This window comes from Suncus etruscus, chromosome 6, assembly GCF_024139225.1.
Source record: "Suncus etruscus isolate mSunEtr1 chromosome 6, mSunEtr1.pri.cur, whole genome shotgun sequence".
Lineage (NCBI taxonomy): Eukaryota > Metazoa > Chordata > Mammalia > Eulipotyphla > Soricidae > Suncus > Suncus etruscus.
Window position 1 is genome coordinate 49,526 of NC_064853.1, and position 72,089 is coordinate 121,614.

Consider the following 72,089-nt stretch of genomic DNA (forward strand, 5'->3'; position numbering starts at 1 on the left):
CACAGTAAAACATTTTGCAATTGAAAATATTAACTATGGAAAACTATAAAACACATTTAAATTGGCAAGAAACTGACTTAATCAAGAGATACACCTGAAATAAAGTTAGATGCAGGCGGTTTTGACTCAAATTTTTAGTTTGGATACTCTGTATTACTCCCCTTTTCTTATTTTTTATACCATCACCCAAATGTTCAAAAGTGAATACACTGGACTTTTATCCCATTACCAACACCAATTGTTCAAAGGCGTTTTTTCCCTTGCTGCTCTCACCACGTGGTTTACTTCTATAGTCCCAGGCCCTGCAGATGTTCCACTCCTGCCGTTTCACCTTCCTGGTCTGGAGGGCGGAACCAGTGGGAGCCTGATTAGGAGCTTTTCGCAGCTTTTCTTGCCACAGGACGGGAGCTCTCGGCTGATTGCAGCTGCCTTCAGGTGGTTCTGTGGAAGTAGGTTATGCTGCGCCGCAGCTTCTCGGCCACAGCTTCTTCACAGGGCACGTCTGGATGTGCAGTACATCAGTCCATTTAATAAACTTTTTCTTCCTAGTCCGTTTCTAATCAAGCCCCTCCATCAGCCTCTTAGTAGGCCGAAGTCTCTGGAAATAGGTTATTTTGTAACAAAGTCTCAGTTCTGGGCCTCAGATGGGGGTGATCCAGGTTTTCACCTCCTTTGTTTCACTGGCCCTTCTGCCCACAGAAGGGGTCTCGGCCATATTTGAAATGGCTCTATGTGGTGGCCCAAGGTTTTGGGCTCACTGCAACTGAAAAGAGCTAAAATCCAACTGAAGAACAGAAATCTCACCATGCTGTCTTGATCCAGGGTTCAAATCCAATTTCGGGTGCCAGATTGTTGGTTCTGTGGAAGCAGGTTACGCTGCCTCAGCCACCACCGCTTCTCAGCCACAGCTTCTTCGCAGAGTGCATCTAGATGTGCAGAGTTTAAAGTGATTCAAGCTTAGAGTCCGAAATTTCCAAAGTCGAAATCCATTTTTCAGGCTGAAGGTTGTATTCAGTAAATCAGTCCATTTAGATAAACTCTTTCTTCCTAGTCCTTAACATTCAATTTTCAGGAATCCCTTCACATGTGCAAATCATCTCCTTCACCCACAACTAAAAGCCTCCTGATTTCCGGCCTGAGGAAGACATCGTTAACTGTTGGAGTGCTGTATCCTTATCAAGTTGCACCCGCTTTTCCTGACTCATCAAGTGTCTTTAGTCGAACTTTTTCTGAGTTATCTTTACAGAATGGTTTTGGATTAGGTAGAAATTTCAACTTTTGTATTTTTTTATAATTGTAATCCTTTGAAGTTATATTTGATTCTACACTTCTGTTGATTATTGTAATTAATGTTTTGATATTTTAGTTTTTAATTCTCGGAATTGATGTCATATCACAGGGTTTTGCCTTCATTACTTTAGGTTAGTGGGTTAGATATTGTTGTAAATAATTTACTAGATGATATTTCTGTCTGGTATCAGGGATTTTTGCGTGGGCACATCATAGGGAAAATAGTAGGTACAAAAGGAGGTTCTATCCATTTTTTTTTGGTTTTTCAGACCACACCCATTTGATGCTCGGGGGTTACTCCTGGCTACATGCTCAGAAATTGCCCCTGGCTTGGGGGGACCATATGGGATGCCGGGGGATCAAACCGTGGTTCTTTCCTTGGCTAGCTCTTGTAAGGCAGACACCTTACCTCTAGTGCCACCTCGCCGGCCCCAGTTCTATCCATTTTGAATGAACCTTTAAGTTATTCTTTTACACAGGGAGGTTCACTGACTTAAACATTTTGTTTTGTTTTTTGACTTAAGCTCCCATCTAAATAACCAGCTGTACATGGCTCATCAATTTTGTGGCTCATCAATCTCAGACCTCATATGATCTTCTGACTGGACTAGAATTTAACTTGGATTAAGTTCAGATACCTATGGATCATCATTACAATGGCCCCCACTGTGCAGGGGGTGAGTGCCTCTTCATGCAAAATAGGGGCCTAATTCACTGCCTCCAAAGAAGGGCATTCTTCAGCTCAACCTGAACATGAATGGAAAATGTGCTTCATTTTGCCTGATACACAGCCTTGTTAGCATCTCTTCGAAGAATCTCTCTCAGGATCACGATTGGACTTTGTATTTGCCCCAGGAGCTCCCCATCGCTTACTAGATCCTTGATCATTAAATTTCAAATTCTACATCTGCTTTTCTTAGGAAGATCTTACTCGGAATTTTTCATCTTGTATGCCATAGATCTATCATCTCTGGAGCTTGTAGTTGATTCCTTGCCACATGTTTCTGGTTTTGGACACCCTGTGTCTTGCAAGTCAGCCCTAGATGAGGTTGACTGATGGAGGGATGGGTTAGGGTTAGGGTTGGTGCCCTGAACATGGATGTGAACTCTGGACCCAAGAGAACAGCAATCATGGTGAGATTCCTGCTTTTGAGTTTGATTTTGGCTCTTTTCCGTTGCAGTCAGCCCAAAATCTTGGGCTACCACGTGAAGCTATTGTCAAATATGGCTGACACCCCTTCTGGGGGCTGCTGTGAGCCAAATTTTGTTTGCAGTCTTCAGCACCTGCAAACAGGTTCTTCGTGGAGTTCAGGAAAAATTCCACGGGGAAAAGGTGGGCACACAGAATGGCGAATGACGGAAATATATTGTAGAAATGAATGAAACCACGCAGATTGCATGGGGACTTACGTTCAAAGAACGAAGACAAATTTATTTTTTAAGCTGGCAGCTTTTAAAAGGTAGAGGCAGGGAAAAGCAGGTGCAAATTCTAGACATCAAAGAGGCTGGGAGAAGAATGAAGGACTTTGGCTTAAATTAGCATTTTTAAAGAGCTGATACTGAAGGTGAAAAGGCAGCTTGTTTTTGGGTTCACTTTGTTTTGGGTAAAACAGAAGGAAAAGATAATTATCAGGGAAGTTGGAAGAGTGAGGAATGTTTCAGAGTTTCGGGGGAAAAGTGAAAATTACTTTGTTTTGAGCTAAGTTATGGAAAAACCTGATTTAGGCGCCAAGGTAGCAAAAATTACAGGGAGCTGTTAAATGGGAGACTTTTGGCTGGATTGATTGCTGTCCTTTGTTGTAGGAAGAAATTACTAAGGCCTGATTTCTAATATTGGTTAAAAATAAAGAGAGAGATAGTTACAGCCACATATTAGAATTATTGCCAAACCATCCACGCAAAGGGTCAAGTGATTTTGACTGCTCTAAGCGGGCCTTTTTGGCAAATAATTCATTTTCAGGAGAACACTACACTTATTGGTGTGTGTCCTTCCTGAGTGAGATGTGGCAGGGGGCAGAAGGGCAACTGAAACATGGGAGGTGGAAGCTTGTATCATCCTCATCCCAGGCCCAGGACTAAGACTTTGTTACAAGAAAAAATAAATAAACCTCGGCCTCCTCAGAGACTGATGGAAAGCTAGATTGGAAACGGACAAGAAAAAAAGACTGTATTTAGAATGGACTGATTTACTAATATGACCTACAGCCTAAATTTGGATTTCAACTTTAAAAATTTTGGACTGGACTTTTAGTTTGAATCACTTTGAATTCTGAACATCCAGACGCACCCTGCAAAGAAGCTGTGGCCAAGACGATCAGCAGAAAACGCCTGTCCTGCAGGCAGCTGCAATTAGCAGAGAATGCCCGTCCTGTCTGTGTGGATTATTTGCTGCTGATAAATATTACCAAGATCTCCCCCGAAAGGGGAGAAGGGGATGGGAATCAATTTCTCATTCTGGGAGCTCTTTGAAGATACACACACAATCAACAAAGATGAAAATGAGACCCAACAAATGGGGCAACAGTCTTGAGGTACTTGTTGGCAAACTGATTAAAGTATCAAACTTTAATCCAGTTGTGTTGTCTCGTCCTTTACTCTAGACCCAAGTGGATATATTAAAGGTAGAAAAAAGTAGGGGCTGTATGGGACCAGAGTGATAGCACATCCAGTGAGGCATTTGCTTTGCACAAGGATGACTGGGTTGGATCGCCAGCAACCCATAGTGCACCTAAAACACTCAGAGCTCACACCTGCTTTTCCCTTGCAGCAGTCACAGATCAGTAAATGTCCTCAAGGGTCTCTCAAAACCTGAATCCGGTAGTGAGCAACAGTCCACAGCAAACAGAAGTGGGAAAAAAGAGGAACCAAGAGCAAATTAGCAGGGGTGGTGGCAGCTTCTTCTCAGACAAAAGCAAGGTGGGTTGGGTGTATGTCCTTTCACTTTAGGAGTTGGCTGGCAGCAGGTTGGGATGAGGGGAACTTTCTGGTTCCTCGAGAGTTAAGAACTGAGGATAAAAAAGGATTAAATAGAAAGGAAATAACAGATCAAGGGTGAGAGAACAAAAGGATAGAAAAGGATTTGTAGGGGGCAGAGCATAGCAGTTAGACATTTCCCTTGCATGTGGCCAACCCAGGATAGACATGGGTTCGATTCTCAGCATCCCATATGGTTCTCTGAGCCTGCCAAAGGCGATTTCTGAACACAAGGCTAGGAGTAATCAATGTGCGCCCCAGATGTGGCCCAAAAGACCAAAAAAAAAAAAAGAAAAGAAAAGAAAAAGATTTATAAAGTGATCAGGATGATGAGGAGAGGGGGAAAGGAAAGGTTATATATAATGGGGAAGGACTGTATACAACATAGGCATTATGTATAATACAGATGGACATTAGACAGACATAGAGGTGACCGCCACACACACACAAACACATAGACAATGAAGATTGATCCATAGGTTGCAGTTGAAAAACTGACCCAGGTGAGACAGTTAGAACACTTAAAAAAATAGCAAACAGGTCAGATGAAAAGGTTTTCCATTTCCTAGGCAAATTATCATTGGTGCAGGTAAACTTTGCTGAAGAAAGGGTTTCTTGGTTAGATTGTACATAAAACATTCTTAAAACAATCATAATTTTCAAGTCTAGAATAATAAGTAATATGGCAATAAGCATTCTAAGGGAATATATACCATGAAGTATCATCTAACATGTCTTGAGCACCCAGGTTCCTTTCCTGAAAGCAAACTGAAAACATGGGCATTATGATCTAATAGTAAGCTAGCTTGAATTGAAAATAAATTGCAAAAACATACTCAATGAATGAGCACTATAGCAAGAATGTTCGACATGCAGTTGCCCATTCCAATGGCAATTATGTCCATATAGTGGACATAAGCATTAGATGTAAGAGCAGGCATAATAAAATGGAAAGTGAATAGATTTGAATATCAAGACATAATAATGAGCAGTATATTGGGGATCTAATATAATAAAGCACTGTAATTCTATATTACAGGATGACAACCTATATAACCAAGAACCACTGTGAACAAAAAAAATTAAAGAATTATTATAGACATTAAAATTAAGCCACTAAAGCATTCTTATAGTGAGCACTGTAGTGAGAGTTCATGGTGCCCAATCGCATTCTGCACTTCTTTCTGTGGGTAAAACCATTAGAACATTATTATAGACCTCTATAAAGAACAATTCATTGAACACCTGCTCAAGCTAAACAGCTGTCTCCAAGCTGCAGGTCGCTTGGGTGTATAAAAGAGAATATGAGCTTTTGTGTTTCTCCTCTTTGCTCAGTTTGTTTTCTTCTCATTTGTTCCCTTCTACTCTAAAGCCACCAGTGTTTGAGATAACTACCATTATACCATTGTGTTTCTTTCTTTCTTTTTTTTTTTTTTTGGTTTTTCGGCCCACACCCGTTAGATGCTCAGGGGTTACTCCTGACTACGAGCTCAGAAATTGCCCCTGGCTTGGGGGGACCATATGGGACACCGGGGGATCGAACCGTGGTCCTTTCCTTGGCTAGCGCTTGCAAGGCAGACACCTTACCTCTAGCGCCACCTTGCTGGCCCCTCCATTGTGTTTCTTTATGCAGTTATTTTATATATGACATATAAGTAATGTTATTCTGTATTTATCCATCTGGCTTATTTCATTTAACATAGTATCTTTTAGTTCCATCCATGTTGATACAACTTGCATGACGGCATCTTTCCTTACAGCTCTATAGTATTCCATTGTATATATGTACTACAACTTCATGATCCACTCTTTGGTTGTTAGAGATCTAGGTTGGTTCCAAGTCATAGCTATTGTGTTGAGTGCTGCAACGAATAGTAGTGTGCATAAATCCTTTTGGTCATGCAATTAAACTTCCTCCTCATCTGGCAATTTATGGACCTAACAATGAGGCAAATAGATTCACCTTCTTATTTTGTCTTTGGCCACTGAGAACAGCATACTCTTCAAGTCTTATCTGGCATACCATCCTGAATACTAGGAAGTGAACAAATGCAGCTGTCTTCAGGTGATAAATTACTCCCTGAATAAAGCTTGCTTGGTTTAACATATATAAGGTTGCCATTATTCATATTAAATGATTCTGCTTTACCTGCTGGTGTCTATTTGTGTTTAATCCAGCAGCGACCCCTTTATCCAACCTGTCTCAAACTTCATAAAGGAGTAACTTGGTCAAGGAGAGACTTCAGACTTTTTTTTAAATCTTGTGAAATTTTATATAAACACGGACATAGTATCCCATTTCAATTCAATAAGCAATTAGAAAAATTAAATATAAAGATCACATTTTCTGGGGCTGGTGCAGTGGCACTAGAGGTAAGGTGTCTGCCCCTAAGACAGACTGTGGTTTGATCCCCTGGCGTCCCATATGGTCCCCCAAGCCTGGAGCGACTTCTGAGCACATAGCCAGGAGTAAACCCTGAGTGTTACCGGGTGTGTCTGTTGGTAAGTCATGTCTTAAAGTAGAGCTTTCAGTTTTTCTTTTAAGGCTGGTTTTGAGTCTGTAAAGTTTCTGAGATATTTGCTCATCCATGAAGCTATGTATACTTCCTTCAAACCTGAAAGTATTTTGCTGGGTGCAGTCTTCTAGAGGAAGCATTTATTTCATTGAGTTCTGTCACTATGTCCTACCACTGCCTTCTGGCCTTGAGTGTTTCTTGTGACAGGTCTGCTGTAAATCTAAAAGATGCTCCTTTGAATGTAATTTCCCTTTTTGATCTTGCTGCTTTCAGTAATCTGTCTCTATCTGTGGGATACGTCATTGTGACTAGAATGTGTCTTGGGGTGTTTTTCCTGGGATCTTTTTTAGTAGGTACTCTTCAGGCATGCAGAATTTTGTCACATGTATTCTTTAGCTCTGATAGTTTCTCTGTAATGATGTTCTTGACTGCTAATTTTTCCTGGAGATTTTCTTCCTGGGTCTCTGGGACTCTAATGATTTTTAAGTTCTCTCTTTCTTTCTTTCTTTCTTTCTTCCTTTCTTTCCTTTCTTTCTCCCTCCCTCCCTCCCTCCTCCCTCCCTCCCTCCCTCCTTCCTTCCTTCCTTCCTTCCTTCCTTCCTTCCTTCCTTCCTTCCTTCCTTCCTTCCTTCCTTCCTTCTTTCTTTCTTTTCTTTCTTTCTTTCTTTCTTTCTTTCTTTCTTTCTTTCTTTCTTTCTTTCTTTCTTTCTTTCTTTCTTTCTTTCTCTCTCTCTCTCTCTCTCTCTCTTTCTTTCTTTCTTTCTTTCTTTCTTTCTTTCTTTCTTTCTTTCTTTCTTTCTTTCTTTCTTTCTTTCTTTCTTTCTTTCTTTCTTTCTTTCTTTCTTTCTTTTCTTTTCTTTCTTTTTGGTTTTTGTGTCACACCTGGCAACGCTCAGGGGTTACTCCTGGCTCTATGCTCAGAAACTGGTCCTGGCAGGCTCAGAAGACCATATAGGATGCCGGGATTCGAATCACCATCTTTCTGTATGCAAGGCAAACGCACTACCTCCATGCTATCTCTCCGGCCTCTTAAGTTATTTCTTTTTTTTTTTTTTTGGTTTTTGGGCCACACCCTGCAGTGCTCAGGGGTTACTCCTGGCTGTCTACTCAGAATTAGCTCCTGGCAGGCACGGGGGACCATGTGGGACACCGGGATTCGAACCAACCACCTTTGGTCCTGGATCGGCTGCTTGCAAGGCAAACACCACTGTGCTATCTCTCCGGGCCCAAGTTATTTCTATTGAGCTTATCAAAGACTTCTATTTTCATCTGTTCACATTCTTTGAGTAATATTTCCATTGTGTGATCATTTGCTTTAAGGCTTTTTTCCAATCTCTTCTGCTATGGAGTTGTTATGCATCTCATCTTCCAGCTCACTAATCTATCTTCAGCTGCTGTTAGCATTGGAAAGGTTTTCTATTAAGTTTTTTAATTTGTCTACTGAGCTTTTTAGATTTGTTATTTGACCTATTATTTCAGTTTGGAGTTTTCTGATTTTTATCTTCATTTCTCTTGATTCTTATTAGTGTTCTGTTCAACTCAATCTATGCTTTCTTTGAGTTCTGTGAACATCCTCCATATTTCTTCTCTAAACTCCATATCTGAGAGACTACTAGGTGGTTGGCAGTTGTCAGATCATCAGATTTGCCATCTTTATTCTCTATGCCTGATATTGGTCTGCATTGTTTTCCCATTATCACACTTGTATTGTGGTGATATTCGTTGGCTAGGTGGAGTGCTTGGCTGTGAAGCAAAGTGGAGTGTCCATGCTCCTCTGACTCCACCCCTTGTGGGGGGACGACTCACCTCAAGCTCTCAGGGGAAGGATGCCAGAGAGAATCAAAGATCCCAGGTTAAAGCAAGCAGAGCAAAGCCTCAAGATGTCTGCCATGCTTAAGAGGCCCAGCAGAGTCAGCTATATCTACAGTCTCCAGGCAGGGAAGACTCACCTCAGGAGAAGCGAGGCCTCAGTGGAAGGATTCCAGAGAGGGTCAAAGTTCCAGACTTCAGACTTTTTCAGTGTGTTGGGCCACCACCAGTGAACCCGACAGCTTATCATTAGGGAAATCCAAATTATGACAACAATGAGATATCATCTTACACCAGTGAAGATAGTATATATAAAAAATACTGCGAACAATCTCTGCTGGCAGGGATGTGGTCAGAAGGAAATCTCTTCAACTCCTGGTGGGAATACTGCCTGATCCAACCCCTATGGAAAACTGTATGATGGGATCTCACTACCCTCAAAATTGAGATGCCATATGACCAGGAAAGCCTTCTTTTGGGTATGTATTGCCCAAACTGAAAAACATTCATTCAAAAAGTATGTCTTAAAGAAAGAGAGACTGAGGTCCGGAGAGATAGCATGGAGGTAAGACATTTGCCTTGCATGCAGAAGGTTGGTGGTTCGAATCTGGCATCCTATATGGCCCCCTGAGCCTGCCAGGAGCAATTTCTGAGTGTACAGCCAGAAGTAACCCAGGAGCACTGCTGGGTGTGATCCAAAAACCAAAAAACAAACAAACACCCCAAGAGACAGTACTGACTACATGCACATTGGGAGGTTTCCAAATAAGGGTAAATTGCTCATTGGTATAGTAAGTTAATTTGGGAATTAATTGTATTAAAATATTCAGTATGCAGTTAAATTGACCTTGATTGATGCTACAGAAATGCAGGGGATGAGGCCATCATTACAGGCCCACCAGGCATTGGCATTTGGTACAATATAGGATTTTTCTGTAATAGTAGGAAATAAATACACAAAGGAACATAAATGTACATGGAAGAAAGGTATCTGCCCTAGACAGATTCCTAATTCTGGACAGCCTGTAAAGTTACCCTGCCAGGGGCTGGTGTCCAGCAGCAGGCGGTATAAAAGGAAGTTGTGGTATAATTACCTGGAATGACAATGCCTTCAAAAAAAGGCAGCTTAGCATTATACCATAACCAGCACGATTCAATTAATTCAGGCTTAGAATGATTAAGTACTTTCACAGTATTATCTATTAGCTTAAGCAAGGAATGCTCAGTATCCAATCCAGCATATCCTTCAGGCATTGTATACGGAGGATGGCTGAGGGCAGGTACAAGAGTGGAGCCTGTTACTCCCGTTATCAGGTTCAGAAGGTTTAGGAGAAGATTCTTCTTTGGAATCTGTGTAGGAGACAGAAAGAGGACTCTCAGGGTTCACTGTAACCCTGTAAACAGTTTGGTTAGTTTGCCTTGTTAACCTTTCTGGAAGCCAGCACGCATCTCCTTCTTCATGTCAAAAAAGCACACAGATCCTCTGCCCCAGATAAGTACTGGGTCTGGGTCTTGCCATTGGCCAGTTAATGGATCTTACCACAGTGCCAAGGAGTACTTATTTTTAGTTGAAGGATGTCACAGTCTGTCAGCTGCTGAGTGACCAGACTGATCAAGCTGTAAAAAATTAATGACAAACAAGGCATGCGTCAGAATTTTTTTTTTTTTTTTTTTTTGGCGAGGCTTTGATGGCATATAATTGCCCTAAGGTAGTTATTTTTGTAGCCTTAACAGTCAGGGAGTTGCCTAAGGCCATAGGATCACAAAGGCCTAAATGTGCTCTTAAATGGTCTATATAAAAAAAGGGGAATCTTGGGGCGAGAAATAGCATAGCGGTAAGGCATTTGCCTTAGACGCAGAACAAAGGTGGTTCGAATCGCAAATGCCTTATCTCCATGCTATCTCTCCGGCCCAATGTTGTTTATTTTAAAGTTATATGAGATAATTATGTTCCTTTCCAAAATACTTTCTGCAAAATTCTGTCATAAGTTTAGCCACCAAAATATAATAGGGAACCAACATCTTTTTGGGTGAAATAGATAAATATACCCAGAAAATAGGATTGTTTTGTCAAATAAGTCCCGTAGGTGTATGCAAAGAGGCAAAAATTATAAAGCCAAATGGTAAAGAACAATCAAGTGAACAAACAAACTGCGATGAGATTGCCTCTTCTACTTTAAGTAAAGCCTGCTGGGCTTCTGGGGTTAATTCCCGGGGAGATTTTGGATTAGAATCTCTTTTAAAAATATCGAATAGGGGGCCGGGCGGTGGCGCTAAAGGTAAGGTGCCTGCCTTGCCTGCGCTAGCCTTGGACGGACCACGGTTCGATCCCCCGGTGTCCCATATGGTCCCCCGAGCCAGGAGCAACTTCTGAGCACATAGCCAGGAGTAACCCCTGAGCAGTACCGGGTGTGGCCCAAAAACCAAAAAAAAAAAAAAATATATATATATATATATAAATATATAAATATATATATATATATATATATATATATATATATATATATATATCGAATAGAGAGCCAGAGAGATAGCACAGTGGTAGGGCATTTGCCTTGTAAGCAGCTGATCAAGTATGGATGGCGGTTCAAATCCCAGCATCCTTTGTGGTCCCCAAGCCTGCCAGGGGCGATTTCTGAGTACAGAGCCAGGAGTAATCTCTGAGCATTTCAGGGTGTGACCAAAAACCAAAAATCAAAAACAAAAACAAATAAAGAATATCAAATAGAGGTTTTAATTCACCAGTGGTTAAATGCAAATAGGGACATAGCCAATTAATATTTCCTAATAATTGCTGAAAATCATGCAAGGTTTTTAAATGGAATGTTTCTAATTGGGTTTTCTGAGTTAGCACCTGGGTATTATACAATTGAAATCCCCAAAAGGAAAAAGGGTCAGAAACTTGTATTTTATCTAAGGCATTTTGGAATTCTGCATTTCTTTTTTCTTAACCTTCTCTTTCCTGTTTTATCCTCTGAGGGCACTTTATTAAAGGATATAGCTTATATTAGATTAACATAAACAGTAAAACAGCTGTAATAATTTCTAAAATTCCAATTATTAAACAAAACTATTAAAGGTGATCAAAAACTGACATAAGAAACAGGCAAATGTTTATACTTTTGAAGACCTCAAGTCCACAATTTGTGAATTACCATAAATTTTATTTTTGTTCCTTTAAGGCAAGTTTAATTTATTTTAAATGTCCACAAATAATGAGTATTCCTTTTTTAATTTATTTAAATCATTTTTGGAAAGATGACTTTTGGTTAAACCGTTGAACCAAAATTAAATAAAATTGAAAGTTATGTTCTCTTATTGTGCTTATAAGTATTTTATGTAAAATTTTATATGCCAGATTAACAAAATTTTAGATCATTATAAAATATAAATTCTCTTAAAAGGATTCTCAATATTTGTAACCCAGAGGAATCACAATTTTTAAGGCATGACCTTACCACACACATTATTAATTATTTTGCCCCTCTTTTATTAAAAAATAACTTAGTACATTATTCAAAATAGTTTTCTTTCTCTAACTTAAGTCATATCATTTTGTTTTGTTTTGTTTTGTTTTGGAGTCACACCCAGCAGCGCTTAATGGTTACTCCTGACTCTATGCTCAGAAATTGCTCCTGGCAGGCTCAGGGGACCATATGGGACGGCGGGATTCGAACCACCGTCCTTCTGCATGCAAGGCAAATGCCTTACCTCCATGCTATCTCACTGGCCCCAATCATTTTGCAGTTTTAAAGAATATATTTCTTGCTGCTTTAGTGTTTTAGCTGATTCCTGAGTTGCTAAATTTGGTAAATGCAAATAGTTTAACAAAGGCTAATCACAATATTTTGCACACAATTTTCTATTTTTAGATACCTTTAAAATTAAAATAAATTTTCTAATAAAAATATAAAAGACCCAAAATTTAATACTATTGTAGCCTGTTTGAATTTAAACTGGCAAAGTTTTCCTTTACTGATTGTCTGTTATCTATAACCTTACTCCAAAATTCCTAAGGGGTGGGGTGATGGCTTTTTTTTTTTTAATCTTATATGAGAGAATGGCTACTGCTATACCCAGACAGATTTTCCCAGTCACTAGGATGTTAAAGACATTTGAAGGGCAATGGCCTCTATTGGGGGTGGGCCTTGCCACCACATTTAACTGTTTTGGAGACATAAGCCTCCTTTGATTGCCCCAGTATATGTATCTTGTCCTAAGTGATTAGAGGATAAGCCTCCTGCTATGGGGTATTATAGCCCCTTAACTTTTTTTGTTTTTGTTTTTGTTTTTGGCCACACCCATTTGACACTCAGAGGTTTCTCCTGGCTATAAGCTCAGAAATCACCCCTGGCTTGAGGGGACCATATGGGATGCTGAGGGAACGAACTGCGGTCTGTCCAAGGCTAGCGCTTACAAGGCAGATACCTTACCTCTAGCGCCACCTCTCCGGCCCCTATAGCCCCTTAACTTTTTTTTTTAGTTTTTTTCTTTATTTAAACATCTTGACTACATAAATGATTGTGATTAAGTTTCAGTCATGTAAAAAACACCCCCTTCACCAGTGCAACATTCCCACCACCAATGTCCCAAATCTCCCTCCATCCCACTCCACCCCCACCTGTACTATAGACAGGCTTTCCAGTTCCCTCATTCATTCACATGATTATGATAGTTCTCTGTGTAGTTATTTCTATAACTGCACTCACCACTCTTTGTGGTGAGCTTCATGAAGTGAGCTGGAAGTTCCAGCCCTCTCATTGTCTCTGAGGATTGTTGCAAAACTGACTTTTATTTTTCTTAAAACCCATAGATGAGTGAGACTACTCTGCGTCTCTCTCTCTCCCTCTGACTTATTTCACTCAGCATGATAGATTCCATGTACATCCATGTATAGGAAAATTTCATGACTTCATCTCTCCTGATGGCTGCATAATATTCCATTGTGTATATGTACCATAGTTTCTTTAGCCATTCACTTTTGTTTGAATTTTTCCATATTAACCACTTAATGGTTTTAAGAGAGGGGGTACCTCCCTCTACTTTGACACCCCCAGTACAGTAGGCTGGGGACCCTGCTTTAAGGGTGAAGAGCCCTTAGAGGCAGCGTTTATTGTACTTTCCCTTGGGGTGATGGGGCCGAGGGATGCCCAGAATTAAAGTCTTCCTTAGCAAACTTAGATTTACAGTCATCTGCCAGTGAAACCTGTTTTTGGACCACAGGCATGAGGTGGAGGGAGCTTTTTAGTTGTGCCTCCATCTTGATGATTAGGGCACTTACAGAATTTTCAATATTATCTTGCAACCAATGTTTATCCACTCAAATTTTAGAAATTTTTAAAGTCAGAAAAACTTTTTTATTTATTTTTAGCAAAAATTTTATAGTCAAAATTTTTTCTTTCCCTAGGTAGACAGGTTACCTATTAGCATAAAGACAACAATTTGCCTAGGGCAATTTTTTTGTTAGATAACAAACAAATTCTAAGGCCTCTTGGTTTAAAAGTACATTTTTTCCTTTTTTCAATTTTTTAACCTAAAATGTGGCAATACTCAATTGTAAACATGGCAAACACACAACACAATTTTAATACACAATTTAAATGAAATTACAAATTAACACAAAACAGAAACTGACAAACAAAATTAATAAAAGCAATTTTTTTTCAAATCCTTATCCTTTGGGGGTTTAGAGGAAAAACAATCCTTGATGTTAATAATGTCTAAATGCAAGTTACTTGTGTTAAATCCAGCTAACTGGCCTGGCCCTTGAATGGGGTCTGGGACTGGAGATCCCTCGATCTCGGGGAGGAGTCCCCAGGATGGGGGATGGCCCGGGGTCCCAGGAAGAAAAACATCCGCCGCCGAATGAGAAACCACAAACCTTGAGGATGCAATCATATGCAGGTTTATTTCCTTTCCAGAATTCCAGGGCATCATGACAAGCCAGGAATTAGGGCTGCAGTGAGACCCAGAGTATCCAAATTTGCAAACATTTAAGGGAATTCATATGATATTGAACATACAGATCAAAGCATTTCATAGGTTTATACAGTTTGAATCATCCAATGATTTTTTGGAAACTTTTTTCTTTATTTAAAAATCTTGATTACATATATGATTGTGATTAGATTTCAGTCATGTAAAGAACACCCCCTTCACCAGTGCAACATTCCCACCACCAATGTCCCAAATCTCCCTCCATCCCACCCCACCCCCACCTGTACTCCAGACAGGCTTTCCAGTTTCCTCATTCATTCACATGATTATGGTAGTTCTCTGTGTAGTTATTTCTATAGCTGCACTCACCACTCTTTGTGGTGAGCTTCATGAAGTGAGCTGGAAGTTCCAGCACTTCTCTCATTGACTCTGAGGATTGTTGCAAAACTGACTTTTATTTTTCTTAAAACCCATAGATGAGTAAGACTATTCTGCGTCTCTCTCTCTCTCTCTCTCTCTCTCTCTCTCTCTCTCTCTCTCTCTCTCTCTCTCTCTCTCTCTCTCTCTCTCTCACTCTGACTTATTTCACTCAGCATAATAGATTACATGTACATCCATGTATAGGAAAATTTCATGACTTCATCTCTCCTGACGGCTGGATAATATTTCATTGTGTATATGTACCACAGTTTTTTTAGCCATTTGTCTGTTGAAGGACACCTTGGTTGTTTCCAGAGCCTGGCTATTGTGAATAGTGCTGCAATAAATATAGGCGTGAGGAAGGGGGTTTTGTATTGTGTTCTTGTGTTCTTAGGGTATATCCCTAGGAGTGGAATAGCTTGGTCGAATGGGAGCTCAATTTCCAGATTTTGGAGGAATCTCCATATTGCTTTCCATAGAGGTTGGACTAGACGGCATTCCCACCAGCAGTGGATAAGAGTTCCTTTCTCTCCACATCCCCGCCAGCACTGATTGTTCTCATTCTTTGTGATGTGTGCCAATCTCTGTGGTGTAAGGTGGTATCTCATCGTTGTTTTGATTTGCATCTCCCTGATGATTAGTGACGAGGAGCATTTTTTTCATGTGCCTTTTGGCCATTTGTATTTCTTTTTTTATCAAAGCGTCTGTTCATTTCTTTTCCCCATTTTTTGATGGGATTAGATTTTTTTTTCCAGTGCCCTGTATATTTTGGATATTAGCCCCTTATCTGATGGGTGTTGGGTGAATAGTTTCTCCCACTTGGTGGGTGACTCTTGTATCCTGGGCACTATTTCTTTTAAGGTGCAGAAGCTTTTCAGTTTAATGTATTCCCGTCTGTTGATCTCTGCTTCCACTTGTTTTGAAAGTGCAGTTTCCTCCTTGAAGATGCCTTTAGTCTCAATGTCATGGAGTGTTTTACCGACGTGTTGTTCTATATACCTTATGGTATCAGGTCTGATATCAAGGTCTTTTTTTTTCTTTTTTTTTTTTTTGTTTGTTTGTTTTTAGGCCACACCCGGTAACGCTCAGGGGTTACTCCTGGCTATGCGCCCAGAAGTTGCTCCTGGCTTGGGGGACCATATGGGACACCGGGGGATCGAACCTCGGTCCGTCCAAGGCTAGCGCAGGCAAGGCAGGCACCTTACCTTTAGTGCCACCGCCCGGCCCTGATATCAAGGTCTTTAATCCATTTGGATTTTACCTTCGTACATGATGTTAACTGGGGGTCTATGTTTGCTTTTTTGCAAGTGGCTAACCAGTTCTGCCAGCACCACTTGTTGAAGAGGTTTTCCCTGCTCCACTTAGGATTTCTTGCTCTTTTGTTAAAAATTAGGTAATTGTATGTCTGTGGGACAATGTCTGAGAACTCAAGCCTATTCCACTGATCTGAGGGTCTGTCTTTATTCCAATACCATGCTGTTTTGATAACTATTGCTTTGTAGTACAGTTTAAAGTTGGGTAAAGTAATGCCTCCCACTTTCCTTTTCCCTAGGAGTGCTTTAGCTATTCGAGGGTGTTTATTGTTTCAGATGAACTTCATAAATGTTTGATCCACTCCTATGAAGAATGTCATGAGTATTTTTAAGGGGACACATTAAATCTGTATAATACTTTGGGAAGTATTGCCATTTTAATGATGTTAATCCTGCCAATCCATGAGCAGGGTGTGTGTTTCCATTTCCGTGTGTCCTCTCTTATTTCTTGGAGAAGAGCTTTATAGTTTTCTTTGTATAGGTCCTTCATGTCTTTGGTCAAGTTGACTCCAAGGTATTTGAGTTTGTGTGGCACTATTGTGAATGGGATTGCCTTCCTGACTTCCTTCTCTTCCCTATCATTATTGGTGTATAAAAAGGCCATTGATTTCTGTGTGTTAATTTTGTAGTCTGCCACCTTGCTATATGAGTTTATTGTTTCTAAAAGCTTTCTGGTAGAGTCTTTAGGGTTTTCTAAGTAGAATATCATGTCATCTGCAAACAATGAGAGCTTGACTTCTTTCTTTCCTATCTGAATTCCTTTGATACCTTTTTCTTGCCTGATCGCTATAGCAAGAACTTTCAGTACTATGTTGAAGAGGAGTGGTGAGAGTGGATAGCCTTGTCTTGTAGCAGAATTTAGAGGAAAGGCTTTTAGTTTTTCTCCATTGAGGATAATATTTGCCATTGGCTTGTGGTAAATGGCTTCAACTAGATTGAGAAAGGTTCCTTCTATTCCCATCTTGCTGAGATTTTTGATCAAGAATGGGTGTTTGACCTTATCAAATGCTTTCTCTGCGTATATTGATATGATCATGTGATTTTTATTTTTCTTCTTGTTGATGTTGTGTATGATGTTGATAGATTTACGGATGTTAAACCATCCTTGCATTTCTGGGATGAAACCTACTTGGTCACAGTGTATGATCTTCTTGATGATGCATTGGATCCTATTTGCCAGGATTTTGTTGAAGATCTTTGCATCAGCATTCATCAGGGATATTGGTCTGTAATGTTCTTTTTTGGCAGCATCTCTGTCTGGTTTTGGTATCAAGGTGATGTTGGCTTCATAAAAGCTGTTTGGAATTGTTCCCGTTTTTTCAATTTCATGGAAGAGCCTGGCTAGGATTGGTAGTAGCTCCTCTTGAAAGATTTGAAAAAAGTCGTTAGGAAATCCATCTGGGCCTGGGCTTTTCTTTTTGGGCAAATGTTTGGTTATAGTTTCAATTTCCTCAGTAGTGGTGGGGGTGTTTAGATATGCTACGTCCTCCTTACTTAACTGTGGAAGGTTGTAAGTGTCGAAGAATTTTTCCATTTCTTCTTGGTTCTCATGTTTAATAGCATAAAGTTTCTCAAAGTAGTCTCTGATTACCCTTTGGATCTCTGCAATATCTGTCGTGATCTCCCCTTTTCATTTCTAATACGGGTTATCAGATTTCTCTCTCTCTCTTTGTGAGTTTTGCCAATGGTCTATCAATCTTGTTTATTTTTTCTTTTTCCTTTTTTTTGTTGTAGTTTTTGGTTCACACCTGGCAGTGCTCAGGGGTTATTCCTGGCTCCATGCTCAGAAATCGCTCCTGGCAGGCACGGGGGACCATATGGGACACCGGGATTCGAACTTATGACCTCCTGCATGAAAGGCAAACGCCTTGCCTCCATGCTATCTCTTTGGCCCCTCTTGTTTATTTTTTCAAAGAACCAACTTCTGCTTTCGTCGATCTTTCAGATTGTTTTTTGGTTTTCCACTTCACTGAGTTCTGCTTTCAGCTTTGTTATTTTCTTTTGTCTCCCTATTTTGGTTCCTTTTGTTGGTCATTTTCTAATTTTTTGAGCTGAGTCATTAAGTTATTTAGGTATGCCCCCTTTTCCTTCCTGATGTGTGCTTGTAGAGCTATAAATTTTCCTCTCAGGACTGCTTTTGCTGTGTCCCATAGATTCTGGCAGTTTGTGTCTTCATTATCATTTGTTTCCAGGAAAGTTTTGATTTCCTTTTTTATTTCATCTCAGACCCACTGATTGTTCAGTAGCAGGGTGTTTAATTTCCAATTGTTAAAGTTTTTCTTCTGTGTGGCTTTGTAGTTCACATCTAATTTCAGAGCCTTGTGGTCAGCAAAGGTAGCCTGCAAGATTTCTATCCTCTTGATTTTATGGAGGTATGTTTTATGTGTCAGCATGTAGTCTATCCTGGAGAATGACCCATGTACATTGGAGAAGAATGTTTATCCAGGTTTTCTGGGATAGAGTGTCATATATATATACTAGTCCTCTTTCTTCCACTACTCTTTTCAGGGCTAGTATGTTTTTGTTGGGTTTCAGTCTGGTTGACCTATCATGTGTTGATAGGGCTGTGTTGAGGTCTCCCACAATTATTGTGTTATTATTGATTTCTTCTTTCAGATTTGTCAGTAATTGTATTAGATAATTTGCTGGTCTCTCATTGGGTGCATATATGTTTAATAGTCTGATTTCTTCCTATTGCACATATCCCTTGATTAGTACATAGTGTCCATCTTTGTCCCTTACCACTTTTCTGAGTATAAAATTGGTGTCATCAGATACTAATATGGCCACCCCAACTTTTTTGAGGGTGTTATTTGCTTGGATGATTTTCCTCCAGCCTTTGATTTTGAGTCTATGTTTGTTCTGACTATTCAGATGTGTTTCTTGTAGGCAGCAGAAGGTTGGATTCATCTTTTTGATCCATTTTGCCACTTTGTGTCTTAATTGGTGAATTTAGTCTATTGTCATTGAGGGAGATGATTGTCATAGGATTTAATGTCATCTTTGTAGATCTATTTGCTGTGTTTGTTGGTCTTTCTTGTCTTAGAGTAGACCTGTCAGTTTTTCCTTTAAGGCTTGTTTATCGTCTGTGAAGTTTCTGAGCTGTTGTTTATCTATGAAGCTATGTATTCTTCCTTCAAACCTGAACGTGAGTCGGGCTGGGTGCAGTATTCTCGGTGAGACATTCATTTCATTCAGTCTTGTCACAATATCCCACCACTGTCTTCTAGCCTTAAGAGTTTCTTGTGACATGTCTGCTGCAAGTCTTAGGGATGCTCCTTTAAATGTAATTTCCCTTTTTGATCTTGCTACTTTCAGTATTCTATCTCTATCTGTGGGATTTGTCATTGTAACAAGGATATGTCTTGGGGTGTTTTTCTTTGGGTCTCTTTTAACTGATACTCTTTGGGCATGCAGGATTTGATTGCATGTAGTTTTTAACTCTGGGAGTATCTATTTGATGTTGTCTTTGACAGTTGATTCTTCCTGGAGATCTCTTACCTGGGTCTCTGAGACTCCAATGATTCTTATGTTGTTTCTGTTGAGTTTATCAAAGACTTCTATTTTCATCTGTTCGCATTCCTTGAGTACTTTTTCCATTGCCTGTTCGTTTGTCCTAAGGTTCTTTTCCAATTTCTTCTGTTGTGTTGAGTTTTTCTGCATCACATCTTCCAGTATTCCGATTCTCTCCTTAGCTGCTGATACCCTGCTGGCGAGACCATCCATTGAGATTTTCAGTTGAGATACCATGTTTTTCAGATCTGTTATTTCAGTTTGGAGTTTTCTGATTTCTGTCTTTGTGTTCTGTTCAGATCAATCTATGCTTTCTTTGAGTTCTTCAAACATCTTTCACATTGCCATTTTAAGTTCCTTATTCGAGAGGTTAATCAGGTGGTTGGAATTTATTAGATCATCTGAGCTTTTGTCTTCATTCTCTGTGCATGGTGTTTGCCTGCGAGGTTTCCCCATTGTCACGCGTGTAGTGTGGTTTTTCCTGCGTGTTGTGGTGGGGTTCATTGGTTAGAAAGAGTAGGCATTCGCGAAGCAAAGCAAAGTGAAGCACACTCTTCTGCTGCCTCTAGTTGACAGTTTTCCCTTGAAGTCCTCAGAGTGAACAAAGGCACAGCAGGGCGGAGACTCCACAGGCCAGAGAGCTCAGCTTATTGGACAGCGACCCCCACAGCCAGAATTTACTCACTGGGCAGCTTCAAAATGCAGTTTTTTGGGGGTGCGCTCCCTACGCCTCTAAGGAGACCTTCAGGGATTCAGAAACACAGGCAGACAGGTGCAGGAGAAGTTTCCTTTGAAGTCCTCAGAGTGCCCAATGATTTTTTTTACAGAAAAGGCACATTTTTTGTCTGTTAAGCCCCTCATGACATCATTTACCCCCAACTCCTAGACATATGGCATGCAGAGATACAGGTTGAACTCTTCAGGTGGTCTCCTAATCTAAAGGGTGGAGAACCCACGGCATCATTAATTCCAGCCCACATTCAAATGGGATTTTTGTGATATGGGTAGGACCTCCAGGTGGCTTTTAAGTGTATAGTGATTTGGTCTGGGAGGACCCCATACTAGCAGGGCGGAGGTGCCTCATGCGAGCAGGGTGGAAGTACTGGGCTGTTGGGAGGAGGAAGTCTGGGGTTCCATGTTTCTACCTTAGGCAAGCTAGTGACAGAAGCGAAAATAGCACTAAACTAGATTTCACCCTATTTTATACCTATTAATTCTGTCTATGTGATATTCCTTTTTTTAGTCACTGTGTGCAATTATTCCTCCCTAATCTTCAAGGTAAATGAATGCAAAATGTCCTTGCATTCCTTGGAATGTTCTTTGTGATTTACAGCTTGGTTCCAGGAATCAGTTGTCTCCTTGGGCCTAGTCTTTCTTACTTTGAAATTGCAGCCTATGACTAAAGTTGCCATCCCATCTATTATTAAGAAATATCTATTCCTATTGAAAACTAAAAACATACTATGTCAAAAATATCCATTCCAACATAGGTTATACAGATTGCATAAGTTTAAATTTTCTGTCAAGGAAATATTTATCAAGTGTGCCTGGGTTCTCCTCAGGGGTCAGGCTACCTTAGGTTTGGGGAATCCGCCCGGTTGTGAGGGCTATCAGGGACCTAGGGCAGTTAGGGAAAACTAGCTAATATAAAAATAAAATAATATTTTCAAGTCAGAAAAACATGAAAGTTAAAAGGTTACACCCCCAAAATCAACTTCTTTTCCAGACTCAACACTAGGAATGGCTGGAATTCATGACATACCCCTTAGAGGGGCTCTCCTGAATTATTATTTTCATATTAATCTTAAAATTTGCAACATATACCACTTTTAGAGGTCTTTCATGGGCCGGTTGATGGTCTAATGTGACCACATTTTAGATGTTATTTGATTATATGGTTTAAAATATCCAGTTTAATTGAGGACAGAGACCACCATTCCACCCAGACTGGGTCCTCCTCCTGCTTTAATTCTGGGGACCCATGGAATAGACTATTGGAGGGGTGGCACATTCTTTTTTTGTTTAGAAACATATGCTCTTGCCTGCCCCAGTATATCCAGCCCTAACAAATTATTTCCTAAACCTTTGGCTACCAGAGGCTTAAGACCAGAATTTCCATTTGAATTAACCCATTTAAAATGTCTTGTGCAACTGAAAAAGTGTTAGTATCATGCATCATTAGGGAAATCCAAATCGATATAACAATGATATATCATCTCACACCAGTGAGAATGACACGCACAATAGTAGGAACAATCTGTGTTGAGGAATTGTGGAGAAAAAGGAAATTTCATTCACTGCTGGTGGGACTGTTGTCTGGTTTAACTCCTGTGGAAAACAATATGAAGTTTTCAGTACACTTAGAATTAAATTGCCATATGATTTAGCAATTCCACTTTTGAAAATCTATCCCCAAGACTTAAAAACATTCACTCCAAATAACATGCAAACCATTATTTATTGCTGGTCTTAGAACAATAGCTAAGTTATGGACTCAACCTAGAGTCAATGAGAGTCAGTCTGGGTAATAAAAGTTGATATATTTAAGCAAAATGGGACATGGGAATTATAACCTGTTTGAGAGGTATGTGCAAACAGCCTCAGGTAACCTCTCAAAAGATCAATTCTTACAAAATACCTTGAATAATAGCTTCCTTGTTCATTTTAATATATATTAGTTAACTCATTCATCAAAAATTGTTTGACTTACAGAATATCACCTGCTCAGCAAACAATTTGATTGATATCTCTATTTCTCATGCTGTAAATGAAAGGGTTTAGCATGGGGATGACTATCATATATATTACAGAAGCAAGTATGTCTTTGATACTGAAAATGGAGGATGAAGAGAATAAGTACACTTCACAATGGTTTGATAGAATAAATATACAACAATAAGATGGGAACCACAAGTAGAAAGGACTATGAAAAATCTCTTAGCAAAGAAACAGGACAATTGTCCATATATGCATATAGGAGACCAGGATAGAAATCAAAGGAATACATAACATTATTTACCTTTTAATGAAGATGACCAGTTTATTGAATCAAGTGTCTGAACAGTTCATCTTCCACACTGAAGTAAATTCACAGAAGTAGTGATGAATGGTAATATCACCACAGAAGGACACTTGGATCAAGAGAACAAGTAACAGGGCTTTCTCTGTCTGTCCTTGATGTCCAAGCACCCAATAAAGATATGTTTATGAACATAGAGGACAAAGACAATGTTCTTAAGCTCCTGGTTAAGAAAAAAAGTAAAAGAGTTGCTTCAGTTAGACCAGACCTTTGTAAGGAGCTCAAGCAGAGGCTGAAGGTGTTGAGTTGCTCTGGCCACCTGAGAGAGTGTCCCAGGTCCCTGGGCTGCTTCCTGCTTGCCCACATCCTTGGATGTAGGAATGGCTGGGCTGGGCTCCAGCACCAAGGTAGGCAACATACATGCCAAATTGAGCTTGATGTGGCACATTGCCAGATGCTCATGGTTGCTCCTAAGGAAGTAAAGTAGCTTCCCTCAGCTTTGCTCAGAAGTCATAAAATTCAGATGATTTCTGTCATGAATCTTTTATAATAGATCATATATGCTATAGCTCAAGTTGCACAATATATGTCCACCATTATAGTTAACTTTGCATATTATGAAACTGTGGCACATGCTGTAGAATAACTACCATTGATTAAATGAAACTGACAATTGACTAATATATTTTTCATTTATTAAAACCCAGATCATTAAAACTGTTCCACACAATAGCCCAACTATGTGACACAAACAATCAGTAAATGTTCAGTATAATATTTCCCTCTGTTTTTGGCATACACCACAGTCAGAGGTAACATTATATTGTGACCTTAACCCCACTCTTTATTATTATGCATTAATCTCTCCTTCAGTGTGAAATATACTTCTTTAGGATATCTGCCAAAATAATGTGCTTTGGGATAGAAGTTATAAAATCAATTTTCTCCTCCTCTCACCATTCAGAGCCTATCATTGGCTTGAACTATCAGGACCATTTCAGAGAATGTCAATTCTGAATTGTGGCTGCTTTCTTCCAGAGAAAAGAACAGCTGAGCTCACAAACACTTTTTTTTTTTCGGGCCACACCCATTTGATACTCAGGGGTTACTCCTGGCTAAACGCTCAGAAATTGCCCCTGGCTTGGGGGACCATATGGGACACCGGAGGATTGAACTGTGGTCCTTCCTTGGCTAGCGCTTGCAAGGCAGACACCTTACCTCTAGCGCCACCTCTCTGGCCCCTCTTTTTTTTTTTGTCACACCCAGCAGTACTCAGGGGTTACTCCTGGCTCTATGCTCAGAAATCGCTCTTGGGGGGCTGGAGAGATAGCATGGAGGTAGGGTGTTTGTCTTGCATGCTGAAGGAGGGCGATTCGAATCCCATAAGGTCCCCCTAGTCTGCCAGGAGCGATTTCTGAGCATAGAGCCAGGAGTAACCCCTGAGCACTGCCGGATGTGACCCAAAAAGAAAAGAAAGAAAGAAAGAAAAAAAAAAAAAGAAAAAAGAAATTGCTCCTGGCAGGCTCAGGGGACCATATGGGATGCCGAGATTTGAACCACTGTCCTTCTGCATGCAAGGCAAACGCCCTGCCTCCATGCTATGTCTCTGGCTCAACACTTCATTCTTTTTTTGTTTTTGGGGTCACACCTGGCAGTGCTCAGGGGTTACTCCTGGCTCCAAGCTCAGAAATCGCTCCTGACAGGCTCGGGGGACCATATGGGATGCCGGGATTCGAACCAATGACCTTCTACATGAAAGGCAAAAAGCCTTACCTCCATGCTAACTCTCCAGCCCCCCAACACTTCTTTTTAATGTCATATCTTTCAGTTGTTTGGTACCCACTGCTAATTATAACAACTTCGAACTATTTTTATTTTATAAAATTTTCAAAAAATTTGTTCTACAAAGTTTTTCTAAATTTTTTTCTACAAAACATTTAACATATTCTCAATAATTACAGGATTATCAAAGTTAACTATCTCTCATTATGACTTTATACATAATTGACACAAGAAACTGCAGATATTTAAAATGTGTACCTTGATCAATTTTGGTACAAGGATTTTTTTTTGGTACAAGGATTTATTTATGAAAGCACTGCTTCAATCAAAATGGAGATAACAGGATCTAACTTGAAGACTGCTTGTTATTCTTAGCAATCCTACTTAACAATGTCTTTCCTTCTTCACTTTTACCAGCAAACCACTTGTATCTTATTTCTGTCAAATAGTAAAAAATAGTAATTTCCCCTAGAATGTCTAAGCTTTTCATGGTGAATTATTTTGAGATACATCACACTAAGTATATTTAAATATTGTCTAAAAACATTGGACATATATGTCTTTACATGCTCACATATATCTATAATTTACTTGTGAACATTATTATTATGATTATTATTATTTTTGGTTTTTGGGCCACACCCAGCAGTGCTCAGGGGTTATACCTGGCTATCTGCTCAGAAATAGCTCCTGGCAGGCATGGGGGACCATATGGGATGGCGGGATTCGAACCAACCACTTTAGGTCCTGGGTCTGCTGCTTGCAAGGCAAATGCCACTGTACTATCTCTCCGGCCCCCTGAGCATTATTTTTATATTTGAAATGTCACTACATCTATTGTCCAATACAAATATTCCAGTATGTAGTTTACTAGATACATAGACATGTAGCTATAACATTTTAAATAAAAAATATGGCTTGTTGTAATTCTTTTCCTCCCCTATATCATACTGTTGTGTCAAAGTGTAAGCAAAATTTATAAAATAAAAATTATGATATTTCATTTCTATGCACATACATATCCATTGTAATAGCCACCTACATCAAGACAGAAACCATTTTAGCCACCCCAATAAATGACTAAATTTTAAAGAAATAATTGAAATAGTATTGAGCAGGAAATTTTCCAAATTGCATCATGAAGCATATTTAGTTTTGTTTGTTTTGGGGTATTTTTTGGGTCACACCTGGTGGTGCTCAGGAGTTAGTCCTGGCTCTGCACTCAGAAGTCATTCCTGAAAGGCTGGGGAGACCATATGGGATGCGGGGATTAGAACCTCCATCTGTCCTGTGTTGGCTGAGTGCAAGGCAAATGCCTTAATATTGTGCGATTGCTCCAGCCCCCTTTTTTGTTTTGTTCTTTTTTTAGGGGGTCACACCTGGCTGAGCTCATGAGTCACTCCTGATTAAACATATTTAGTAAGAGAAACAAATTCAGTTGAACGCATATATTTACAATAGAAGTCAGTTCCAGTCATTTGGGGGGGATCTGTGGGGGAACTGGGAAGTTCCAGTTATTCTTGGCTAGAGATAAGCCTCATAGTAAAGCGCTTTGCTTGGTAATGCAGAGATTCTCAGGACTGTGCTGACCCATACTTAAGAGGAAATGAAAATCAATCATTAAATGTTTATTAATTTGAATGTCAGCATTTTAAAAAATAGAAAATCTGACTAATGTAAGCCATTTCTTTGTGAAACTCTATTTACACGTCTTCTTTCCTGGACATTGAAATTATAAAGAGAGTAAGGTTGGTTTTTCTTACAACTGGAGAATATGGAGGACATTCCTTTTTTTGTTCTTGTTAGTTGGCTTCTTAACCACTATCCCACCCCTAAAGTCTAGATATAGTTAAAATAGATATGGACTTTTAACTATTGGTAAGAAACATTTTGAGTCACTAAAAAATCAATCTGGGTAATTAAAACTGGTATATGTCAGCACAGTGAGAATGGGAATACCAGCCTTATTGAGAGGTGTATCCAGTTTCAACTAAGGTTACAGAACATTTGTTTTTACCGAATACTTTGAATAATAGCTTCTTTATTTACACACACACACACACACACACACACACACACACACACACACATATATATATATTTGTTAACTCATTCATCATAAATTGCTTGACTTACAGAATATAATCTTATAAGCAAACAATTTTAGGGCTTGCTTGATATCTCTGTTTCTCATGTGTAGATGAAAGGGTTCAGCATGGAGGTGACTATCATATACATCACAGAAGCAACTATGTCTTTGATACTGGAGATGGAGGGCGAAGAGAATAAATACACTTCTGCAATGGTTCCATAGAATAAAGATACAACAAGGAGATGGGAACCACAGGTAGAAAGGACTTTGAAGAATCTCTTGGCAGATGGATTTCTCAGGACAATTGCCCATATATGAATATAGGAACCCAGGATAAAAATAAAAGGAATACCTATCATTATTCCTCCCTCAATGAATACAGCCAGTTTATTGAAATAAGTGTCTGAACAACTTATCTCCCACACTGCAGTGAGTTCACAGAAGAAGTGATGGATGGTAACATCACCACAAAAGGACACTTGAACCAAGAGGAGGGTATGCAATAAAGCATGTAAAAAACTAAAGAACCAAGACCAAGCTACCAATGAGACACAACGCTCCTGCTTCATGATAGTGTTGTAGTGGAGAGGTTGACAGATGGCTACATATCTGTCATATGCCATCACTGCAAGAAGAAAATTGTCTATACAAGCAAAAAATATTAAAAAGTATACCTGAGATATGCACCCTGAATAGGGGATGGACTTGTGATTACTCTGCATGTCCACCAACATTTTGGGCATAGTGACAGAAGATAAAGACACATCATTGAAGGCCAAGACACTGAGGAAGAAGTACATGGGAGTGTGGAGCCGAGAGTCAATACTGATGAGTAGGATGATGAGTAGATTTCCAATCACAGTGATGAGGTACATGACCAAGAAGAAGGTGAATACTAGCACACGATGTTCTGGTGATATGGGTAGCCCCAGAAGGAGGAATTCAGAAACAGTGGTCTCATTCTCTATCTTCATGCTGCTCCACTCTGCTGGGAGTGAAAAAGAGAAGGGCACATTTAGTGCTTAGGTATTAATAGTGACATAGTGTTTAGATGAATATTTTTTTGTTTGTTTGTTTGGTTGGTTTTTTGGTTTTTGGGCCACACCCGGTGATGCTCAGGAGTTACTCCTGGCTATGTGCTCAGAAGTCGCTCCTGGCTTGGGGAACCATATGGGAGGTCGGGGGATCAAACCATGGTCGGTCCTAGGCTAGCGCAGGCAAGGCAGGCACCTTACCTCTAGTGTACCGTGCCGCCCAGTTTTGTTTTGTTTTTCTGGGGCCCACACCCAGTGATGATCAGGGGTCACTCCTGGCTATGTGCTCAGAAACTGCCCCTGGCTTGAGGACCATATGGAACGCCAATCGAACCGCGGTCCACCGCGGTCCGTCCTAGGCTAGCACAGGCAAGGCAGATGCCTTACGTCTAGCACCACCACTCTGGCCCCTAGATGAATGGGTTTTAGTTGCGTTTTTATTTTGTTAAACTGGAAAATATAACTTGAACAACAGTTTACTTCAGTGTATCATACAAAGCACTATACAAAGTACTACATACAATAGGGAGAAATGAAAAGTCATATGTGGGAGTGTCTACACCATTTCATCATGCCAGGTCAATTTCTCTAATTTTATATGATTTAGACATGAAGATTTGAAGGCAGACATTAGTCATTCCCTGTTAATAATGTGAAACTCTCTACATTAAAATAGAATAGCTAAAGTTTAAATGTCTCTATTCTTAATAGATTCAGATATAAAGTACACAAATGTTTCATTAGCATTAATAATTATGTCAAATATTGACCATTAGCAAACATTATTCCAAGCACGATAGCATGTGTTTTCCATATTTTTTTCTTTAAGTCTGAGACAATATTAAGAAATCAACATTTGTTATGAGGACCAAAAGTTACATTATCTAAATGTGCAAAGCTACAGTACTATTACATAATAAAGGTAAAAGGTATGATAATATTATTCTAATCAGAATCTGGCTTTCTTTTTCTCCTTATTTAGCAGATCCATACATCTGACATGATAGCACTCCATGAGTTGAGATATTGTTCATTGTACAATTTAATAGTGTTTCAAATATTTTAATTTTAATTAAAATATGAAAACACTCATATAAATAAAGATATAAAATGTATGAATATATATTAAATACATATTTGCTAATATATTTATATATTAAATATTTAACAGGAAAGTAGTATGTTAACATATAAAATATAAAATATAACAGATACATGTAAACATTCATTTATATATATTTCTATTGCATAAGCACATGTCATTAGCATAATATTTATATTTAATGTGAAACATTAAGTGCATAAATATATTAAGTACACATATGAAAAATATTTCCTTCATAAATATTTAGTGATAAAACTAAAACTAAGGAGTAAGTAATCAAATTGAGGTCATGAATTGAGGTGGTTGGACACTAAAAACAATAGTATTTGAAATTTAGTAAGAGGCTGAATTAGCAAACATAAAGCATCAAGGAGAAAGGCAGTCTTTCCTGTGCTTTATGTTCAAGATCAAGAGGAGGATGGAAAGTATTTCTTATAGGACCAGGAAGTATTCAAGGACATTGGTTCTGTCTCTTCTTGTCCTCTAAGTAGATAGTGACTTGATCATTGTGAACACACCATGAGAAAATGAGTAAATTATAATTGACAGAAAAATTTGATTCACACAGGATTTAATTTTTGTTTTTGTTTTGATGTTTTTAGAAACACTCAAAGATTACTTGTGCCTCTGCTCTTAGGAGTTACTCTGGCGGGGCCTGAGGAACTATATGGGATGTTCAGGAATCAAACCCTGGTGAATTGCGTGCAGAACAAGATTCTTAACCCACCTTACCATCACTGCAGTCCCAGAATTTGGTGTTTGAAGATAGCAGTCTTTCACCCAGGGAAAGAAGGTCAGACCATGTTCAGTCACAAAGTGGGTGAGATACCTGTGTGGGCAGCTTTATTTTAGAAACATACTATGTGTGCTTTCCCAGAGTTTAGAAGATTAAGAACCTCCATGACAAAAGCACCTAGTTAGAAGAAAGACAATTAAAATATTCATGAACACTGATGATGCTCCAAGTGCAGTGCTGTGTTGCCGAGTGATTTGTCAACATGTCCAATTGAAATCTCAGAATAGAACTATGAGCAAGGGTTAGTTATCCTTTCTTTGCCAGCAGAAATGAAATATCAGAAACAAACATCAGCACCAAACTGTGAATTAGACCCATCTAACCTGCTAAGCTACTGGGCTCAGAGGAAGAAGTGTGTGATACTTACCAAGAGGTGGACATGCACATGAATCTGCCTTCTCAATGCAGTAAAATGGCCACCATTGACTGACTCCTGAAAGCTGTGGGGAAGAAAGATGAGTCCCATTCAGATACCGCCACAGAAATGCTAAGCACACGAAATGTCATCAATAACTCACAAACACATAGACCTTGGAGAGATGTGCAAAGATGACTCATAAACAGAAGGAAAGATTACACATCCACCTAACGTTGCACACAGGTTTCAAGCCTGTCTCCTGCAGGGCATGGGTAAACTCAGGACATTTCTCTTTCATATCTGAGGAGCAAATCTGTGTCTCTTCAGACCATGCAATGTCATTACTTGACTTTCATGTCTGTACAAAGTTGAGAATGTGGAAGTGACTGAAAGAGATGTAATGGGTGATTTATAATAAGAGTCCAAAGCACACTCAGAAGAGCTCTGCTTAGTAGACACTATTTTTCATGTGTGCAGTGGTCATGGTGAAAAGTTTATTTGACTTTTTCTCTGACTTCTCTTTAGCTCTCTCTCTCTCTCTCTCTCTCTCTCTCTCTCTCTCTCTCAGATTCTCTCTGTTTTTAATTTGTTTTTTAACCACTCCCAATGGTGCTCAAGGATTATCTCTAGCTCTGTTCAGAAACCCTATACAGTTCTGGGGATCCAGCCAGGGTTCATTCACCATGTGCAAAGCAAATTTCTTTTCTTTTTTTTTAAACTATTTTTTAAATTTTTATTTAAACACCATTGTTTCAAGGTTGATAGTAATAGTTTTTTTAAATAAAGTTGTTCATGATTGATTTACAGTTATACAATGTAGAACAACCTTCACCAGTGCACATTTTCCACCACCAATATTCCCAGCATCCCTCTCACCCCTCCCTGATGCCCTCTTCACTCCCACCCACCCTCCTCTGTCTGCTTCTGAGGCAGGCATTTTACTTCTCTCTCTGTCTCTCTCTGTCTCTGTCTCTCTCTTCTTTTTTGACATTGTGGTTGCAAGGCAAATTCTTAAACCTAATCCTGTCATTTATGTCCTCTCCCCTGTTTTTCTTCCTACAGCAATAGGCATCACATATATGCTGAAACAAGTATTGAAGAAATATAAATGTAACCATATTAATTAAGCAAGAAATAATTATGCGTAAATATATGTATTGGGGGCATTACTGACTCTATGCACACAGAGACACAATTGACCTACAATCTCTGTCCTACAATTTCAAGCTTACTCTGATCTGCACTGCTTGGTCGCTCAAGAACCCTCTAATCCAGTTTCTATGCCCTCAGCTTCTATTTTAGTTACCTGGAAGAAAACAGTGGAAAGGCAACATCTATGAGCCCAAAATCTCCTGAGCTTTCTGGGTCTGTCCTCCATGTCCAAACCATAAACCTTATAAAGGATGAAGACAAAATCCCTAAGCTCTTGGTTAAGGACAGAAAGATAATTGCATCAGTTTTACCAGGCTTTGGGGACGAGCTTGAGCAGAGGTTGGAGGGACTAAGCTGCTCTGGTCACCTGAGAGAGTGTCCCAGGTTTTAGGGGCCCTTGGGCTGCTCTCTCCCTGCCCTTCAGATAGAAGCAGGAAGCTGAATCATACTCCATCACCAAAGTTGACATTGCACATGCTACACTCAGCTATATCTGGTACACTGCCAGATATCATGGTTGTCCTTAATTAAGTTAATTATGCTTCCTCAATGATACCCAGAGGCAATAGACATAAAGATTATGAGGAACAGTTCATAGTAGGAAGCTAGTCAAAAAGAGCAAAGAATGCAGTAAGAGTATGAAGGATCTATTATGAAAGTAATGGTAGGAACTGATCACTCTCAACAAGAACTGGGGCTGAAAGGGGATAAAGTATCATGCATGACACCTCTTCATTAACAGTAGTGCAAACCACAGTGTCAAAAAAAGAAGAGAGAAAGTGAGTGAGAGATATAGAAATTGATAGAGATTGTATATATATATATATATATATAGAGAGAGAGAGAGAGAGTGTTGTGTGTGTGAGACAGAGAGAGAAAAAAAGAGAGAAAGAGAGAGAAAGTGAGAGAGAAGTACAATGACTGCCCCAGAAGCATGTGTGGCGGTGTGAGGTAAGAGGACACCAGAGAGAATGAGAGGGAAATTGGAGACATTGGTGGTAAAAAAAAATGTGCACTGGTGAAGGTTGTTCTACATTGTATGACTGTAACTCAATCATGAACAACTTTATCTGTGAAAAAAAAAAAACCTTGTAAAACCCTTTTATTTAAACCCAGTGTTTAAATAAAAAAAGAAAAAATAGTATGTTCTCTCAGACTGTTTTAGAAGCTAAAATTTAAATTATGATTGTCATTAAAATCTTTTACTCAAATTTAATTAAATTATACATATTAAAGCACACAGGTATTCAATGCATGTCTACTGATATGATTAACTGTATATTACAACTAGGCTAATAAGGTTTTTTGTTTTGTTTTGTTTTGTTGTTGTTTGTTTGTTTTGTTTTTGGGTCACATCTGGCATCGCCCAGGGGTTACTCCTGGCTCTGAGCTCAGAAATCGCTCCTGGCAGGTTCGGGGGACCATATGGGATGCTGAGATTTGAACCACAGTCCTTCTGCATGCAAGGCAAACACCTTATCTCCATGCTATCTCTCTGGCCCCAATAATAAGTTTTGATCATTGACATTGATTCAGAATTCTTAGTGATTGAATGAAGCTGCCATTTATTATACTCTTCAGTTATAAATCTATTACATGACTTAAGCTTTCTCCATAAAAAATGCAAATATGGTAACACAAATATTCAGTGCAATAATATCCTCTCCACTTTAGCACAATATTTAACATATACTCCAAAGTCAAATCCCAGATCAGGGTTGCATGCAGACTTCTTAGGAAGTGGCTATACAAGTTTTTTCTCAAGTTTTTCTTCAACATACCATCTCTCTCTCTCTCTCTCTCTCTCTCTCTCTCTTTTTTTGTTTTGTTTTTTTGGGCCACATCCATTTGATGCTCAGGGGTTACTCCTGGCTAAGCACTCAGAAATTGTCCCTGGCTTGGGAGGACCATATGGGACCCCGGAGGATCGAACCACAGTCCTTCCTTGGTTAGCGCTTGCAAGGCAGACACCTTACCTCTACTGCCACCTCACCGGCCCCCAACATACCATATTTACCTATGCTTTTAATCTTTCTTTCAGTGTGAAACAGGCTTCTTAAGTACATTCACCAAAATAATGCAATTTAGGACTCATTTGATTAATTTTTTTAATCATCACACATCTATTTTTTTTATATATTTTGACAGTTTATTCTACTAAAAGCTTTATTTTTTAATTAATATCTTTATTTAGGGGCCAGAGTGATAGTGTAGTGGTAGGGTGTTTGCCTTGCACTTGATGATCCAGGATGGACCTCAGTCTATCCCCAGTGTCCCATATCATCCTTGAGCCAGGAGTGATTTCTGAGCACATAGCCAGGAGTAACCTCTGAGTATCACAGGGTGTGGCCTAAAAACCAAAAAAAATTTTTTATATCTTTGTTTAAGCACCATAATTACAAACATATTTGTAGTTGGATTTCAGTTATAAAAAATGACATCTATGTTTTTATTTATCCTCTTTGTTAAAAATTTGCATACTTGAGGGCTGGAGAGATAGCACAGTGGCAGGACATTTGCCTTGTATTTGCTTGGCCCTGGACAGACCTGGGTTTGATTCCTGACATCCCATATCACCAGCCTGTCAGGAGCAATTTCTGAGCAGAACCACCAGATGTGGCCCAAAAACAAACAAACAAAAATGCATACTTGCAATTATTATTTTGGTTTTGTTTTGTGTGTGTGGGTCACACCTGGTAGTTCTTAGGGGGTACTCCTAGCTTTGCACTTAGGAATCACTTCTGGCTGGTCTGGAGACCTTTTACTATATTGGGATCTAATCCATGTAGGCCATGTGCAAGGCAAGTTCACTACTGGCTGAACTATCTTTTCATTCTGAAGTTATTTTTAATAAATAATTTATGTAGAAGACATTTGACTTTTTGGTTGCAAGATAACTAGGGTTTGAATGAATTTAATAAACTTTGGTTTACTGTGAAAGTATTTATTATTAATATGTATATAGTTTTTTTGGGCCACACCCGGCGGTGCTCAGGGATTTCTCCTGGTTGTCTGCTCAGAAATAGCTCCTGGCAGGCACGGGGGACCCTATGGGACACCGGGATTTGAACCAACCACCTTTGGTCCTGGATTGGCTGCTTGCAAGGCAAACGCCGCTGTGCTATCTCTCTGGGCCCTATTATTAATATTTTAATGCTAGAAATCTTTATATTGTTTTCCATAAAGGCTGGACTAGACGGCATTCCCACTAGCAGTGAATGAGTTTCTTTCACCCCACATTCCCTCCAGCACTGATGGTTCTTGTTCTTTGTGATGTGTGCCAGTCTCTGGTGTGAGATGGTACCTCATAGTTGTTTTGACTTGCATCTCCCTGATGATTAGTGATGTGGAGCATTTTTTTCATATACAAATAGCCTTCTAGCTATTTGTATTTCTTATTTGAGAAAGTGTCTGTTCATTTTTTCTCCCCATTTTTTGATGAGATTAGATGTTTTTTTCTTGTTAAGTTCTGTTAGTACCTTGCTAAATTTTAGATCTATTTTTGGTTAGTTGTTTTTTTTTTTAATTTTGTTTAATCCTTAGATTATTTTACTCTATTTTGATCTCTAGAATTTTTGCTGGGAAATCTGAGGAGATAATATGCCTTTATATATTTGCAGATATTTGAACATAGTCTTGAGTGTGCTTTTTATCAAACTTTTGATTATTATTATTATTTATTATTATTTTGGTTTTAGGGCCACACCAGGCAGCACTCAGGGGTTACTCTTGGCTATCTGCTCAGAAATAGCTCCTGGCATGGGGGACCATATGGGATGCCGGGATTCAAACCAACCACTTTAGATCCTGGATCGGCTGCAGGGTAAACACCGCTGTGCTATCTCTCTAGCCCCAACTTTTGATTATATTTTAATAATAAGACTTTGTTATGATATTTTCACATTTAGATATGTATTTTCTTGTCTTTATAGATTTGCATGGCTATTTTTCTAACATTTGGGGAGAGTTACCAGGTATTTATATTCTAAAAGCTATTCACACCTAAGTTCTTCCTCTGTCACCTGCTGGAATGTCTGTTAATTTTATGTTTTGTTTTGCAAGGAAGACTAGTTTTCTTATACTTTTTGCATCTTATATCTCACCTTATCTATTTATTTTTGACATAACCTTAGTCTCATTAATATATTCATCATAAACTTTATCCTGCTTCTTTTTTAAATTTTTTACAAGTCTTTCAAGTTGTATTTCAGTTACATAGTAACAGTGAATTAGGGCCATTCCCACCACCAGTGTTCTTTTTAATTTTTTATTGAAACTATTGTGATTTACAAAGTTCTTCATAGTTGGGTTTCAGACATAAAATGTTTCATCATTCCTTACAGATTATGTAGTATTCTATTGTATAGATGTACTCCACCCTCATGATCAATTCTTCTGTGGTTGGACATCAAGGTTGATTCCAACTCTTAGCTATTGTAGAGTGCTGCTATAATAGTGGTGTTCATACATCCTTTTGGATCAATGTTTTACTGTCATGGGAAAAGTGGGATATAGCAGATCAATTCTTAGTTTACTGAGACCCTTACCTATGGTTTTTATTTGGAGATGGACCAGGCAGCATTCCCATCAACAGTGAACAATAGTTTGTTTTCACCAAAACTCCACAACACATATTGTTCACAGTATTTTTGATATGTGTCATCCTCACTGGTGTAAGATAATATCTCATTGTTGTCTTGATTTGGATTTCTCTAATGATAAGTGATGATGTGTATTTTAAATATGCCTACTGGCCACCAATTGGTCTTCCTCAGAGAACTGTCTGTTCATTTCCACTCCCCATTTTTGGATGGGGTTTTTAGATTTTGTGGAGTTCACCTTATGAGTACTTAGTATATTCTAAATATCAAAATTTGATCAATGTGTTGAGTTCAAATACTTTCTCCTGATCAGCTGTCTTTCAATTGTATCCCATGTTTATTTTGCCATACAGAAACTTTTTAGTTTGATGTAGTCTTATTTATTCAGATTTAATTCTATTGGCATCCTATCATTGAAAACCTCTTTGAAGTGTAAGAGTTGGAGTGTTCTTTTTTTTTTTTTTTTGGTTTTTCGGAACACACCTATTTGATGCTCAGGGGTTACTCCTGGCTAAGCACTCAGAAATTTCCCCTGGCTTGGGAGACCATATGGGACGCTGGGGGATCGAACCTCGGTCCTTCCTTGGTTAGTGCTTGCAAGGCAGACACCTAATCTCTAGCGCCACCTTGCAGGCCCCAACTTGGAGTGTTCTATGTTTTCCTCAGTGAACTTTATAGAGTCAGGTCTAATCTCAAGGTCTCTGATCTACTTTGAATTGACTTTTGTGTAAAGTGTGAGATATGGGTCTATCTTTAATTTTAGACATAGTTAAACAATTGTTTCATCACCATTTGTTCAAAGACTGTCTTTATTCCATTTAAAGTTCTTGGCTCCTTTGTAAAAGATTAATTTATCATATAGTTGGGTGGGGTTGTCACTGAATCTTCTACTCTGACTCATTGGTCTGAAAGACTGTCTTTGTTCCAATATCATATTGTTTTGATCACTATGATTTATAGTAGAACTTCAAGTTAGGTAATGAGATGCCTCCCAGTTTCTTGTTTTCCAATATGGATTTGGCTATTCTAGGTCTTTTATGGTTCCACATAAACTTTTAAACTTGTTAAAAGTCCTATAAGAGGGGCAGGAGAGATAGCATGGAGGTAGGGTGTTTGCCTTGCATGCACAAGGATGGTGATTCGAATCCTGGCATTCCATATGGTCCTCTGAGCCTGCCAGGAGCAATTTCTGAGTGTAAAGCCAGGAGTAACTCCCGAGCACTGCTGGGTGTGACCCAAAAACAAACAAAAAAAAGTTCTATAAGAATATTATCTGAATTTGGATAGGGATTGCATTGAATTTATATAGTAGTTTAGGTAAGATAGTAGTTTTGATAACATTGATTCTTCCAATTCATGAGCATGGAATATTTATCCATTTCCCTAGGTCTTCTTCAATTATTTTATTAAGTGTTTTGAAGTTTTTATTGAATAGGTCTCTTACCTCTCTTGTTAGGCTGATTTCTAGGTACTTGATGGCTTTGGAAACTATTTAAAATGGGATAAACACTTTGATCTTGTTCTCCCTGAGTCACTATTTGTATAAAGTAAAGAAACTGTCTTTTGTTTAGCCAGCCACTTTGCTGTATTAATTTATCATTTCTAAAAGGAGCTTTTTTATGGAATTTGCAGGGCCTTTAATGTATATCATCTGTAAATAGAGATAATTTGTCTTTCTCTTTTCCAATTTATATTCCTTTGATGTTGTTCTTTTACCTGCTTTCTATTGCCAGGGCTTCTACTACTTTGTTGAATAAGTGGAAAGACAATGGACATTCTTGCCTGACCTCAGTGGAAATGCTTTCAGTTTTTCGCCTTTAAGAATTATGTTGGTTATGGGCTTTTTATAGTTACTATCTTTTTTATAGTTACTATCTTGAGGAAAGTTCCTTCCACACATAATTTGCATTTACTCTTCCATAACTTCTCCCTTCTGATTAGTCATCTGGTTCTGGAAAACTCAGTACCACAGGCTAATCATCCCCCATACCAGTCAGTGCCCACTTGAGTGCCTTGCAATGATAAATTTGGACAGGATATTCTTATAAATTATTTTACAGTACTGAAATAAAACAGAAAACTTTTGTTTGTGTGTGTTAGCATGTCAGTAAAGAACAGAAAATTAGAACAACTTCACTTGTTTTGAATATATATACATATATATGTGTGAATTATATAATATGGCATATTTCTTTTTTATTTCTTTACATGATTATATATAATATAGTTAATACCTATGCCTATATTTCAACAATGGTGTTGTTTTTATATTTTCAGAGGCACATATTGTAGTAAAATGAGAAAATTTATAAGGCCAAGTTGATATGAAGAAATTGTATATAACCCTTTCTCAAAAGACTTTCTCTGCTTCTTCCTACTCTGGAGAAGTCATGTTCTCCTTTAAACAAAGATCTCTCTTTCTCTTTCTCTCTGTTTTATTTCTCATCTCATATGTCTCTAAGTAAATTTATTTAAATCAAATTATCTTACTTCACTAAAGTATATAATATATATACATAAACATGGTATTTGTGCAGTTGTATAAAATACTAATTTTACACAAGTACCTAAATGTCACATCTTTTCAGTTAGAATGAGGTCATTTATTATTTGTCCCATCTCATGATCATAACTGTGTAAAATAAATAATATGTATATTGGGGCCGGTGAGGTGGCGGTAGAGGTAAGGTGTCTGTCTTGCAAGCGCTAACCAAGGAAGGACTGCGGTTCAATCCCCCGGCGTCCCACATGGTCCCCCCAAGCTAGGGGCAATTTCTGAGTGCTTAGCCAGGAGTAACTCCTAAGCATTAAATGGGTGTGGCTCAAAAAACCAAAAATATCATGTTGAACATTTATATATGTGTATATACACTGAAACTACCACCTTTATCAAGATATAAAACATAACATTCTAAAAGAATTTTTCCTCAGAAATAATATTTACTAGAGACAAAAATTGAAACTATCATTACATTTATTCAATATTGGGAAGAAAATTACATGAACTCATATGTATATTTTAAAGAGTGGTGCTGGGGCTTAGTCCCAGTGATTTTAGGCTGGGTCTCAGAGTTAAGGGCTCTGCTTAATGATATACTTATGTTTGGATTTGGCATAATGGAAACGTTGACCTTTTTATAGGAAACTCTGATTTATCAAGAAATGTTTTTCTGTGATACTCTTTAAAAAACATAATTTTCTGGATCCCAACAATATAAGAAAAAAGATGGTATTTCTTAAAGCTGGTGTATCTTGAGAAGTTTTCTTTTTCATTACTATTTTGGCATCATAACCATTTACTCACTTCAGCAAGTTCTGGTCACGCTAAAATAATGCATCATAACTTTAATAATTGTTCAGTAAGGAGCAGAGTCACTGAGAGTCAGTCTGGGCAAGAAAAACATGTAGATGGTAGCAAAACATGACATAAACATATTAATGTCTCAGACTGTGTAAAGACAGTCACAAGTGAATACACAAAATATCTGTTCTAGGATAATAGTCTCCTTGCTCATTTGTCATGTTAGTTGACATATTCACATTTAGTTATTTGACTTACAGAACTTTACTCTGTGAGTAAGCAATTTTAGGGCTTGTTTTATATCTCTGTTTCTCAAGCTGTAGATAAAAGGGTTCAACATGGGGGTGACTATCATATACATCATAGAAGCAATTATATCTTTATTATTTGTGACAGATGAGGAGGATAAAAAATAAACTTTTAAAATTGTTCCATAGAATAAAGATACAACAAGAAGATGGGAGCCACAAGTAGAAAGAACTTTGAAGAATTTCTTAGCAGATGGATTCTTCAAGACAGTGGCCCATATGTAGATATAAGTGCCCAAGATACTAATGAATGGCAGATAAAAAAATATTCCTCCCTCAATGAAGATGACCATGTTATTGAGTGAGATGTCTGAACAGCTTATCTCCAGGACTGGAGTAAGTTCACAGAAAAAGTGGGGTACAGTAATGTCAGCACAGAATGACACTTGGGCCAAGAGGAGCGTGTGCAACAGAGAGTGGAAACAACTGAGCATCCAGGATGCAGCTACTAATGAGATACATCGGTCCTGTCTCATGATGGTGGTATAGTGGAGTGGCTGACAGATGGCCACATACCTGTCATATGCCATCACAGAAAGAAGAAAATTTTCAATACATCCAAATAATATTAAAAAAAATACCTGAGAAATGCATCCTGAATAGGGGATAGATTTGTGCTTATTCTTCATGTCTATCAACATTTTGGGGACAGTGACAGATGATAAAGACACATCTGTGAAGGCCAATACACTGAGAAAGAAATACATCGGGGTGTGGAGGCGAGTGTCTATTCTGAGGAGCAGAATGATGAGCAGGTTTCCCATCACTGTGGTCAGATACATAACCAGAAAGAGGATGAAGAATAAGCCCTGATGTTCTGGAGGCACAGGGAGCCCCAGGAGGAGGAATTCAGACACAATGGTCTCATTTTTTCTCTTCATGTTAGTTATTTCTCTGCTTGAAATTAAAGACACAGGAAAATTCCATGTTAGTTGCATTATATTTCATTTCTATAAGAAAGAAGTGTTTTACTAAACTTCTGATTATAATTCACATGTTTAAATATATTAATTAAGACACTTTTCAGGGCCCGGAGAGATAGCACAGCGGTGTTTGTCTTGCGAGCAGCCAATCCAGAACCAAAGGTAGTTGGTTCAAATCCTGGTGCCCCATAGGGTCCCCCGTGCCTGCCAGGAGCTATTTCTGAGCAGACAGCCAGGAGTAACCCCTGAGCACTGCCGGGTGTGGCCCAAAAACAAAACAAAACAAAAAGACACTTTTCAGACTTCATTAATACATCACATCCTCACAAGATTTTTCCTGTTAGTGCAAAAATTCTATGAACAGCTATGCTTAAGGCACTTCACAAAGAAAATAAACAAGAAACAGGAAGTGTCTATGTTAAAAAATGTACAGCTATGGATTTGGCCTGGTAAGCCTTACTAATTTATGATACTTTAAAGATCTACTTACATTAGGAATAAGTTGGCAGTCATTCCCCTTAAAATGAGGATAAACTCTAAATTGGAATAGAATAAATATAGTGAGAATGGCTAATTCTTTTTTTTTTTTTTTTTTTGTGGTTTTTGGGTCACACCCGGCAGTGCTAAGGGGTTATTCCTGGCTCCAGGCTCAGAAATTGCTCCTGGCAGGCATGGGGGACCATATGGGACACTGGGATTCGAACCGATGACCTTCTGCATGAAAGGCAAATGCCTTACCTCCATGCTATCTCTCCAGCCCCGAGAATGGCTAATTCTTTCCAATTTTTTTTTCTTTTTGGTTTTTGGGTCACACCTGGTGGCGCTCAGGGGTTACTCCTGGCTCTCTGTTCAGAAATCGCTCCTGGCAGGCATGAGGAATCATATGGGATGCCAGGATTTGAACTACAATCCATCCTGGATTGGCTGCTTACAAGGCAAACACCCTACCACTGTGCTATCTCTCCAGCCCCTGAGAATGGCTGATTCTTAATTGCTAGATATTTAGTGTTTGCTATAACCAAAAGTATTCATTAACATGAACAATGATATCAAATAATGATGATAAATATAAGTATGCCAGACATTATTACAAGGTTTTGGCATAGACTTATTTTAAAATCTTCACCATGGGGCAGGAGAGATAGCATGGAGGTAGGGCATTTGTCTTGCATGCAGAGGGTCGAGAGTTTGAATCTGGGCATCCTATATGGTCCCCTGAGCCTATCAAGAGCGATTTCTTAGCATAGAGCTAGGAGTAAATCTTGAGCACTGCCAGGTGTGACCCAAAAACCAAAATAAATAAATAAATAAATAATAATAAACAAGAAATAAACAAGAAATAAGAAGTGTTTTGTATCTACTACTTCACCTAGTAGTAGATAGAAGTAAACACTCTGGTGGAGGGTGTGGTGTTGGAACATTCTAATCCTGAAACCCTATTGTTATCAATATTGTAAGTTATAGTACATAAAAATATTTCAACATTTTACATAAATTTTAAAAATATAAAATAGTTTAAATCCTCACGAAAACATAAAGAAATCAATACTGTATTTACTTCTTTCTGAGGAACAAAGAATAAATTATCTAAATATGCAAAAAGTACATTCTTATAAATTAGAAAAGGAGAAATTATAACTTTATCTGGTAAAATTCTGTCTCCTGTGTATAGCTCTCCTATATATATATAGCCTTTCCTAAATACAAAGAGACCTTATCCCTGAAGTTCTCTGGCATAAGACAAACTCTGGGCTCCAGGCATACTAGGTTGTCCAACCCCTTAATCATTTTCTGTGGTGAAATGATTTCTGTGTTGTTGTTGTCCGGTTTCTGTAGTTCAAGATTCTGGTTTCTGTGCCAGAAGGATTCTGGTTTCTGTGTTTCATCAAAGTCAGGATGTGGAGCGTCCTCCAGTTTTACCTCACCATCAGATGCCTGCCCTGCAAGCAAGTTGCTGCTGTCACTGAGTCATCTGGGTGTCAAGGGAATACTCCTTGGAGTAGTCAATGCTAGGGTACCGGTAGGGTCTCCCCTGGTTGGGGTTTGCCTCCTGGTGATATTGTGGAAAATTGTGGTTGTTTCCATAGATGGACAAAGCTTCAGGGTTGTATGGGCAATGCCCATTCTTTGAAGGCCTGAGCCAAGTCATTACGCCAGTGTTCAGGGTATAAGGACTAACTGCATTCCAAAATTTGTGCTTTTATCTCTGTTAAATAATAACTTGCTTGCATTTGTAGTATTTTCCCAATTTAATGCACCTATGCAAAAGAGGAACAATGAATTTGAGACATGCAGCTCTGTGATGTGGCTTCTAGGTTTAGTAATGCCTGGGAAGTGATGTTAGAGGCTAGGCATACTAAACACATAATGCTGAGGGGAAAATCTCGACTGGTCTTTGTATTCATTTATAAAAACAGGACAGCAAGTCCTCGTCAGGGACTATGAACTTGCTCAGAGACACACTGAGGTTCATTGCCTCTGGGGTGAATAATGACCGTTAAGTCCTGGCTGGAAAACCAGAGGTACCAGAAGACTTGCAAACCATGACTATTCTAGAAACTTGATTCAGGTAGGATCTTGTGTAGTGATTGGGCTTTAGCTGGGGCAGATCAGGCTGTGCCCACAAAGTGTGAGGGCATATCCTCTTAGATTTCTACATGCATTTCTCTCCAGACAGTGAGAATTAAAAATCACCATGACAAAACCACTTAGTTTGGGGACATACCACACCAAAATATAAACCCATTGGTTACTGAGCACTGATTATGTAACCAGCATGGTGCTCTATACTTTTTTTTGTATAGTTCTAAGTCAATTCTCAATATAAAATTGTGACCGATGATTATTTACCCTTATAAAAAATCCATTTAAATGAATTCAGAGAACAAAAATCAATGTGCCTGGCTAATGATTAGATCCCAGACAGACCTTCTGAGATATTAGTTGTTTTCAACATTAGTATGTGATGCTTGCCAAGAGATGGATATGTACATGAATCTGCCTGCTTAGTGCAATAAAGTAGTCACCATTGACAAACTATTAGGATAGTTAGATGTGAGGAACGTGTGGTGTGTCCCATTTACACACAAATACCACCATACAAATGCTACCTGTGAATAAGACAATAGCAATCACTCATAAACTTGTGATGCAGTAAAATGAAAACATAAACAAGATGAAGGATCAAAATACCAAATCCTGGAATAAAGCATTCAATCCTTTCCAGTGCTGCTCATGGATGCATTTAGAAGACTTGTGTTAGGAACACAAATGTTTCTGTTCAGATTCTGCAATTTCATTACCCAACAATAATATCCATACAAGCATGAGAATGTTAGAGTGTTTGTATAAGAATGGAGTAGATATTTGATGATGAAAATTCAAATCAAACTTACAAATATTCTGCACTTGCTCAATGGGAGCCTATTTAATACTATTTGCTAAATAGTTATCTTTTTTTGTTTTTGTTTTTTTGTTTTTTGTTTTTGTGTCACACCTGGCATCACTCAGGGATTACTCCTGACTCTACGCTCAGAAATTGCTCCTGGCAGGCTCAGGGAACCATATGGGATGCCAGGATTCCAACCACCATCTTTCTGCATGCAAGGCAAATGCCTTACCTCCATGCTATCTCTCCAGCCCCATATTTGCTAGATAGTTAAAAAGAGGAAAAGAATAATTCTGAGTTATAGTCATCTTTATCTCTTTCTGCTTTCTGTCTAGTTTATTCTTTTCTCTCTGTATTTTTCTCTCTACAGTGCAAGAAAAATTACATAGAAATAGATACAACCTTTGAAGAAATATACACTCATGACACAAGCAAAAAATCTGTTTATGGACCAGTATGGAGTGTATTTGCAGACCAAAAACACAGAGAGACATACCTTTCTCTCCTAAAACTCAAGATCACAGTTGCTTCAGCACTCCTTGGTAGCCAACCAACTTCTAATCCAATATTTGAGGTCTTTGTTTCTGTGATAGACAAGAAAAAAACAGTGGGAAGAAAATCTCCATGAATTCCTAACTTCTCTCTGTGATTGTCCTTATGATTCGATGCAATAAAACCACTTTATAAGCATTAGAGAAGGCACAGTAAAAATCCCCAAGCTCCTGGTTAGGAAAGAAAGTAAGGTAATTGCCTCAGTTTGATCAGACCTTGGGGAAGAGTTTGTGTAGGTACTGGAGGGACTGAGTTAGTGCAGTTACTTGTGAGGGTGTCTCAGATGCCTGGGAACGTGGCTGCTCTCTTCCTTCTCAGAGTTTCAGCTAAAGTTGGAATTGCTCCAACTCCAATATAGCTCATGCCCTGGTCAGACATGAATGTGAGACTTTGCCCAATCGTTCCAGAACCTGAAAAATGTTCCCCCAAACTTTCTTTCAGAAAATAATGATAGCTGTCATTGCGAATCTTTTTGTTTTGTTTTGTTTTGTTTTGTTTTGTTTTGTTTTTGGGCCACACCCGGTGACGCTCAGGGGTTACTCCTGGCTATGCGCTCAGAAGTCGCTCCTGGCTTGGGGAACCATATGGGACGACGGGGGATCGAACCGCAGCCCGTCCTAGGCTAGCGTTGGCAAGGCAGACACCTTACCTCTAGCGCCACCGCCCGGCCCCCATTGTGAATCTTTGATTAAGTTTCAATGATATTCATGGAAAAAAAGCATAAGTATAGAGTGTATGCCCAATGTTACTATATGAACATCATATATTCCAACAAAGGATATATTTACAATCATTGATATTACTATAGCATTGATAGTGATAGTATAACTCAGTCAACTGATAAATCTATACTTCAATTGCAAACTCCTACTTTCCTGAAAATGACCTAAACTGTTTGTGTAAAACAGTACAGCTCTGTGACACAAATACTAAGTAAATTAGTCAGTCTAATGCTACCCCCTCTCTAGCATATATTAATAGAATATGTCACAGGTTAAAGGGGGATTGGATTACCTTCAGACTCAATAGAATGTTACCATTTGTGCAGAATGTACATTTATACAAGCTTTCCATCAACATACTTTGTCCATCTCAATCCCAGTTATTAATAACCCAAGTTAGTGATACACATATAATCTTCATGACAGTTTAAGACATATTTCTTCCCTATGCCCCCAAATCATTGAACCTTAGGGCAGAGGTTGTCCAATTAATTTTTTTCTCTATTTTCCCATTTAGAACCAGGACAGGTATGAACACCCAAGACTTAAAGGGACGTCAGATTCTGAAAACTAGCTTTTATGGACCAGACAGAAGGACCATTGAGGTCTCAACCAGGTACCTTATTTACATAGTCATTTATTTCACCATCTTTGATCTATTGGTCTATAAGGAAGCTGTTAATAGAAACTAGGATTGCCCTTAGTAAAAAACCTTTGTCTCACTTTATTTACATAAAACAGTTTATTAAGTATAATTTAGTCCATTATCAATTCTAAATATCTCTGAATAATGTTTCCACCAATTTCTAACTTTTTGGTGCATGCCAATATCGATGGTGTCAGATATCTTATTTTGGGGGGAGGTCACACCCGGCAGCACTCAGGGGTTACTCCTGGCTCTACACTCAGAAATCACTCTGGAAGGCTCGAGAGACCATATGGGATACCGGGATTTGAACCACCATCCTTCAGGGTTTAAGGCGAATGCCCTACCGCTTCACTATCTCTCCGGCCCCAGTGTCATTTCTCTGATAACTTATGATAAAGATACTTTTTTATATACCAATTAACCATCTTTATGTCTTGAGTAAATTTCTATACTATTTTTCTCCCATTTTTTAATGGGGTTAGGTATTTTTGTTTCTTTGTTTTATTTTGTTTTTAGGTCACACCCAGCAGTGCTCAGGGGTTACTCCTGGCTCTATGCTCAGAAACCGCTCCTGGCAGGCTCGGGGGCCATATGGGATGCTGGGATTCAAATCACCATCCATCTGGATGCAAGGCAAATGCCCTACCTCCATGCTATCTCTCTGGCCCCTAATGAGGTTAGTTTTTCTTTTAAATTTTGTGAGTGCTTTATAAATCTTGGTCTTAACTCTTTGTTGGGTGCAGATGTAGCAAATATTTTTCCCCGTCAGAAGGGTATGCTTTTATTCTAGTCATCACTTCTTTAGCAAGTCAGATGTAGTCTCATCTTATGTAGTCTCATGTGTTTATTTTTGCTTCCGATTTTTGGGGTTCAACTGATTTGAGTCATTGAAATTACTTCTGCGACAATTTTAGGGAAAGTTATGACCATACATTTTCTTGTCGTGTTTTAAGGACTTGGATCTAGGGTCAAAGTTTTGAATTCATTTTGAATTAGTTTTTGTGTATGATGTGAATTAGGAATTTACATTATTTTTATATATTTCCTTTCTCCCTAATTTTTATTTGCCATAGTGGTTCATAATACTATGAATAATAATATAATTATATAAATAAGAATATTTATTCCATTCTATAAGCACTATCAGTGTCAGTGTCCCTTTCCCAATATCTTAAGATCCCTACCTATCCTACTTATCCCCTAATCTAACCCTAGGCTAAATCATTAAAAATTAGTTACTGGGACCAAATAAATAATATTGGAGTTAAGCTGATTTCTTTATACATAGTTTACCCTGGCTCAATCCCCAGAACCACATATCTGTAATCCAGGGTAAAGGTCATATCATTATTTGATACCTTCCACTTTATGGTCTTATTTTTCTATATGTTATAGATGAGTGAGATCATCTGGTATTTATTCTTCTCCTACTAATGCCACTTAACCCAGATTACCACAAACTGCATAATTTTATACTTTCTTGTGGTCTTGAAGTATTCCATTGATTATAACATCACTCTCTATTTTTTCATCTATTGTTGGGCATTTGGAGTTTTGCCAAGTTCTGCATTCAGTGCTGCATGTTCATGTATCTTTAGAGTTAATGCTTTGGAAATAGATACCAAGAAGAGAAATCACTAGCTTATAAGGAAATCTATTCTTTTTGTTTTGTTTTGTTTTATGGGCCACACCTTGTGGTACTCAGAAGTCACTCCTGTCTCTGCACTCAGAAATTACTTCTTCAGGCTTGGGGGACCATATGGGATGCCAGGGATTAAACCCATATTCATCCTGGGTTAGCTGCATGCAAGACAAACACCCTACCACTATGCTACCACTCTGGCCCTAAGATTTTTATTTAATTTTATTTTGTTTGAAATCTTTGGGGATTTTTTAACTCCACATTAATTTTTTGGAGTATTTGGTCTATATCCTTAGGATTACCTTGGTTCTATGTAGTTCTTTTTTAGGATGGTAATTTTAATAATGCTAATCTTCCTAATCCATGAATAAAAAATGTTTCATTACTCATGTCTCCTATTTTCTTTCATAGTGATTTATAGTTTTATTTGTATAAGCGGTTCAGGTATTTGATTTTGGTTGCACAATTATGAATAATTATTTATAACTCTTCTACTTCATTGTTAGCTTATAGACGTGACACAGATCTGTCTATTGAATTTGTAACCTGTCTCCTTTCTATCTTGGTTACTTTTTTTTTCTTTTGCTGAAGTCTTGGTTTTCTAAACATAATCTCTTGTCATATGTGACCAGTGATAGTTTGACTTCTTTTCTTAGTTGGAGATCTAATTTATCATGTTTATTAAACAGCTTCATCAAAGGCTCTTTGAAGTCACCTTCTGAGATGTTTTAGAGCGCATTGGTGTTAAGAAGTAAGTTTCTGGTTTTGTGCAGGGTTGGATAACAATCTTAGTTCATGTTCACCATTTCCAGCCAGAAAGTATGCAACTGTATTTGTTGCATCCTTTTGTTGCTGAGACTTTGGAGTACAGATCAGTGTTTCTTCCCTGCATTCACAGTTTCTGGTGCTTCACCTGGCTCTATTGCTTCAGTCATTTTGGTTTGGGCAACTGGAAAAGAAACATCAGTTGATTTTTTTTTCTTGAATCAACTCATTCTGAGATGCTTCCCCTAAAATACTCCTTGGGGGTAAATTGTTATTTTATCTTCTCCTGGCACCTCTTATGTGTTTCAAAAAATTTTCCAGTATCATGATTTTCAATATTATTAATAGTAGAGTTTCATATAGACAATGTGCTATTATTGCACTTTTCACCAGAGTGTCCCATGCTCAATCCAACAAACATTTGTGCCCAACCCCCTATGGTAAGCTCATTTATGTAGATAGGTTCTTGGATCCATTGTTTATGGTGTTTTGTTATTACTTGGTTATTTGACCTATGTTTCTTTATATCTCACATATGAGAGGTCATCCTATACCAGGTCCTCTTCTTCTGACTTTACTTAGCATAAATATCTCCAGGTCACTCATAGCAATAAATTGCCCAATTTTGTCATTTCTTATAGTGAAGTAGTTTTCTATAGTGTGTATATATACCTCAATTTCCTTATTGAGCTATTCTTGGATATTTGTGCTGTTTCTAGACTTAGTTACTATGAATAATGTTACAATGAACATATGAGAGGGAATTTCTTTTTTGAGTAGTTTTGTGGCCTTTGGGGGTAAATGCCAAGAAATGTAATTAATTACTGAATCATAGGAAAATCAACTAAATCCCATTGTAGTTTAACTGAAATACTTCCTTATAATTTTCTATCTGCTACAGAAGAGATGGAGAGTATATACAAATCATCTACTATAATGTTTATAACTTTTCAGAATTCATGGTGCTTTTAATGATTAATAATTTTATAATTTATACAGATGAATACATTTACTTATTAGAAATAATAGTAATGTTCAGAATTTTATAGGAAGGGAGGATGCCCAACTATAAATAAGTGTATATTTATATTATATAAATATACTATAATTACATATTAGATCTATAGTATATAAATACATATTTATATAAACATTATATTAATATTTTCTAATTATGGACCAACTTTGACATCAATAAAACTCTAGCTTTCTGTAGTTCTGTTCATATAAGATATTTTTAGGGGATCACACTTAATGATGCTCAGGGGCTTATTTCTGGAATCATTTCTAGTACTACTTGGCAAGTGAATTTCCAGGAATTGAACTAGGGTTGGACCTTGTTAAGGCAAGTGCTATGACCCCTATACTATTTCCTTGGCTCTGTATATTTTTCCTCCATACTTTTTCTATTATTATTTTTATTTCTTTATTTTGGGGCCATACGTGGTAGTGCTAGAAGGCTCTGGTACATGGAATCATGCATTGTGCAGTATGAAAATTATATTTTGCAGCATTAAAAGCATGTACTCTATCCCCTTGACCTATTCTTCTGTCCTCTCTTCCCTATCCTCTCCTCTCTGTCCTCTTTTCTTGTGGGAAAATATTCAGAACTTTTTCTAAATGAGCAATTTTCTGACGTTCAGTAATTTTAAATGTCTTTGCATTATTTGTGTCTGTGAGGGTCTCAGCTTGCAGCTTCACACAAGAAATCAGGCAGAGTCACTGGAGAAAACACATTTTCAGCCAGGAGTTGTTGAGCAGATTCTTGGATCTTACTGAGCAGCCAGGCTTCTTTTTTCTGCCTATTTCCCTGCCACTTTTATTAGCCAGAGTTTAACACAAATCACCTGTGGGCTCATGTTGACATAATTAAGTGGAATTGTGCTAATTAACTCAGAAAAGATAGAAGGAAAGAGTAAAGTGATTTTACATGTCTATGACAACAGTGTCCATCACCATTACCCAAACTTTTTATATTATTTGGTGTTGAATTTTTGTACAATTTCTTTTCTGCTGCTTCTTTGACTGGAAAGACTGTTGTATTTTATGTCTTTCTGTGTTTGACACATATGTGTCCTCAAGCAATATTTGTGCTTTTGTGCCCGACTTGTTATTTAATTTATCATGTTATTTTCAAGGTTTATCCATGTTGCACTATGTTGGGGACTGACTTGTTTGAGGCCATTTTGCTGTTCTTTCTGCCATATTCCAGCTTTTCACCTAAAAGCTATTTTGCAGTCTTGCTGTAAGTTTTTGAGCTATAGAGAAAGGAATGTGCAACTGTAGATATAATTAACTCTAGCCCGGAGGAGAGCAACACTGTTCGGTACTGTTATCAGAAACTAGGCCTCACTCCTTAAGACCACATTTCGGAGTGAACTAGGCTATTATCAATAAATGTATGCTACATTGTCTGTTCAAGATCACTGAGGCAAGCACATCTTGCACCAGCTCCTGATGGTCAAGCAATTAGGAATGCAGCTAGAAGGACACTAAAAATTTCCATGGAAACAGCACGTTCATCATAGCTTGAAGGTCATCCAGCCCCCCTAGCCCGCTGCCCACTTCCTTATTTAGAGAATGCCTAACTTTCTTTGTTCCTTGAAACCTGAAATATATTCTTGCCTTGTATGGGCCTTCGCGCCAAAAGTATGACTGACATCACCTTTGTACTGCCCCCTTCTCCTTCATTATATAAGAAGGAGCTGTAGCCCAATAAAGGTGCCCTTGAACAGTGAGACGCTGCCTTGGGTCTTTATTATTAACCTCTTTCAGATTTTTTACAGGTGTGGTTGCTCTTCTACTCAGCAAAATAGGAGTGCGGTTGTCTGAGAAGCCTTTCCAGCTAATTCCTGCTGGCCGGGTCCCCCCTGGGGGGGCTTCAGGACACCGCATTTTGGCGCCCAACGCTGGGCACGAAGATCACCGCCACACCCCGAACGACTACGGGTCGGCGAGTCCGGAGCTGTTTCATAAATCGCAGGAAATTACCCCATCCGGGTAAGCGTTGAAACGAGTTAGCCTTAATCAAAAATTTAAACTGCAGTTTTTTCAGTCGTTCTGATCACCGCCCCTGATTGGCTCTTGGGGCTTCGCCCGTTGGCTTCACTTCCATGGGTGTTTCGTTGAGTATTGAACTTAAATTCATTAAATATATACAGTCTGAGTTGAAAGCCAGACATATAGAGGTTACCAAAAAAGATATTTGTAATTTTTTAATGTTTGTTCATGATGTTTACCAGAAATCTAGTGTTCCTGGGCTCCCTCTCGCTCTGACTCTGTCTCTCAGTTTCCTTCCTCTTCTAACCCTTCATCTTTACTTCTGCCGCTGCACCCTCTGTGCAAAATCCTAAACAGCCCTTCACTTCCCTAGCTTCAGCTCCGTCCCTGTTTCACCACCCTCCCCTCCTTAGCCAGCAATTGCAACAATACAAAGCCTTTAATTGGAAAAGCCTCAAAGAGCCGTTTCAAGCCGTAACCTCCTATAGCCCCTTACACGCTCTCCTGCTTAGAATCTAAAAGCTGAACTCTTTGTCTCTTGGGAAGTTAACTTTTTTTTTCCGCTGCAAAGCCCTTGCAGATAGGCAGGAATCCTGATCTCTAAGCTCTTATAGCTGGCCTCGCCTCTTTTCATACCTTAAAGGTACAGCACACTTTCCAGGTCCCAGCTTGCCAACATGGCTCTTGCTGCCCTCTGTGCCTGGAAGTCGCTCCCCAGAGCCGGCATTCCAGCAGCTCCCCCACACCGGCAACAAACTGTTGCTGCTTTCTCCCTCCCCCCCCCCCTTTTTCTGACTTAAGCTCCCAACTCATCACAATTACATCCATGGTCTCTCACCTCTCTAACAAACTTGATATTGCTCTTAGCTCAAAAACCAGTGCTACCTTTCCTGTCTTTCTCCCTAATGGAGAAAGTCTTCCCACCCCCCCCTCCCCGCCTGCTCAGCAGCCTCCGCAGCTACCTTCTCAAACGCCTCCCACTGATCCCCCGCACCCCAGGGGAAAAATTCTAAATGCCCAAGACGCTCAGTCCCTAACCATGGCAGATTCCCTCCTCTCACCGCTCCCCCTCTTAAAGCTATAGATATGAAGCTACTTGGCCACATTAAAAATCTTAAACAAATCTTAAGCCTTCAAAAACAGGCTGCTTCTCTTAATTCACAAGTTTCTGCCCTTCAGGCGTTCCCCCCCCTCCTAAATCTATAGTTGTCTGTCCTCTGCCCACTGAATTCCACGGCCAAGCCCCCCCTCTTGAGAATTCAAAGAAACAAACTATAAAAGTAAGGCTAAGTGCCATAAAACAAAAACTGCTGCAATGCCTACAAAAAATTCTAAGGGCAAAGTGAGCAGGATAATTACAAAGTATCATCTGCTAAGCCATAAAACCTTGCAATATCTACACTTTGCTGTTAAAACTTCTGAGCCTAATGTACCTTTTACTCAGAACATTCTGCTCAAACCAGCCCTCAGCCTCCTTCAGCCTCTTTCCTGCCAGCCTTGGGAAACAGCCAGCTCAAGCCCTGCCACTCCCACTTTAAGCCTTCCAATTCACCTTGAAATACCCAATCTTTGTTATTCAAAAGAAATCTGAAAAGTAGCATCTCTTGCATATTCTCAAATCAATTAATAAAACCATGATCCCCATGGTGCTTTTGCAACCCAGACTCCCCTCTTCGGTTGCCATTCCCTCTAATTCCAATAAATTAGTAATTAATCTTAAAAGATTGCTTTTTTTTTTTCTTCTCTATATCATTACACCCTGCTGACTGTAAATAATTTGCCTCTAGCCTTCCTGCTGTTAACTGTGCTGGCCCCTCCCCGAGTTATCAGTGAAAAACTCTGCTTCACCTTGTCAGCCCTACACTTCGTCAAATATGTGTTATTAGGTTTAGTGCATTAAGTGGTGTAAAGTAATTATTAAAACATTAAAAAGCAACAAAAAAATAAAGGCAATAAATTTTTTTTTCATGCCTCTCAGAAAATTTTAAAGCAAGGTCATAATTCTGTCACTTTACAGATAACAAAATGTTGGTAAAAGAAAAACTTCTGGGGCCGGGAAGGTGGCGCTAGAGGTAAGGTGTCTGCCTTGCAAGCGCTAGCGTAGGATGGACCGAGGTTCGATCCCCCGGTGTCCCATATGGTCCGCCCAAGCCAGGGGCGATTTCTGAGCACATAGCCAGGAGTAACCCCTGAGCGTCAAATGGGTGTGGACCAAAAACCAAAAAAAAAAAAAAAAAAAAAAAAAAAAAAAAAAAAGAAAAACTTCTTTGTGTTTTAAAATCCAAACAAACACAAAAGTGTTAAATTTAAGTCTTATATTTCTATTAAAAGTTTTATTTTAATTTTTAAAGTATTTACAAAATTATGTGAAAAATAATGTGGTTAGCCTTTTTAAACAATATAGTTAATTTAATGCACAGTGAACACCTAGGTGTGCTTTATAGTACCCTTAGTTTTAACTTTGTGCTACAGCAATGGTTGTTCTTTATTTCTGCATTGAAAGAACTATTATTTTAAGTGCATTCAAAATATCAGCACATTATACAAATCTGTATATTTGTGTCGCAGTGAAAAAATAATATAAATGAAAAATATATTATATATAATTTTATAAGTAATATATAAAAGTAACTAAACTTTATAAGCAAATTAACTAGTATTAAATATAATTTTAGTCTTAAGTTCTAGGTGTGTAAATGCATCAGATGTCTTTAACTATATTTTATAATAATCTAAGCATTTAGTTAATTTAGTATATAATATTTTTTACAAATTATTCACTTAAAGTCTTCATAGTAAAAACAGTTGTTTGTTTTTTAAAAAATCAGTTTTTATACCTTTAATAATCATAGTTCATGCTATTGTGTTTAATCATAAAAATTTTAACACTTTATTGCAGCTGTCTTACTGTTCTACTGCAAAACCAATTTAAAGAAAACCTATTCATTTACAGCAAATCATTTCATACTTCCAAGTAAAGACTCCTTCTACAGTGCTCATTAACCATTTTACTTAATGTTTTAAACTTCAAATTAAAGTTGTTTTAAAAATGTTTTGTGTTAAATCTAAACCTTAAAATTTATTTTCAGCAAAGTTCCACTCCATCTACATTAAGTACTTCTCAACACTAAAAAAGTTTTTCTACAAAATTTTTTTTCTCTTCTTCTCACAAACATGTTAGCTAAATATTTAAAAGCGCTTGTCAATTTTTTATAAATAAGTCTTAAATCAATCCTTTTGTCTGTTTATGTGTCTGTTGTGATGAATAAAAGTGGCCACAAGTGTAAAATGTTGTGTTTAGTGTTGTTTTGTTTTGTCTGTTTATTTGTTATCTCTACATTTTATAATAATACAATTTTTAAAGCCTTATCCATTTTTTAAATTTCAATTAATTTTTCAACCTGGTTCAGTCTGGTCAGTTCACAGACTGGCATCTTACAACTAAAAATCATGTGTTAAAAATTATGTATTAAGCTAGCTTTGTCCTTCTAAGAACATGGCGGAGGGTGTGGAAAATGGCAAACCCCAGATTTCTCAATGGCCATCAGGGATAACTTTTCCCTGGAGAATTTCTGGACTTTGCAGTCACCTGGCTTTCCTGCTATGTGTAAGTTCAAGCCTATAGAATATGTATTTATGGCTAAAAAATAGCATCCAGCTTTAACATAATAACTAGAAGTTTAAGAAAAATCCTTTATATTCAGTTTAAAAAAATTTTTTTTAATTAGCAATTGTTAATTATAAATTTTCTTTTATGCCAAAGTCTAACAGAAGTCAAATAGCATTCCCGTAGTATTCAAAAATAACTAGTGTAATGTAAATTGCTAATGTTTTCTGCAAATTCTTAATTTTTATATGAAGTAACCATTTTGCCTTCTGCCAAGCTGTTTTCTTATAAACCTCCTGCTAGACGCCATTCCTGCAAACCTGTTTCTAACTGACTCCACCTTTAACAATGCTGAATTAGACACTCTGCCTAGCTGCCTTGAATGCCCACCGATGCCACCAACAACCTCCATCCTCTCTACCTCCATCCCTTGGCCAGTCTTGCAAGTCAACCTTTGTGCCCTAACCATAGGTGCAAGCCTATACTGGGGCACCTCCAATTTCCGCCTGCCTCAACCTCGTGCTGTTGACCCCGATGACTATTACTCCCCTGCTAGCGATGGCTGCAACTCTGTTATTCGCCGTGATGTACTACGCCACCCCTTCACCACCTTCTACGTCTGCCCTGGTCACCACCGGCCCCGTTCCAGCGACTATAAGTGTGGCGCTCATAACCAACACTTTTGCGCCTCCTGGGGCTGTAAAACCACCGGAACTGCTTATTGGAAACCCTCTTCCTCCTGGGACTTCATCACCGTTTCACGCCCCCCAACTCCTCCTTTTCTGAACTGTGATGCATCCTCTGCTACCCGTAGTTGGTGTAACCCCCTCATCATCGAATTTACTGCTGCTGGACGTCAGCATCACTGAACTCAACCCGTACAATGGGGACTCAGACTTTACGTTAAGCGTACCGACCCTGGACTTCTTTTTTCCCTCCGTTTACTTAAACAGTTGCCAAATTCTCACCCCCTCGCCGTTGGTCCTAACACCTTTCTTCATCCTCATTCAGGTCCATCACACATGCCTTCTCCTCCTTATCCTCTTCCATCTGCCTCTCCTTCTCTCAGACAGCTCACTATGCCTTCAGGTCCTTCTCCGTCCTCTCAGGTTATTCTCAATCTCATAAATGCTTCTGCTCTTGCCCTTACAGATCCTGCCTATAAAAGATGTTGGCTTTGTTTTTCTCCTCAACCTCCTTTCTATGAAGGTGTTGCAGTGTTTGGCAACCTTTCCTCTACCTCCAACCCCTCTGACCTCCGTTGGAACACACAACCTCAACATGGCATTACAGTCGGTCAAGTCGTAGGCTCTGGCCTCTGCATTAAGCCTAACGACTCCCTGCTTCCTAGCCAATTACTTGACGTGTGCAACGAAACTATTGACATCTACAATTCTTCCTCCTCACAACCCTATCTGTTAGCCCCCAATGGTACTTATTTTGCCTGTGCTTCTGGCCTTACTCCTTTCATCATTTGTTCCTCTTTTCTCCTTTCACATGATTACTGTATTCTCGTTATTCTCATTCCAAAAATCACCATTCACTCAGAACATATCTTTCCCTCTCCTGCCACCTCACCCTATTCCTATTCTTCTCAATCCCTTTCTCGACAACGCCGTGAGCCCTTCACCTCCGTTACACTTGCAGTGCTCCTTGCTGTTGGCGCTACTGGCGCTGGCACTGGTATCTACTCTCTTGTATCCTCTCAATCCAATTTCCGCACTCTTACTCAAGCAGTGGAACAAGACATTAATGAAATCAAAACTAGTCTGCAATTTCTCACAGATACTATTCGTTCCCTTGCTGATGTTGTTCTCCAAAATCGTCGTGCTTTAGATTTTGCCCTTATAAAAGAGGGGGGAGTCTGTGTAGCCCTTAAGGAACAATGTTGTATTTTTAAAGACAAAACTGGTTTAGTTAGAGATAGCGTTCAACATATTGGCGATGGTATAAAAGATTTTGAAAAACATTTCGTTGAAGAACAAGGCTGGTACCAGGATTGGTTTTTCTCTTCTCCTTGGTTCCACACAATCTTGTCCACCGTTGTGGGCCCTCTTATTAGCCTCATGCTGCTCTTTTCTCTTGGCCCATGGATTTTCCGCAAAATCACTGCCTTTATTAAGAACCAGGTAGATGAACAGGCAAAAACCTCTATTCAGGTTAACTACCAGCGTCTAACCCCGCGTGACTCCTGTGAAAACTTGGCTTTAGTCACCAAGCCGCCTTTCCAGCCACTAAGTTTCCAGGAGATAGAGCGCATAGCTAACAAGCGGAGCTCGCTCCGGCACTTGTGCTCTTGGCTGTGGAGACACCTACGACGGGATTAGCAAGGTCCCAGTTAGGGCACGGCCCAAAAAGGCTACAGCGCATAATTCGGATCCCTGTGCACACCCACGGCGTTTGTAGCCACCTTTTAATTGCGGCTTTGGCCGTGTCCGACCTGGTCAAACCTTGTATGCCTAAGACACGGTTCTTCCACCCGCTCACGACTTTCCTTCTTTTATTAGAAGAGAAAGGGGGAGATGTTGGGGACTGACTTGTTTGAGGCCATTTTGCTGTTCTTTCTGCCATATTCCAGCTTTTCACCTAAAAGCTATTTTGCAGTCTTGCTGTAAGTTTTTGAGCTATAGAGAAAGGAATGTGCAACTGTAGATATAATTAACTCTAGCCCGGAGGAGAGCAACACTGTTCGGTACTGTTATCAGAAACTAGGCCTCACTCCTTAAGACCACATTTCGGAGTGAACTAGGCTATTATCAATAAATGTATGCTACATTGTCTGTTCAAGATCACTGAGGCAAGCACATCTTGCACCAGCTCCTGATGGTCAAGCAATTAGGAATGCAGCTAGAAGGACACTAAAAATTTCCATGGAAACAGCACGTTCATCATAGCTTGAAGGTCATCCAGCCCCCCTAGCCCGCTGCCCACTTCCTTATTTAGAGAATGCCTAACTTTCTTTGTTCCTTGAAACCTGAAATATATTCTTGCCTTGTATGGGCCTTCGCGCCAAAAGTATGACTGACATCACCTTTGTACTGCCCCCTTCTCCTTCATTATATAAGAAGGAGCTGTAGCCCAATAAAGGTGCCCTTGAACAGTGAGACGCTGCCTTGGGTCTTTATTATTAACCTCTTTCAGATTTTTTACAGGTGTGGTTGCTCTTCTACTCAGCAAAATAGGAGTGCGGTTGTCTGAGAAGCCTTTCCAGCTAATTCCTGCTGGCCGGGTCCCCCCTGGGGGGGCTTCAGGACACCGCAGCACTAAAATGATATTTGTGTATAATATTGGTGTATAATATATTAAAATTTGGAGTCCACAAATATATAGGTCGTACTACTATTTCTACACTGGTTTCGCTGTTTTGTTCCTACCAGCAGTGCATTTTAGACGTAATTGGTCTATGTATTTGCCATTTATTTTCTGGTTTTACTTAAAAAATCATTTTAGTTGTGGTTGTCAAAGTCAGTCCTCTGTAATTAGAGATCTTGGTTTTTGCGCAGATTCTAGGTCAAAGTCTACGATAGAGTCTTTTTTTTTGGGGGGGGTCACACCTGGCAGCACTCAGGGGTTACTCCTGGCTCTACACTCAGAAATCGCTCCTGGCCAGCACAGGGGACCATATGGGATGCCAGGATTCGAACTACCATCCTTCTGCATGCAAGACAAATGCTTTATCTCCATGCTAACTCTCCGACCCCTAGAGTCTTTCTTTATTGTTCCAAAGCTCTGAGCAGAATTAAGCTCTGAGCAGAATGTTTCCTGGCACCATAAAAAGACCTGACAGTTCGGCAATGAACATGTCTGAGAGCCTGTAGTTGATCTCATGTCAGTATGCTTCAAGGGTGGAGAAACCCTTTATCTCTTAGGTCAAGGGAATTTCCTTCCTAATTTCCCCAATACTGACTGTGCCAATGTAAAGACAAACAAAAAAAGAAAAAACCTTTGATACACCAGCCCCTTCCTTTTTTGTTTTCTTTTCTCTCTCTTTCTTTCTTCTTTAAATTTATATTTATAGCTTCTAGACAGGGGCCCCTCCCTCTTTCTTCTTTTTCTTTTCTTTTTTGGTGTGTGTGTGTGTGTGTGTGTGTGTGTGTCTTCAACAGAACCACATATAGAGAAAAAAGTGGTTAATACCAGGGATAGGCAGTCTCATGAACATTGAGTGGAAATAAAAATGACCAGACCTAAATACCCAACCTGAAGTCAATGACAATAGAATCAAAAGACCCAAACTACAACAAACTATACACAAAAGAAATCTGTTACTCTAGCAGTCCAGGGTGCAAAGGATGGAGGTATGGGATGCATGCTAGGAATAGTGGCAGAAGAAGGTCAATACTGGTGGTGGGAATTGTCCTAATTCACCGTCACTATGTGCCTTAAATATAACTGTGAAAGTCTTGTAATTTACATTGTTCTCAATAAAAATTTTTAAAATTATTTAAAAATTATTTAAAAAATAATTTTAATGGTACAGACTTATCATTTGTAAAAGCCTCTGGTTTTCCCTTAAATTTCCTAATAATAATGTTGAACATATTCTTAAGTGCATACTGATTATTTGTATATTTTCTTCTTTATGGGGGGAACAATGTTCAACGATGTTTAGGACTTAGTCCTGGCTCTGCACTTAGGAAAAATTCTTGGTGGTTAGTAAGTACTCTATGGGGGTTCCAGGGATCAATTCTGGGTTGGCTGTGTGCAAGAAAAATGCTCTTTCCCACTATACCATTTTTCTAGCCTCTGCATACATTCTTTTAAAATAATAATTTAAGTACCTTTTCACGTTTTTATTTTTTGTTTATTGTAATTTATTTGACACACAAGATGCTCAGGGTTCACTCCTGGGGGAATACCTCCTAGCAATTATTTCACCAGTTTGGATACTGCATCCAGTGTTGGGGTCAAATCTTACAAGCCCAGACAAGCTCCTTCACCAGTATACTATGTATACTATTTAGACATGCATTGTAATTATCATCTCTGCTACAAAAAGAAAAAAAAATTTAATGAATTGTTTGTGACTGTTAGTTTTAGGAGTTTGTTAATAATATAAGGGTCATTAAATTGTCATAAATGTGTTGTGTGACTTTTCAATTCTGTGTTCACCACAGGCTATTAGAATATTTATACTAAGTAGATTACCTGACACCAGAATAATGCCACATATTTTATATCTACATATAATTTATATAGATATATATTTTATAGATATCATGTTTATGTAAAATATAACTCATTTATATGTCTACATTTACTTGTATTAATTATTGTTTTAAAAATTAAGTATGTCTATTGTAAAATATAAAAAATTTTCAATTGTATTATTTACAAATATGTACAAACATCACCATATGTCTTTCCAATGAAAAAGTCATGATTAGTTGTAGTTCCTTCCTTTTACATGCCCACATTATTGTGCCAAAGCATAAACAAAGTGCATAAAATCAAAGTGTGTATCATGTTGAATTTCTATACATGTATACATGCATTGTAATAATCATCTGGTGAAGACATAAAAAGTTTCTAACATCTCACTAGAATTAATTTTATAGAATAACTGAAATATGACTAAGCCATCAAAGCATCCTAGGTAAATAGATCTCTGGGATGAAAACTCTATGGCCTTCTTAGAAAGGCAGTGTGCAGATTCCCCTGATCCCAGAAAGCCAACCAGCTTCCACCTACACCTGACATCCTCTGGCTTATAAATAAATCTGTTCCACAATTGAAATACACCAAGCCATCAAATCATCCCAGGCCCACAGTTGCTGGAGTACACTTACTGCATCTGTACAATACCTTCAAATTTCAGAATACTGAAAGCTTAGTAGGAGCATAGCAAATGTGATGAGTAAGTTGTGTAAAAGTCAACTAAACTCAGTCAGCAAAAACAATAATACAGAACATTCAACTAGCACCAACCTGCTCAGTAAATCCCAAGATAATGACATTAGTAATACCATTATGTGACATCAAAATGATAAATTTATCATTTATTTTATTGATAATATTCTTTGATATTTCCATTTGTCATTTTGTTGTAATAAGCAGCATGAAGTTAATTTGTGTCTGCTAAGGGTCCAGATTTGGGGGGTGAATGTAAAACAGGATATTAGTGGAGTTAAGGTCACACTGGTGGTGGTGGGATTGGTATTGGAATATGGAATATCTAGAACAACTGTATTATGAACAAAATTGTAAACAATGTATTTAAATAAGTAAAGAAAAAATAGAAATAACTGAAATATTATAGACAAAATTTATTAATTATGTAATCATTTTTACCCTATGGTACTCTTTTTACCTATCTCTTTCCTGGACCCTGAGAATATAAAAACAGGCTAGTTTATTTAGAAGCTCGTGGATATGGAGACTCCTCTTTTTCATTCCTGCTAATTGGTTTCTTATCCAATCTCCCACCACCAATTTCTAGATTTTTTTGAATGTAACATCAAAACTTTTAATTTTGTTATTGTTTGTATATTTGTTTTTGGACCACACCCACTGGTACTCAGGAATCACTCTGGCAGTGCTCTAGGAACAATATATGGTACAAAGATAAAACCCAGATCAGACACATGAAAGACAAGTACCCTACTTTCTATACTATCATTCTGTCTCAGCACCATGGACTTTTAAAAAATTTGTAATGAAATGTAGAATCACTGAAAGTCAGTCTGAGTAATAAAAGCTGGCATAGATAAGCAGAGTGGGACATAGAAATCCAAACTCTGAGAGGTGTGTGCCCAAAGCTAAAACAGATCTTTATATCTATTTTTGATATTTATTTGAATATTTATTTTTGTATAGTAGTTTGAATAATAAATATTTTTCATTTGAATATATATTTGTTAACTCATCTTAAGTGGCTTGACTTATAGAACATCACTTTATCAGTAAACAGTTTTAGGGCTTGTTTGATATCTCTGTTTCTCATGCTGTAGATGAAAGGGTTCAGCATTGGTGTGACTATCATATACATCATAGAAGCAACTATGTCTTTGATACTGGAGATGGAGGGTGAAGAGAATAAATAAACTTCTGCAATGGTTCCATAAAACAAAGAAACAACAATAAGATGGGAACCACAGGTAGAAAGAACTTTGAAGAATCTCTTGGCAGAGGGATTCCTCAGAACAGTGGCCCAAATGCAGATATAGGAGCCCACAATACTGAAGAAAGGAATATAAAAAAGCATCCCTCCCTCGATGAATATTACCAGTTTGTTAAATGAAGTGTCTGAACAGCTTATCTCCAGTACTGCAGTGAGTTCACAGAAGAAGTGATGGATAGTAATATCACCACAGAAGGACACTTGAACCAAGAGGAGGGTATGCAATAAAGCATGTAAAAAACTAAAGAACCAAGACCAAGCTACCAATGAGACACAACGCTCCTGCTTCATGATAGTGTTGTAGTGGAGAGGTTGACAGATGGCTACATATCTGTCATATGCCATCACTGCAAGAAGGAAATTATCAGTACAAGCAAAAAATATTAAAAAGTATACCTGAGAAATGCACCCTAAATAGGGGATGGACTTGTGATTACTCTGCATGTCCACCAACATTTTGGGCACAGTGACAGATGATAGAGACACATCATTGAAGGCCAAGACACTGAGGAAGAAGTACATGGGGGTGTGGAGACGAGAGTCCATCCTGATGAGCAAGATTATGAGTAGATTTCCCAGAACTGTGGTCAGATACATGACCAGAAAGAGGGTGAAGATCAAAGCCAGATGTTGTGGTTGTATGGGGAGTCCCAGAAGAAGGAATTCAGAAACAGAGGTCTCATTCTCTCTCTTCATGCTGTTCCACTCTGTTGGACATGAAGAGAGAGGAGCATATTTAGAACTTGGATAGCCATAGAATAGTAACTCCAATTTTACATGAATATGTGTTGTGAGTTGTGTTTGTTTTTATTTTGGGGCCACCCCTGGTGGCACTTAGGGGTTATTCTTGGCTCTGTGCTCAGAAATCACTCCTAGCTGGGAGACCATATGGAATGCCAAGGATTGAACTAGGGTTAGGGTTAGGGTTAAGGTCAGCCACGTGCAAGGTTTATACCCTACTGCTGTGCTACTACGTTCAGCCCCAAGTGTTGTGTTTTACAACCTTCTTTCCACAATTCACAGGTGAGGATTCATGAACCACAGTATACCATTCAGATTTTAACTATACATCAAATTGTCACAAGTTTCTTTCTTGTAACTTTAAAAGCACTTTCAATACTATGTTAGGTATTGTTACTATACAAAGTACAATGCAAAATAATTAAACAAGGAATGTAAAGTCTTGATGTTGAAGGAGTTTACACTGACTAATTATGCTAAATGAATTTCAACAACTGACTGTGATAAAGCCATGGACATTATCCCCTTGAATGAGCTAAAACTCTCTACAATTGAATAAAAATCTACAGCAAACATGGCTTGATCCTTAATAATCCAGTAAATGTATTCTCTGCCACCAAATGTCTCTTAACATTAATAATAAAATCAAAATAGAAAACATTATTCCTTGGGGCCGAAAAGATAGCACAGCAGTAGGGAGACTCCTGGCATCCCATATGGTCCTTCGAGCCTGCTGGGGCGATTTCTGAGTGTAGAGCCAGATGTAGCCCCCTGAGTGCTGCCGGGTGTAATCCAAAACCCAAAACAAACAAACAAACAAAAAGAAAACATTATTTCAAGTACTTTACCAAGTATACCTTTCTTTAAATCCTAAAAAGGCATGAGCAAATCAACATTCATTTATGAAGAACAGTTGGACAATTATCTAAATGTGTGAAACTGCACTAGTGCTATATAAAATAGGTGACAGGAATGGCAGCATATATCTGACGAGAATCTACTTCCTAACCAGGACATACTGCCTCCAAATTCTCATTATTTAACACGTTCGGACAAACTCTGTGATGTCACTTCATACTTGCAAAAGTTATGACGTTATATATTACACATTTCACAAAATGTTTTTAAATACTTTACATTAAATAAATGTAAAAGAATGTATGTTACATACAAAACACATTTTCCTGTACGTCTTATTTGAGACAAAACTACAACTGAAGAGATACAGAATAAAATGAGGTCATAGAATTAGACTCTAGATTCAATAGTCCTTAGAATTTAGTAGAGGTAAAATTTTCAGCAACAAGGTGTCAATGTTGTCTGTTATGTTCAAGATTAAGATCAGGATGGCAAGCATTTCTTAGAGACCATGAATTCTTTCAGGGACACTGGTTCTATCTCTGCATGTTCTATATTATGGAACTGTGTGTGAAGGCACCGGAAATCAACTAGTAAATTGTCATTGAAAGAAAACTGATTCACACTGGGTTTGTTTTCTGAAGACAGCAGGCTTCCAGACCATGTCCATCTCATCATATGAGATGCCTGTGTGGGTAGATTTATTTTAAAAGCCTTTTTTTTGGAGGGGGGGTCACACTCAGCAGCACTCAGGGGTTACTCCTGGCTCTACACTCAGAAATCACTCCTGGCAGGCTCGGGAACCATATGGGATGCCGGGATTCGAACCATCATCCTTCTGCATGCAAAGCAAACACACTACCTCTATGCTATCTCTCCAGCCCCTATTTTAAAAACCTTCTATCTGTACTGCCCCAGAGTGCAGAAAATTAAGAATCTCAATGACTAAAACACCTTGTTTGAGAATGATAATTAAAATATCTCCTGTTGACTGAACACTATGTGCAGATATGCTAAATAATCTGTTAACATTCCAATAAATCTCAGAGCAGCATTGTTGTAAGAATAAGTATGTGATACTTACTTAGAGATGGAAATGCACATAAACCTGCCTGCTCAAGGCAATAATGTGGCCATCATTGACTACTCTCCTAGAAGGCTGTTGGCAAGAAAAATGGGTCCTATTCACTCACAGGTACTACCAAAGAAATGCTAAGCAAATTAGACATAATTAACAACTCACAAACCAGAAACCTTGGATAGCATGAAAAGTGACTCATAAATAAATAGAAAAATTATACCCCACACACTGAATACAACAGTACTCAGTCCTCTCACATGCTCACCATAAGTAAACTCAGGTAATTTCTTCTTCATATGGGGACATATCTGTGTCTTTTCAGACCCAGAAACCTCATTACTTAACCTTGATGTTTGCATTCAAAGTAAAAAATGTGGAGGTAATTGAAAGAGAACATGTTAGATACTTGGAAACGAGAATCCAAATCACACTCAGAAGTGTTCTACACATAGTAGGAATTTATTTGGTGATGTGTGCTCTAGTCATAGAGAAAAAAGAATCTTTTTATGTCATAAATACCTCTCTGACTTCTGTCTTGGTCTCGCTCTCTTCTCTCTCTCCTCCCTCTCACTGTCTCTGTTTTTAATTTTTTTGACACACTCCCAGCTGTTTTAGTAGTTACTCCTGGAGCTTCATGAGAGGAACCATATACAGTGCTGGGGTTTACCACGTGCAAGGAAAATGCCTTAAACTCAATCCTATCTTTTTTCTCCCCCTCCCATTTTCCTTACTGCATCAATAGAAACATCAAATGTAGACAGACACAACGGTTGAAGAAACATACGTGTGACCATATTAATCAAAGAAGAAATCTTCACACAACTTATAGTATGGGGTGCATATACACATATACATATGCATATAGAGGCACAACTGCGCTGCAATTTTCTGTCCTATGACTTCAAGTTCATTCTGATCTCTGCACAACCTTGTAGCTCAAGAACCCTCTAATGAGGCTTCTGTGTCCTCAGTTGCTGTGTCGCAGATGCCAGGAAATAAAAAGGTTGGATGGTAGCATCTGTGAGCCCAAAATCTCCTGAGTTTTCTGTGTCATTCGTTGGTGTCCAAGCCAGTAAAGATACTATTTATAAATCTCATAGAGGATGAAGAAAAAGTCCCCAAGCTCCTGGTTAAGTAAAGAAAGTAAGATAATTGCCTCTGTTCGACCAGACCTTGGGGAGGAGCTCAAGCAGAGGCTGAAGGGGCTGAGTTGCTCTGGCCACCTGAGAGAGTTTCCCAGGTCTCAGGGGCCCTGGGCTTCTCTCTGCCTGCTCACTTCCTGCTAGAATAGGAATGGGCAAGCTGTGCTCTGAGGTAGCCAATGGACAGGCCAACCTAGGCTCTATGTGGCACACTGACAGATGCTCATGAGTTTTACTAAATGAGTACAGTAACTTCTCTCAGCTTTGCTCAGAATGTGTAAAATTCACATAAGGCTTTGTCAGTACAAAATCTTTTATTATAGACCAGGTATGCTACAGTTGCAAGTATATGTCCACCATTATAATTTACTTTGCTTATTACAAAAAATCTGCTAAATATATCAATCATTGCTATTGAATCATTATTGAATGAAGCTCACAACTGATTGATTTATTCTCCATGTATTAAATTCTGAAATTACTATTGCTGCCTCACACAAGAGCACAACTATGTGGCAAAAATTCAGTAAAAGTTTAGTACAATATTACTCTCTGCATTTTTGATGCACACCCAACAGTCAGAGGAAGGTCAGAACTCTGTTCAGACTTCCCAGAAAGAAATTACAAGTATAGAATTTTTCTCAAATTTTCCTTCAGTATACCTTGTTCATCTTAAGCACCCCACGTTATTATGTAATGATTTCCCCTATAGTGTAAAATGTACTTCTTTAGTGTATCTGATAAAATAATGCACCTTAAGACATTCCTAGGGATATACCCTAGAAACACAAAATTACAATTCAAAACTTCCTTCCTCACACCTATATTCATTGCAGCACTATTTACAATAACCAGACTCTGAATACAACCAAGATGCCCTTCAGCAGATGAATGGCTAAAGAAACTGTGGTACATATACACAATGGAATATTATGCAGCTGTCAGGAGAGATAAAGTCATGAAATTTTCCTATACATGGATGTATATGGAATCTATTATGCTGAGTGAAATAAGTCAGAGGGAGAGAGATAGATGCAAAATAGTCTCACTCATCTATGGGTTTTAAGAAAAATAAAATATACTTTTGTAATAATTCTCAGAGATAATAGAGATGAGGGCTGGAAGGCCCAGCTCACAATATGAAGCTCACCACAAAGAAGGGTGAGTGCGGTTAGAGAAATAACTGCACTGACAACTAATATAACAATGTGAATGAATGAGGGAAGTAGAAAGCCTATCTCAAATACAGGCGGGGGGGGAGGGGAGGGAAGTGGGAGATTTGGGGTATAGGTGATGGGAATGTTGCACTGATGAAGGGGGGTGTTCTTTACATGACTGAAATCCAACCACAATCATATTTGTAATCAAAGTATTTAAATAAAAGAGTATAAAAAAAGAAAAAAGGCTCAAACCTTACCTGAAAGTTAAAAGAAGTGTCTTATTGAATTGTGTTTTTGACATATAATTTCTATTTTTTTTCACTTATTGTGTTTATTTATTCATTTCATATATTTATATTATTTTGACATTGATTTTAATAATATTCTGTGTGGGGAGCCGAGCTGATGGAACCTAGAACAAAAGGGTGTCTCAGAAGTCCCTGACCTTGTTACCCACGTGACAAGAGGCACTCATGCCCTGAGGACAAAGGAAATAACTAAACTCTAAAATTATATTCAAAGCAGCCCAAAACACCCAGCCAGAGGAAAGTTACACATATAGAACAACTTGCCTTTGTGTTAGCAAAAGATTAATGTGTTTACAGCTGATGTTTTATTTATGCTTGCTGAGTAAAATTTGTAAGATCCTGTTTGGTAACGTTTTACATGACTCGTGCTTTCAGTACAAACAAGATGTTTTACATGTGCTCAGGTCTACCTCTTTACCCCTCCCTATTTCCTGCCCCCAGCTTATGCTAATAAGTGCTTGCAAGCTGTAATTGGTGGAAAGTTGTAACACCCCCCATGATGTATTTTGCCTTTAAATGCCAGTCTCCCCGAGCAATAAATCTTTTTGAACAGCTTGAGTTGTCTTAAGCTCTCTCCTTACTAACCTCTCAAGTTTACTTCACAGATGGGCTCTGCTCGAGAGAACTCACTAATTACTAGTGACCTTCATTCCCACACCCCCGCGGGTCGGGGGTCCCCAATGGGGGTTGCAATTCTGTATTCTATTTTGTTTTTCTTCTCTGTGCACCTAACATTAATTTAAAAGAAGAACTATTTCAACATAGCTTTTTTTTTTCAAAAGTTTTCATCTATTTTATTAATGTATCACAGATATATCATAAATGACAAATACATATATCTTTTTTGCTATATATAAAATCTTTATTTAAGCACCATGATTACAAACATGATTGCAGTTGGATTTCAGTCATAAATAGAAACCCACCCCCTTAACCAGTGCAACATTCCCACCCCCTTCCCAACCTCTGCCTGTATTTGAGACAGGCATTTTACTTGTCTCACTCATTAAGAAAGTCATGATAGTTGTTACTTTATAGATATTTAGACCTATACATTTGTGTATGTTTTTTATATGTTCATAAAAATGGGCTCTATAATATGCATGTCTGAACTACAGCTATTTTTCTAGAAGCAACTTTTGTGCTCATTAATAATTTTTTGATAGGCCATTGTACTTTCCTTTAGTTCTTTTTTTATAATTGTCTTTATTTAAACACCATGATTACAAATATGATTATAGTTGTATGATTAGAGTCATGTAAAGAACACCCCCATTCACCAGTGCAACATTCCCACCACCAATTTCCTAGATCTCCCTCCTCCCCACCCCACACCAGTACTCGAGACAGGCTTTCTATTCATTCATTCATTCATTCATTCACATTGTTATGATAGTTTTCAGTGTAGTCATCTCTCCAACTACACTCATCACTCTATGTGATGAGCTTCATGTCATGAGCTGCACCTACCAGCCCTCATCTCTCTTGTCTCTGAGATATTGTTAAAAATGTCTATGTGGTACATATACACAATGGAATACTATGCAGCCACCAGGAGAGATGAAGTCATGAAATTTTCCTATACATGGATGTACATGGAATCTATTATGCTGAGTGAAGTAAGTCAGAGGAAGAGAGAAAGATGCAGAATGGTTTTACTCATCTATGGCTTTTAAGAAAAATCAGCATAGCTTTTTAAAGAAAGATCTCATTGGTAGTGAAAGGAAGAATCAGAGCAAAAAGAATGACTTAAAATCTGCTTTCCTATGCCCTATCTCTAATCCTTTCTGTTATTGTTATTGTTTTTTTTTTAAAAAAAAAAAAAGACAGAAGCTATGAAATCAATTTCCCTTCCTCTACCTCATTTAAAGCCTTGCACTATTTATGTAGGTCCCTTCTTCCTTCGTGATGTGTGCTTGCAAAGCTATATATTTTCCTTTTATAAATTTTCCACTTTTGTTGTGTCCCACAAATCCTGATAATTTGTGTCTTCATTTGCATTTGTTTCCAATGAAAAGGGAAGTCAACCCCGCCTCCACCAACCTCGGCAGATGTCCCGCCCCTTAAGGAAGTCATCACTACCTTGGCCCCACCAATAACTCGTATTACCTTGGCGGATGTCCCACCCTTAAGGAAGTAATCACTGCCCCTACTCCCTCCCCTTTCTTAGGGTATATAAGAACGAACTTAGACTGCCACCTGGTCTTTATCTCTGTCCTATTCTGGGCACGCATTGACCCTGACCATTCAGGTCAGAAATAAAGGACTTGCTGGAGCATTTGCTGGGGTCTTAGCCTCTTCATTTCTCTGCGTCAGGCAGCTAGATTAGGACGTCTGGACCTTTCATTGGCAAGCCAGCCAGGAGTCCTCATCCTGCCCGGAACAGAGCTGTGAACAGGCAGTCTGGTGAGTTCTGATGTGTGTGTGTGTGTGTGTGTGTGTGAGTGCACTTTGCTTCGTGTCTGTCTTAGTCTAAGATTATGTTGTATTCTGTGACCAGTGGGAAGCAGACTTTGTGGTGGCTTAGTGACTGAGGGTATGAGTTTCCTACTCGATGTGGAAACCGAGTAGTAACAGACTTTGTGACTGAGGGTTCGAGTCCCCTACTCAAAGAGGAATCTGAGTAGTAGCGAGCTGACAAGCTCTGGTGCTATAGGTCACGACCCTGGAGGCGCCCCAGGGGATCACTAAGAGCAGCGGGAAGACGTTCCCGGGCTGCTGGGAGAGGTTGTCTGCCTGTGATTTGTGGAGCTCAAAAAAAAAACTTGGTTGTTATTGGCATTGTTGTCTGTCTTGGATTTATTGTTGGCATTTACAGTCGAGAATTAATCTGTGAATTTTACAGTTGTGCCTCTGAATGTTTGTTTGACTCCCCTATGACTGCCTCCTTTGTCTGTCTGCCTTCGTGGCGATTCTACAAGTTTGATTCCTTCCCATTTTCTTTTTCTATGGGTGTATTTCAAAATGCACTTCTCAGACAGAAAAGTTCGATACTTTTATTGGGTTGTTTGCCCTTCATATTGTCATAGGCTCTGGAATATTTTTCCTCCTAGTGATTTGCTGTATTAGCCACTGTGATAGAAAATTTCAAACTCGCTAGAATGAGCAAAGTCAATCCACCCCACTTACTCTAACACTAGAACATTGGGCAGAAATTACTTGAAAGTATTCGTTGGGGTTGTTCCAGTGTGGCGCCACTGTCTGTCTGTGGTTCCTTGTGTTCTATGTTTTTCTTTGGTCTGACTATGGAAAGAAACTCTAGGGACCACGTCCCCTCAGGTCAGAAATTGTGTGTTAAGCCAGCTTTGCTATTCTAGGGACATGGCAGAGGGTGTCGGAAATCGCAAACCCCAAATTTCTCAAAGGCCATCGGGGATAAATTTTCCCTGGAGAATTTCTGGACTTTGCGATTGCCCAACTTTCCTGCCATGTATTAAGGCCAAAAAGATTCGGGAGCAACTGGCTGCTTTTTTTTAGCTGAATTAAAAAAAAAAGGTGCTTTTTTAAACTCTCCAGCCTGAAGGAATTCACTAAGCCCCCAGGGCAAAGGCTATTGTCCTCCCAGACTCACCTGACTGAGAAATGTGGGTGTATGCAAAGTAATCCCAGTGGGCCTTTTACATATCAAAGAAAAATTTAGCTAATGGTTTGGAAGTCGGAAAAAATTTTGAGCATTTAAATTTCTAAATTAAAGGTTTCTTAAAATGAATAATTAAAAAAAGGATGTTGCAGATTATGTTGGTTGTTTTTTTAAACAATATTGTTAACTTTGTGGATGCATGTTATTGTTACAGTACCTCAATTATGTGTCGAATTTATCTCACCAAATTTAGTGGTGGATTTTAAGGTAGTTTAATGTGAAAATCTTGATGGTACTAGGTTGTGAATACCTAAAAAAAAAAAAAAAACGGATGGTAGGGCATTTGCCTTGCATGCAGAAAGGAAAGTGATGCAAAAAAAAACTAAAAATGTGTACTAGGAAAAATCTGTATAATCAAACTAAATGATTATTAATATGTCTTTAGGTTAACATAAAAAAGTGTAAATGTTTATGAGCATGTTCTGCCAGAAGTAGTGAGCATTCATTCTTTCTGGTTTTCAGAATTAATTTGTATAATGTGAATTGCTGGTGTCTTCTGCCTGTAAACCGAGGTCAGAAGACTAAGTAAATTTCTATATGTAGAGTTAAGCATAATTAAAGTATTATTTTACAATTTTTCATTATTTGTTAACAAGAACATTAATAATTGTATCACAGGAGGCTTTGTAAAAATGTTCATGGTTTTTTGTCTGTGAAACCATGTATTCTTCCATCAAACCGGAAAGTGAGTTTTGCTGGGTATAGTATTCTGGGTGAAGCATTCATTTCATTCAGTCTTGTCACAATATCCCACCACTGCTTTCTGGCATTGAGCGTTTCTGGTGACAGGTCTGCTGTAAATCTCAGGGAAGCTTGCTTGAACATGATTTCCCCTTTTGATCTTGCTGTTTTCAGAATTCTGTCTCTATCTGTGGGATTTGTCATTGTGACTAGGATGTGTCTTGGGGTGGTTTTTATGGGGTCTCTTTTGGTTGGTACTCTTCGGGCATGCAGGATTTGATCACATATATTCTTTAGCTCTGGAAGTTTCTCTTTAATGATGTTCTTGACCATTGATTCTTCCTGGAAATTTTCTTCCTGGGTCTCTGGGACTCCAATGATTCTTAAGTTGTTTCTGTTGATCTTATCATAGACTTCTATTTTCGTCTGTTCCCATTCTTTGACTAATTTTTCCATTGTCTGCTCATTTGCTTTAAGTTTTTTGTCCAATCTCTCCTGCTGTATGGAATTGTTATGTATCTCATCTTCCACAGCACCAAGTCTATTCTCAGCTTCTGATACCCTGTCCCAGAGCTTATCCATTTTGTCATTCACTTCGTTTACTGACTTTTTCAGTCCTGTTAGTTGACATGTTATTTCAGTTTGGAGTTTTGTCATTTCTGCCTTCATATTTTCTTGGTTCTTATTAGTGTTCTGTTCAACTCGATCCATGGTTTCTTGGAGTCTGTTGAGCACCTTCCATATTGCTAGTCTAAAGTCCTTATCTGAGAGGTTGATTAGTTGTTCAGTCA

At 38.6% G+C, this 72,089-nt stretch overlaps 1 protein-coding gene and 1 non-coding gene across 2 annotated transcripts; one reads left to right on the forward strand and one right to left on the reverse strand.

Annotated features, from left to right (window-relative positions):
• Nucleotides 1–26,762: 26,762 nt before the first annotated feature.
• On the reverse strand, nucleotides 26,763–40,200 carry LOC126010914 (olfactory receptor 1J4-like). The gene is made up of 2 exons (XM_049774517.1): nucleotides 39,704–40,200; nucleotides 26,763–27,639 (listed from the first exon to the last, which is right to left on the reverse strand). The coding sequence occupies exons 1-2, from the start codon at nucleotides 40,198–40,200 to the stop codon at nucleotides 26,763–26,765; spliced, it is 1,374 nt and encodes a 457-aa protein (XP_049630474.1).
• A 13,172-nt stretch (nucleotides 40,201–53,372) lies between these two features.
• On the forward strand, nucleotides 53,373–53,502 carry LOC126012493 (small nucleolar RNA SNORA22). The gene has a single exon (XR_007496954.1). It is a non-coding gene; the product is annotated as a small nucleolar RNA SNORA22 (small nucleolar RNA).
• Nucleotides 53,503–72,089: the final 18,587 nt, after the last annotated feature.

What these genes read in the sequence shown, in the direction of transcription:
- LOC126010914 (XM_049774517.1), bottom strand. Translation starts at nt 40,200, where the DNA reads ATGAAGAGAAAAAATGAGACCATTGTGTCTGAATTCCTCCTCCTGGGG. An exon ending in ACGCTCCTCTTGGCCCAAGT is followed by an intron (nt 27,640 to 39,703) that starts GTCATTCTGTGC and finishes AGAGTGGAGCAG; the next exon opens with CATGAAGATAGAGAATGAGA.